General features: G+C 47.2%; 3 protein-coding genes across 5 annotated transcripts in view; all 3 read left to right on the forward strand.

Annotated features, from left to right (window-relative positions):
• GALNT6 (polypeptide N-acetylgalactosaminyltransferase 6) overlaps positions 1-3,232 on the forward strand; it is a 27,231-nt gene extending 23,999 nt beyond the window's left edge. For both annotated transcript variants that reach the window (XM_026660726.1, XM_026660727.1), the window contains 3 exons: positions 651-752; positions 2,227-2,379; positions 3,078-3,232. In XM_026660726.1, coding sequence (XP_026516511.1) covers positions 651-752; positions 2,227-2,379; positions 3,078-3,200 — 378 coding nt within the window. In that variant the 3' untranslated portion in view covers positions 3,201-3,232. The remainder of the gene's footprint in view (positions 1-650; positions 753-2,226; positions 2,380-3,077) is intronic.
• A 7,733-nt stretch (positions 3,233-10,965) lies between these two features.
• On the forward strand, positions 10,966-23,536 carry CELA1 (chymotrypsin like elastase 1). The gene is made up of 8 exons (XM_024218441.2): positions 10,966-11,005; positions 11,871-11,953; positions 13,438-13,538; positions 16,721-16,846; positions 18,078-18,214; positions 19,783-19,928; positions 21,315-21,464; positions 23,519-23,536. Exons 1-8 carry the CDS (start codon positions 10,966-10,968, stop codon positions 23,534-23,536), a joined length of 801 nt encoding a protein of 266 aa, XP_024074209.2.
• Positions 23,537-34,597: 11,061 nt separating this feature from the next.
• On the forward strand, positions 34,598-60,644 carry BIN2 (bridging integrator 2). Of its 2 annotated transcripts, none has more exons than XM_024218446.2 (13): positions 34,598-34,677; positions 40,637-40,717; positions 41,227-41,281; positions 42,447-42,541; positions 45,345-45,440; positions 45,819-45,926; positions 46,437-46,522; positions 49,470-49,545; positions 51,324-51,406; positions 52,742-53,771; positions 55,271-55,348; positions 57,248-57,343; positions 59,623-60,644. In XM_024218446.2, the coding sequence occupies exons 1-13, from the start codon at positions 34,600-34,602 to the stop codon at positions 59,731-59,733; spliced, it is 2,073 nt and encodes a 690-aa protein (XP_024074214.2). In that variant the 5' UTR covers positions 34,598-34,599; the 3' UTR covers positions 59,734-60,644. The 2 variants fall into 2 exon arrangements, with proteins under 2 accessions (XP_024074214.2, XP_024074215.2); XM_024218447.2 differs by having other exon boundaries at positions 57,248-57,414; positions 59,623-59,706.
• The last annotated feature ends 6,405 nt before the right edge of the window (positions 60,645-67,049 follow it).

Genomic DNA, 67,049 nt, shown 5'->3' on the forward strand with positions numbered 1-67,049 from the left:
CTTCCTACACATCACAGCCACAGAACCGCCTCCACCCCATCCCCTAACCTCTGGCTGAGTTACTGAAGTCCTCGAATCATGATTGAAAGACTTCAATTACAGAGAATCCACCACGTGCTCTTGGTCAAACCAACAAGTTACCTATGCCCCGTGCTGCACATGCAAGGTGGCAGAGACCTTGAGGGTTTTTTTCCTATCTGACCTGGGGGGAAATTCCTTCCTGACCCCAAATGGCGATCAGACCCTGTGCGTGTTGGAGAAACCCACCAGCTGGACACCTGGGGTAAGAATTCACTGTAGTAACTCAGAGCCTTCTCCGTCTAGTGTTCCATCTCCAGTGGCTTTGAAAATTTCAGCCCAAATATACCGAGTATTAAACTAACCCCTGCTGAAAGAAGAGAAATAGGGAGGATCCCAGGCACCCAAACAAAACCACAGCAAAGCCCTGATTTAAAAAAAATAAAACAGCCCAGGGATCCCGACAGGTTGTAATAGGATTTTCTGGGCTGTGTTTTGAGCTGAAAAGTGGACCCTGAATCCCTGGCCAGGCGCACAGGGTTGGGTCAGGTCTGTGCCTGAGCGCCCAGAATGCAGCAAAGTCGCCTCCGACCAGAGTTGCTTGCTTGCTTTGTTTTGTTCTTTGCTTTCAGATTAAAAATGAAGGGTCAAAGAATTGCCTGGATGTTGGCGAGAACAATCATGGAGGGAAGCCGTTGATCATGTACCCATGCCATGGAATGGGCGGCAATCAGGTATGCAACCTGTGCGAGTATATCCCACCAGCTTTCACCCCATCCCACCTCCACTGAAATAGGAAAGCCCAGAGCTGGGAAAAGACAAAGCCCAGAGCTGGGAAAAGACAGAAAACCCAGCCTTTCCCCGTTCGCAGTTAAGATGTGAATCATGCACGTAACCTGGGCAGTTCCCCCTCCTTTGTACCTCTCCTTATTTAAACAAGTTATTTTATTTGGGTAAGGACAATAACCTTCATTCAAGTCCTGAGCCTGAATGATCTCTGCCCCAAACAGCTGAAGTCCGTAGCACTTCAGCAACACTCTGTGCGCCTCTGCCTTTCATCAGAGGATTTCTAAACACTTCACAATGTGAATTAAAGCCCCCTTTCAGAACCATCCCAATTTTCTGTTGGTTTGTTTCTGGGCTGAACCAAACCACTGAAGGGGAAAAAAAATTGATTTGGGTCAAACAAACCATTTCATTCAAACTGAAACAAAACATTGTGTTTGACTTTTGACCGGTTTAAATGTAAAATTCTATCCCAAAAGCATGTTCGAAAGTGTTGAAACAAACGTTAAGATTTTTTTTCCTGATTCTTTGTTTTTTTTTACCGAAAGAATTTGGTGAATTCAGCAAGAATTTGTGAAACGTTTTGGTCCATCTGAATCTTCATTGTTTGGCAGTAAAAACGTCATCCAAAAAATTCACCTTAGCTCTGCTCCCTTTTTCCCTCATGAAGTAGGTTGTTATCCCTACGGATGGTAGAGGATGGGGAAGGAGTGTGAGAGGGGAAAATAATTCTGTCCCAGTTCACGCAGCCCATCAGTGGCTGATCTGAGCTCAGGAGATCTCTGAGCTCACTTCTAGCCTTCTGCTCCAACCACTAAATCTATTACCCCACTCTGCCAGCTCCGTTGGGTGTCTGACTGTTTTGCTTTTGAATATGCCCCACTATAATGCACTCTTTTTTTTGCCCCCCGGCCGCTCAACTCAGTGTGGCCCTCTAGTGGTGGCTAGATTGCCCAGAAATTAATGAGTCTGCTATATCCTTGTCTAACAGATGGCTCTTTCGGGTTGAGCAGTAAAGGCTCTTGCATTAAGATCCAGAGGTCTCCGTTTCAGTCCCTACTGCTAAAGACCATCCCAGGGCCATCGGCATTACATCAAAATTGGAGATAGGGTTCACTCCACTGGTGGCGTGAGCAGGCTGCCCCTTGTCCATCCGGCATCCATGCTGTTCAGTGTGCAACTCATTGGGGGATTAGATGTCTCGTCAAGGTGGGGGGTGGATCCTTCAGACTTGTGGGGACCGACCGGCATTGGGATGCACTTGATTATCAACTGGCATAAGAATGAATTCTACCACCCTGAGTTAATTTTGGTGCTGCCTTCATTAGTGGAGAAGGCAGGCGGTTTTCTTGTAGCATAGGTGACCATTTGGAGAGAAGGAGAGCAGCAGTCTAATCTCCCCTGTCTGGTCTTGGTTCTCAGTATTTTGAATACACGTCCCAGAAGGACCTGCGGCACAACATCGGCAAGCAGCTCTGCCTCCGGTCCGGCTTTGGGCCGGTGGAGCTGGGAGACTGTCACTTCACAGGAAAAAACACGCGTGTTCCAGGAAATGAAGAATGGGAACTGACCCACGTAAGTAAAGAACACAGGGGTTCAATGCACCCAGAAGCAGCAATATCTTTCCCTCTTCCTCACCTCTGACAAGAGTTTCTTGGATGCCTTGCAGAAGCCTGTCTTGTGCTTTGCTGTCAAACTGGGAGGGTTCCTTTGGGAGGCAGTGGGACCTACTGGGGAGAGGACTGGACTGGGGCTCAGGAGTGGAGCCATGCAAGTAACCAACCTTATTTTGGCTCCCTGGCTGTTCCAAAAAATTGAAAAATTTTGGTTTGGGTCAAACAGTTTTGTTGCAATTTGGAGCTTTTTAAAAAAAAAATTTAAATTGAAGGAATTTTTTTAAGTGAAAAGTTATTTTGAATCGGAAAATGTAAACATTTTGTTCTGAAAACGGCAAAACAAAACTTTTGAATTTTTTCCGACTGAAATAATTCAGCCAAAACTGACACAAATTGGTGAAGTGTTTCAGTCAATCCAAATCGGCATTTTTTTTTTTTCACCAAAAAAAAAGTCTTGGCTGAAAAATCTGGCCCAGATCTACTCCAGAGATCTGGGTTTTATTCCTCGCTCTGCCAATGGTTCGCTGGGTGACCTTGGGCAAGTCACATCGCCTCCCTGTGCCTCAGTTTCCCCTTCTCTACAGTGAGGATAACAATGGTCTTTGTAAAGCACTTCGAGATCGGTGGATGATGTGAGCAAAGTATCTTTGTTTTTAGGATCGTCTGATTAAAAACGTGGCCTCTAACATGTGTTTGTCGGCAAGAGATGAGCATCCATCTATGACTTCCTGTAACCCCTCGGATTCTTATCAGCAGTGGTTCTTTACCCAAGACATATAGTGAAGACAAAACCAGTGTCAGCAAGAAATGTGCCAGCCTATCTCACTTTGAGACCTTGATTCCAAACTGCACTCAGGAAAACAGAAGCTAAGACTCTCTCCTTTTATTTAAAAGAAGCAAACGTCTTAAATATGCTGCATTTCACAGTTGCCTTTAATTCTACTCTGTGCCTTGGGGATAAGACTGTGTAATACGTGGAGATTTTTGTACCACTTTTTCTAAGAGACAGGCTGCAAACAAGCAGTTTGCTTTATGTGAGTGTCATATTGTAACATATCCAAAGATAAATAACATGGGACCAACGACATCGATAATTGCATGAATGATCAATCCCACTTCCTAAGCCCCGGAAAATTGGACCACAACCAGTCAGAATGCAAGGGATGAGACTGAATTCAACACCTGTCCCAAAGAAGCAGTGCCAGCTGGCCTTTGAATATGTCTCATGCCAAAGATAGTACCCGGTGTCCTCTAGTTATCACATAGGCTTGCATGCAAAGGCAGATCAGGACGCTGCAAGAAGAAATTGCAGTGTCACGGTCAGGAGAGCATATTCATGCTCTCTAGCACAGGCTCTTGTTCAATGAGATTTTTAACCTTGAAGAAGGAGATAGGTGTGTGCATTTAAAACATAACATCAGGGTGCATTGTTGTGTGAAATCCCAGCCTGTTGCACCGAATGAAACCTGTGTGTTACCTTGCCAGCACAAGGCGATAGTAGTACGAATTGTGTTGCAAATAAAAAGGACTTTCTGTGCTGTTAATCCCCCAAAGGAGAGATGAATCGTCATTGACTTGGCCCACGCAGGGAAGTGGCCTGGTGATGGTGCTGCTGAGCCATAGACTTGCAGGGGAAAGCCTGATATGGTGGCAGTATTGCTTGAGAGATGGGTACTCTATGAGCCTGCGAGATCATGGTGGTGGTTGGAATGAAGATTATGGAATAGCATGCAGGGTATGGGAGGGTTTTTTTTTTTTTTTTAAATCACTGGATCAGTGCACATGCAACACAGATCCTGAGATCCAGCAAGCGCATGGCTTTTGATTTCCTTGTGCAATGAAGTAATACTACCATCTTTAACTTAGAGCGTGTGCCAGTCGGGGGAAATAGGTAGTGCCACTTTTATCCTGGGCTGTCTGCTTCACTTTCGTGCTTGGGTTTTGGTACTTTATAAAAAATCTGCATCCAAGTAACGCCTCCGATGACTCATCCCCACCCATAGACAGTTTAAGCACGCAAGCAGAGTAACTGGTTTTTACAGGATATGCTGATGCAAATCCAGGATGCTTGCGCTCTTCAGTAAAGAAATCCCCTCTGCTCCCCTCCCCCCAAACACACACACAGATTCTAGAGGGCTTAGTTTAAACTATGATTCTGATCCCCCCTGTTTCCTGTACTAAACTGTGCAGCTAGTTTCTCTACCATTTTAGCGTTTTGTGGAAAGATGGCCTAGTAGGAGAGTGAATGTAAGCCCTTTTTTGAGACTTGAATACTGTAGTTTACATTAGTTTCTAAGCGATTCCATTTCATTTTAATTGAAAAATCTTCCTGGAAATGGGGGAGACGACCTACCTTTGGACATGTGACCTGAACCTAAAATAAAGAGATGTTCTATTTTACAAAAGAATCCAGTCTGGATTTGGTTCCTTTGGAGCAGATGTTCCCAGTTTGCTTCAACAGGCCCTAGAGCCACAAACACTTCACCCAGCTGTTTCTGAGTTGGCGCACCTTTCAGTTCAGTTATTAACCACACGTATTATGGCTGTGCCGCCACTGTACACAGCATTACAGTCCCTGCCCCCAGAGAACTCAATCTAAATAGAAAAGACAGACATACAGGGCGGGGGAGGAAGGGGATAGACCATACTAGCAGAGTGAATAATGCAATGGTGGTAAATATCATGTTAGTTCCACAATTTAATTTCATTTGGGGTGGGGGGTTATATTTAAATGAGACTTTGTTGGCATAATAAGCTAGACACGTGTTGCCAAAGTAGTGGCGGAGGTGGGGAAGCGAACTCCCAGGCCCCGCTGTTAATATCCACCCCGGAGGACAAAGCTACATGCTGCCTTTTGGGGTTTGAGCTCCTGTCCATTTCCCAAACGCCGCCGTCTGTCCCTGGATCCCAGGGGCAAGTCGCGACGTAGCGCCATGGCGCGGATTGTTTCTAGGCGTGGCAGGTTCTCAAAGCGTTCACTCTGGTGCGCACCGATGGTTTGCGAGGCGCTTGATTTGGAAAGGCGGGGTCTGTTCCGGCACATTCAAACTCCCTAAGCTCCGATAGCGGAGGGGAGTTCCCTTTGGAGCACCTTGATGAGTTTGAGGGATCTTTCCCAGTTTGGAAGGAAAACCCCCTCACAGCACTAAAAGCTGATGCTAGAGCCGTCACTCTAGTATGGCCCCTTTAGGTGGCACTCTTACCCCATCCACCTCTTTAGCCCTCGTTCTCTCAGACAAACGCCAGAGTCCTGACTGCCCCCAAAGGACTCGAGTATCCTCTTTGCTGCTTGATAGGTTCACCATTGCGCAAGGAAAATAAGATCAGACACAAGCCCCAACCCTTAATGTTGGAGTAGGATGGGGAAGGCCGCCCCTCCAGCCCGGATGACTGGAGCACAATCTCCCGGAAGTGGTCTTGCTTTGTAATTCCTCTAGGCTGCTGAGAGTATTAAAGGGCCTGAGGTCAGCACGAAAATGCCAGCCAATTAAACGTGTCCTAGAAAAATAGCCAGGGTTGCTCCCTCTAGCACGCCTGCTCAACTGTCCTCTGTTGGAGCCTCTCTCTACTATGGATGAATTTCAGTGGGGCACCAGTGCCCAGTCAGTTTCCCTTTGTCCCAAGTATCTTCGCTGGTTGTCACAAGTCCCCAGGTCCTTGTCCTGTTTGATTGGCCAGCAGACTTAATTGGATGGATCTCTATCTTCTGTACTTACGTGGCACCCATTCCCATAGTCTCTGAGCACTTCAGAATTTGTAAATGTACTTACCTTCCCAATACATGAGTCGAGTTAGGTTCTAGTCGGGACTCCGCCACTGACCAGCTTTGTGACCTTGGTCAACTTGCTTTGCTGCATTGTGGTTCAGATTCCCCCTCTGGAGAACGGGGCTTAAACCGAGTAATGGAGCTCAACTAACGTTGGTCGAAAGCTCTGATAGCCAGCAGTGGAAGATACAAAGCATGATTATACCTGCCCTGAGCTATTTGATTCTGGAGTTGGTAAGGGAGGCATCCTTGGATCGCGTGAGTTTTGCACTGAAGCGGAGTCGGAGAAAAGTTGCACAACTGAGACAATTTGTATAATCGGCGCACTATTTTCAGTTATTGCAGTCCTGCCACATTCTGTTTCCTCTCCCTGACGCACCCCAGACATACACTGGTTTGGCTTATCCCATCTCATCCCTGTTCATAAAGTCCCTTCTTCTGATTAAAACTCCCCACCTACCAATGCAATTGAATGGTGCTGGAAATGCTACCCCATTGTTGTTACAAAGTTCAATATCAACCATCTTGAGTTTCTCATCAATTTCAGAGTCTGATGAATTACCCTGAAGACGAACAGCTATTCACAGCCCATTTCTTCTGAATAATGCTGCCTATTGGGTGTGATGTGTTTTAAATATTAACTTATTAGTTATTACATAGACCGTTTTCTGTTGCCTGATCTACTGAAGGTCTATTGATTATATTTACTGGTTTAGGTTCCCCAATTAGCATTCTGTAATTTGATAGGGTTCTTGCCCCAGGATCGGGAAAGACCTTCTGCAATTGTAAAAGTTTTATTACTACCGTGATTAGTCCAATAAGTAAAACCATCCAAACAAGTAAACTGAGATAATAGAACACCGTAAGGACGACCCGCACCATTACATGTGTATAGACTCGCTTAGTCCTGGGGGGAACTCCAAGGACTGAGAGAGATCCTAGTCTGATCCTGGCGTGCCAATGAAGAACTCCAAGGGTTTTACCTAAGACCAAATGTTGTATAATGTCCTTCATGCATATGTATGAATACTCTTCCCTCCTTTACAATATCTTAACTTCCATACCCTCATAGGGTGTCCTCCTCCTATCGGTTAGTCTATTAATTAAATGAAAACCATTAACACATACATCAATTGGATTAATATGGTTACCTGCGGTTAGGCATTTGCTGATATTCCCCTCCAAAAATACCCTGAACTGGTACAAACTGCCTTCTTGCAGTTACCTGGCAGCAGTTTTCAACACTTGTGATTATTACAGAACAGCAAACAAAGCCTGATGTCATCTTGTGACTTAGGGTTACTATTCGTTCACTTACTTATGCTAACTTATTAAGCAACTACTCCTACGCAGGCTGTCAGGCCTTGCACTTATGCTAACTGCTTAAACTATTCTTACAGGCCTATAGTTTCTGGCTCTTCTGCAGTCAGTTCCTTACCCCTTATCTTATTCTTACTTCATGGCTACATTTCCTGGCGTGTTGTACTTCAACAAAGATAAAAAGCAGAAATACAGCAGGTGCTAAAAGTGTTGGGATTTTACCCAAGTGCTTGTTGCTATTTTTGTGTAGCCACTGATTCGGAATGTCTATATCTCAAACTCGTTTTCAAAGTGATCACTCTGTGGGATAATTTGTGCTGTGGGCCATAGAGCCTGTTCTTCCAGAACAGACATTGGTTAGTTAAAAACACGGTTTGTGTTTTTTGGCTCTTGTTAATGTCATGTCAAATGGGAGAAACCAAGATCCAACCTGAAGTACAGTGTCACTAGCACGCACCTCCCTAGTTATGAAATGTGTTAGCATGGCTCTCAAGAACCAGGGCGTTTAATAGATAGGAGGAATTTGTTAGGATATCTCCATTAATTAAAAAGCAACAGGAATCTATCTCCTAGAATTGGAAGGGACCTTGAAAGGTCATCGAGTCCAGCCCCCTGCCTTCACTAGCAGGACCAAGTACAGATTTTGCCCAAGATCCCTAAGTGGCCCCCTCAAGGACTGAACTCACAACCCTGGGTTTAGCAGGCCAATGCTCAAACCACTGAGCTAGCCATCTCCCCGTGCTGTCATGTTGTAGGTAGTAAATAAGCTTAGAGAAAATGAGAATCTCATATCTTGGACCTAAAGAAACAAATACCTGTTCTACACACAGATTTTTGTACTGATGTAACTGTTTCAGTCAGAAATCTCTATGTGACGCAGTTATACCAGTATGAACTTGCCTTATATGGGTATGCTTATTCCCTTTGCGGTATGGGAATAAGTTATGAGTAAAGGCACCTCTTAAACCGGTATAAATGTGTCCACACTGGTGGGTTGGTACTGCTTAACCATAGTTAAAGCATTGTATAACTTGGGTGTAGGCAAAGCCTGAGAAAGCATATGTCCCATGATGGTGGGCATACGGTGGCAGTTTGCTGTAAGTAGCTGTAACGCTGGACTGAGAGTTGGGAGCCCTGGGTTGTGTTCCGGGTTCTGCCACTGGCCTGCTGGGTGGCCTTGGGCAAGTTGCTCCACCTGTGCCTCGGTTTCCCCATCCGTAATAACGATACTGATCACCTTGGTAAACACTTGGAGATCTACTGCTGAGAAGAGCTAGGTATTAATTTATTATTATGAAAGTGCCTAAGACAGACAGTGGTGGGCACTCATGAGTTATGTTGCCTGAGACACGTACTATACTCTATCTCATCAGCACAGGCAGGAAGCTATCCATTTAGAAAGTGTGTTCCAACCACTACGCAGAACCAAATCCAATGGAAACTACACTGAAGAAACGTTTTGTATCTAAATTCTCTTCCCCCGATCTCTCAGAAGCAGGGTTGACCTCTTCTGTTCTGGGAGGCACTTGCCATGAATTTGGGTGCCTTTAGAATCACAGAATCATAGGACTGCAAGGGACCTCGAGAGGTCATCTAGTCTAGTCCCCGGCACTCAAGGCAGAACTAAGTATTATCTTGACCATCCCTGACACGTGTTTGTCCAACCTGCTCTTAAAAATCTCCAATGATGTAACAAGACTCTCAGTTGAATCTAAATTAGCTCTTATACCATGGAGAGAGGAAGGGTCAAATGGTGTCTAGGACCCTTAAACAGGGTCCACAACACCAGGTACAAGTACCTGTCCCCACCCCCAATCCCTCACTTGCTGCACTGCACTGATGGTTGCATTTTGCCAGAAGGTGAATGGAAACTAATCTGTGTGTCTTTGAAGGTGTTTTACCAGCCTTCTAGGAAGGTGTCTCAGTGGGGTGGCTGATGTCGGGGATCTCAGAGTTGAAAGTGTGAGCCTCTGCAGCTTGACGCAAAAGGGCCTTCTTGTCTAGCTGGGGATGCGTAATACATGCTCTCCAGTGGGCTGAATAAGAACGTGTTGCCAACAGCACGCTTTGTGACCCAATTACAGCTGCTTTCCAATGGTCACAATTGCGTATGTTTATCACAACAGCTCCCCAAACACAAAGGAAGCTGGAAGTTTTAAGGCTATAGATACACACAGCTGCAAAACAGCATGGTGGTCATATCAATAGGAAACATGTCAAAGGGTTATCCGGTCACGATATATTTATAACTCCTTTAACAGAGCCAAACAAGGCCCTGAGGCCCAGTGTGGTACAAATACAGCTTTCACAAGGCCAGTCAGAACACAAGTATAATGTGTAATATAGACAGGATCTGAGTTGGGGTTTATGTAACTGGGCCAAAGCCTTGTCCATGTTAAAGGTGCGGACTCAGTTACGTGAGTGTGTCAATACACATAGGTCCAATCCACACTAGAAACTTCAACCATATTGTAAGTGGTCAGGGAACACTTGGGCTGTGAGGATCTGCTCTGACATTTTTAAGTACAGACCTGGATATTGAAGGGAAACTAGATTCTAGCGAAGGACACGTGAAGATCCAGTACAGTAGAGCAAGGTAGAGAATAAATATATTGAATCTTGTTAGTCAGGTACGCTCTGTGTTGGGGTATGTGGGATAAGGGACAAGAATTCCTAAGTGCCCCTTGTAGACTTCCTCAACTGAGCTTTTGCTTGATCATGTGTAAGTCTTTGGTTCTCCAAGCCCTGACGATACCTCCCCCTAGGTCTACTACTGAGAATTTTTCAAAGTATCTTAAGGAATTCAGTGGGTTTAGGGCACCGAACTCCCTTCAGTCTTCTGAAAATCCCAGCTGCTCCAAATCAGGGAGGGCAAGGGCGTAAAGCTGAGTCTCCCACATCCCAGGTGCATGTCCTGACAACTGGGCTATTGGCTAGGCAAGGAGAAGGCCTTCATGTTGTTTTCCATGAAAAATTTCAAAAGCTCTCTCTTTTGTCCTGACGCAGAGCAAAAAAACACCTTTTTTTGGAAAAACTGAATTCTTGCCCTAATCCTGAGCACCCACCACTCCAGCTGAGGTCAAGAGGAGGCGCAGGTATGGAGAAACTGGTCCCACGTTTGTTGTTCAGGCACCCCCAGCTCACTTGGTTCTGCACTTCCAATTTCTCAGAGCACATTCTAGATTTGTAAAACAACCTCTTTTTTAACTCTCCAGAGAGTTTATTGGCATCTGGTGCCCTCCATGCCAGGTCTCAGCCTTGACCTTCGCTGGAACCAAGAATGAAATGTGTGTTTTGTTAGAAAAGGAGTTTTCTGTTTGTATTTCCAAATCACCTGCATTTCTTCCCATCCCCTCCTCCCCATAGGAATCTATTTAACACCAGCCATAGTACGAGAGACAAGACCCAGAAGCATACAGGAAGTGGAGTGACTGAGGTTGTCCCTACCATTCGCTCATGATGCTGAAACTACTACTCCTCGCTGTCTTTGTCCTCTGTGGTAAGTGGGGGTTTTGTTTTTTGAGGCGGTGATGTCTTGCATTCTGGTGCTAAGAAACTTATTGGTTACCACGTATGTTGAAGTAGCAACTATAGAGGCCTCAGCCACCCTAGGGACCTGTTGTGCTTGCCACTGTACGACCATAGACAATAAAAATCCCCACCCCGAAGAGGTAGCTGGAGGGGCACATCCAGAATAGGTATTCTCAGGGGAAATCCACTGAAGTCTAAGCTAGGACTGAAGTTTTCACTGAAATGTGCTTTGCGGTGGCTGGTTTTGCCACACTGTGCACTGGTCAGTCATCTACATGAGGAAAAACCTCCATTGCCTTATAAGAGAGAGGTCCATTTTCCCTCCAGAAATTAATCTCTTCCCTAATCCCCAAGGGCCTCACAGTTTTCAAAGTTGCTCTGCTCCTAGGGTGACCAGACAGCAAGTGTGAAAAATCGGGATGGGGGTGGAGGGTAATAGGAACCTATATAAGAGAGAGACCCTAAAATCGGGACATCTGGTCACCCTATCTGCGCCTAACATTTCCCATTGGGGCACTTCAGACTTTCAAGAGGTCCACACACAATGTGTATGCAGTTCTCCTGGAAAACTGGCCCCCACTGTGGGTGCTAAGTAAGGTCGTACATCTGCCCCCCTCATCATTAAAGCTGGGATGCCTGGCACTCAGAGCACTTCATTTCACTTCTCAAACTCTATCTCGGAGGAGTTGGAGCCGGGAAATGTTCTCTGCAAGAAAGGGAGTAAAAGCAAGTCTAGACTCCCGTCCTGTGGTGGAAACAACAGAGATGTGATGGGACTGGGGGTTCCTCCTGCAGAAGCTATTCCAGATGTTGTTCCTTTTTTACTCCTGAAGGACACTGTTTGGAAGAGTCGCTGGAAGACAATGGGCGTGTTGTTGGGGGTAGTAATGCACAGCGCGGTGCATGGCCATCGCAGGTGAGTACAATGTCAACTTCTAAGTCCCTTCGCCATCTAACTGTCCTCCCAGTAACAACCCAAGGAGGGTGCACAGATGGAATGGCGTACAGAATACCTGAGTCTGCAGATTAGCCGCTCCCAAGGGGAAATAGCAGCTGAATCACAGCTGAAAGCCAACGATTTACGGTTTTCCTGCTTGGGGCGGCCACGTGGGATTCGCCTTTGCCAGTTCTAAAGCCCAAGCTGTGTTGTACAACGTGCATGTCAACACCAAAGCTGCCTGTAAGAGAAGCATTTAGCATATAACAAAGAGGAGGGATTGACTCAAACTGGAACTCCCAACCTGGAGAAGTCCAGAGACTGATCCGAACTTCAAGGCTTAGACCCATCTCTCACCTGAGCCTGTCCTGGGGTGAGAGAGGGGTGTGCGTGTCTGGGATGATGAGCATCTAAAGTGGGCATCTCTATTCTTTTCTGTTACTGCCTTGGCACAAGGCCACATTGCCAGTTCAGCTTTGTGAGGAATGCCTCCGTGCAGACCCCAGCCCTGACCAGTCGGCCCTTAGCTTCTCGTTTGGTGGTGGTGTTTTGTTTTTCACTAGGTAATGTCTGGAGCCCCAGCCAACCAGCTACTTTAGCCCCACATCCTGCTTAGACTAAGTCCATAAACCATGGCCCAATGCTTAAACCAGCTAATGTGATGTGCCTGGTGCATACAGAAGCAAGACTGTTTCTTCATGCACCTGATGCACATTCACTTTGGGCTGGTGAGAGGTGTTGCATCCTTTGTGAGATATTTCCTCTTTAAAATGCAGCTCTCCTCTTCCACCATGAGAACATAAGAATGGCCATGCTGGGCCAGGCCAATGGTCCATCTGACCAGGTATCCTGTCTTCTAACAATGGCCAATGCCAGATGCTTCAAGAAGAATGAACAGAACAGGGCAATTATTGAGTGATCCATCTCCTGTCGTCCAGTCCCACCATCTGGCAGTGAGACTGAGGGAAACACGGAGCATGGGGTTGCATCCCTGAACCATCTTGGCTAATATCCTCCATGACCTTATCTAATTCTTTTTTAAATCCAGTTATAGTTTTGGCCTTCACAACATCCCCTGGCAATGAGTTCCACAGGTTGACTGGGCGTTGTGTGAAGACGTGCTTCCTTTTGTTTGTTTTTAAGCCTGCCACCTATTCATTTCATTGGATGACCCCAAGTTCTTGTGTTATGTAAAGGGGTAAATAACACTTTCACTTTCTCCACACCATTCATGGTTTTATAGACCTCTATCATATCGCCCCTTAGTCATCTCTTGTCTAAGATGAACAGTCCAAAGTCTTTCTATCCTTTCCTCATGTGGAAGCTGTTCCAAATTGAGATGGGGCAACCAGAACTGCACACGATATTCAAGATGTGGATGTGTCCTGTGCATTTATATAGTGGCATTATGATATTTGCTGTCTTATTATCTCTCTCTTTCCCTTTCGTCACCCAAAATCTAGATTTCGCTCCAGTATTACTCTGGTGGACAATGGTATCACACCTGCGGTGGGACGTTGGTGAGGCAGAACTGGGTGATGACTGCGGCTCACTGCGTGGACAGGTAATGGAGACCACGGTGGTTGGTTGGTTTATCTGCCCATTAAAGAGACTTTTTAATCAGATGAGGGGGCAGGGTCTAAAGCAGGAGTGGGAACTGGCAATGCACCAGGCAAGGAGGGGAGTTGCTCTCTGAAGCCAAGGAGAAGATGCGGGGGGGGGGGTGTGCTTTTAGCAGAGGATGAGCGTTATGCTTATAAGAAGTACATGGGCTCTTTTTCAGGGGAAAAGGCAATACGCCACATTGATTGAAGATACAACTAGCATATGCATTCAATCACACACACACACACACACGCACACACACTGTCCCATCAGTTGATGTTATAGTTACCAGTCCAGAGTCCGGATCAATCTAGTGGCCAGCTAGGTTGATCACGGGGAGGTAGGAGCCAGGTTCTGTCGGTCGCAAGACAATGTTCCGGGGAAGTCTTGGCAGGACGAACCCAAAGCTTCATGGCAAGGCACCCTGTTATATAGTGATTTTCCTTCATTGGTACCAATGAGTTTTGCACCATCATGCTGTAATCAATTGTTTGACAAGTGCTTGTTTTCTTAAATTGTCCTTTTCATCCTTTATCTCATTCTTTTATCAAGTCTCTCAGGGAGTTACTCCATGCTATCTTGTCCCCATTGATAGGTGCCTGCCTCATCTTTAGAGTCGTCAAACTGCCCTCCTCTGACATTTCAATAGGGGCGTGTTGCAGCCTCCTTGCGTCTGACTCCGGTTCCTCCGTAGACCATCTGGTTCAGCGACGGCCTTCACACTTATCTCTTAATACACACATTCCTCATTCACACACACAACAGAATTAATTTACACAGAACATTTTGAACAGGAACATTAAGTTGCAATGCAAAAGAAAACAATCATGGCATTCTTTTACTTATTTTAAAATGCTAAACCTACCACAAAATGGTGACCCTCAGAGGTCTGTTACTGCCTTGAAATCAATTCAGACACACACAAATTCTGGCGGATGCATTTCTACTAATGGCGCATTAGGCCGTTCCTTTCTGCTATTCAAAAAGGGTGGCTGGCAGGATATGGTTAAATCATACATCATTACATGCTACGTTATTATCTCATTATGCTGGATGTCTGTTGTACGCCTGCAGCTTTCTCGGCTTCCCTTCATGGGTGGACGTTGCTTGAGCGTGTGTGACGGCCAACGCACCGGGGATTGAACCGGAGTCCTCCAGAACTACAGCTTGAGCGAAAGACTCCAGGCTCTGTAGCTAGGGGCTGTGACAACTCCTATCCTCTGAGGAGCAGCACAGAGGGGGGAACCTGTTGCCATAGGTGCCTGGTGAAAATATTGGGAGGAGGCGGAGGGGGAGCCCGTCCGCCCCACTCTCACCCCGCCACGGCTGTGCCTGTCCCGCAGGGCTGGGCCCGGCTCCCTGCTCTGACCCATTGGCTCTCAGTGCTGGGGTGGGCTCTGAATTTGTGAGCATCACAGGAGACGTGTGTTCGCACGCAGGTGGGGCCCTCCCCCCCATGACATCCCTCCCCTTTCCTGGCCCAGGCGCCGTTGGATGCAGGGTCTCAGGATTCCCCCTGCCTTTGGGACTCCCCTTCTCCCCCACAATCACCTCAGGATCCCCTCTTTCCCATTCCCATGGAGCACTGCTCAGGAGCCAGCAGTCACTGCTGGGACTGAGGAATCTAGCTTCACTTGCTGGGAATCATCTAGTGCATAGGCAGGACCCTCCCCCTGCGACGCCCTGCCCTGGCATGGCTGGACAGAGATTTGGGCGAGGGGAGGCACTAAGCCTCCTCTAACTCTAACCAGTGCCTGTAGCACACAAAGCGTGTTACATACGCACTCTCCTGTGTATAACTCTGCCCATTCCAAGCAGCATCTGAAACTACCAACAATGCAATGTTGGCTCTTAGCAAGTCCAATCCAAACATGACTTAAGTAGCTCATCCCCCTTCCTGGTGGGGCCTGTGTGTGTCAAAACACACACTTCTTCTCTCACCCCCGCTGCAGGGCAGAATCCAACCACTGAGTGTTTCTGGGGGGGGTGCTAGCTAGAGCTGGCTGAAAAATGCGAATTATTTTCCCAAGCAATGTATACCGTTCTTTTATTTTCCCCCGTATTTTGTCAGAATTGCCCACATTTTTATAGAAAAACCAAAATCATGTTTTTAAAATGGCTTTTCCTAAAACCATTTTCAGTGAAAATTCTTGGCTTTTCACTGGGGAAACTGGAAAATTGAATGGGAAATAATTTTTCACCTCAAATTTTAGTGTTCGGCGCCAAAAAAAATAAAAGCTGCCTTTCATCCAAATGGATATTAGGAAAAACTTTGACTCCTGAGGCTAGTGAAACTTGAGCCCTGCCACTCAGGGCTGAAGCCTGTGGGCTTCGGCCCCGGACGGTGGGGCTTTGGCTTCAGCCCCGGGCCCCAGCAAGTCGAACACCGGCCCTGGCGACCCCATGAAAACGGGGTTGTCTCCCACAGTTTGAGAACCGCTGGACTAGATGACCTCTTAAACCTGACATTTCTGTGATTTTTATGAGATTACATTTCAATGGAAAAATTTCAGCCCGCTCCAGAGTTAGGCAGAAAAATGCCCATTGTGCAGTTTATTTCACGAATTGCCCGTTACAGGGTTTCTTGAACTTTCCTCTGGAGTAGCTGGTCCTGGCCTCTCAGACAGGACTTCGTTACTTCTTATCGTGCATCTATTTAATAATTCAAGGCCCAGTCCTGAGGCCTGTACTCAATCTTCCATGAGTTCCTGGATCTGATCCAGTATGGCGATTCCTAGTCAGGGGAAGGATGGACAAGTGGTTCAGGCACTAGTCTACAACTTGGGAGACCAGGGTTTGGTTCTCTGCTCTGCCACAGACTTCTTGTGTGACCTTAGGCAAGTCATTTAGCCTCTCTAGGTCTCAGTTCCCCATCTGTAAAATGGGGTCAGTAATACTTCCCTACCCCCCAGAGATGTTGCAAGGATAAATACATTAAAGGTTGTGACGATCTGATAAGAAAGAGCTATAGATGGGTTAGTTATCAACATTACGTTCAGCACCCTTCCCCTCAGAAGTAGAGAAAGGAGACTGGCTCACGTTCCAGTGGCCTCACGATGCCGATGGGACTTGGGGGCGAAGGGGGATCGATGCCAAGTTGGCACCTTACAACACATCACAGCTTGTCCCTCTTATCCACAGATCCTTGACTTTCCGGGTGGTCGTTGGTGAGTACAACCTGAATCAGAACGATGGCACGGAGCAGTATTTGAGCGTGGGGAGCAAGTTCATCCATCCTTATTGGAACAGCAACAATGTCGCTGCTGGGTAAGGCACCTCCTTTTTCACACCAGCCGCCTGCATGGCTTGGCTAAGGGATTTCACGTCTAAGGTCACAAAGTCCCAGCTCCTTACATGCAGCTGAAGAAATCGGAATGCGCTGCACTTGGCGCATCCTTCCTCTGAGATACTCAGTGATGTACGGCCTGAACTAGCACCCAATATAGACAGTATTCAAAAATCTTCGGTGGAATCAGAAGCCAAATGGATATCTTGGAGCAGGTCCCACTCCATAGAGTTCTTCGCTGGTACGATAGATAGGTTCAGACCAGAGTAGGATGGTCCAGGGCCTAAGGAGGTCGAGTTGCACAGGCAGAACAAACAGTGTTTGCAAATAGGGAAAGCAGACTCCAGTTTGGCCAGTGTCTTCATACACCTCTAATGGGTACCAGGGTAGCACTTGGGCCTGCATACTTTTTCCATACAGACGGTCTTGGGTAACAATAAGGATCCTCCGACAGACTAGCCGCTGGGGAGCTGGGCTTCTGATGGTACTGAGTGCTTCTGGGTTGGGCTGGCAGTGAGCACAGGTATTTTGCTACCTGATCAAGCATCTGCTTAATAATACGAGGCCCAGTGCTGGGTCCTCATTCAGTCCTCTGTGCTGTCCTTCGGCGGGAATGTGCCTGAGGAAGGGACTCAAGTCAGCCCTTTCTGTGCATTCTTTATGGGACATTAGGGCTCGGTTGTTCAAAAGAGCAAAGAGTTCGGTGCCCAGCTCCAACTGGCTTTCGGTCTGGGGTCAGCAACGTGTCCGTACACAGACAACAAGTGTCCGTGGTGTAAATTTTGAGGTCCGTGGCAGTTTTTGAAAAAAATTAAATGACATAACCCCACCCCCCAGCGTTTGTCATGAAGTACAGTAATTTTGTCAAGCGTCTGTCATGCAACATGGTGGTCCCGCCCCCTGCTTTCAATTGATTGGGGCTCCTTTCATAGAATATCAGGGTTGGAAGGGACTTCAAGAGGTCATCTAGACCAACCCCCTGACAGATTTTTACCCCAGTTCCCTAAATGGCCCCCTGAAGGATTGAACTCTCAACCCTGGGTTTAGCAGGCCAATGCTCAAACCACTGAGCTATCCCTCCCCTCCTTTGAAAGCCCCAGTCTAGGTTTTACTATCAGCGACAGCGGGGTCACTTAAATGCAACCTATTTGCACCCATTTCTGAAAGGCCTGTGAAAGGCCGTTTGACGCGGTTTCCTTTGTTCCTCTGCAGCTACGACATCGCTCTGCTCCGCCTCTCCCAGAGCGCGTCTCTGAACACCTATGTGCAGCTGGGCGCTCTGCCCCGTTCAGAGGAGATTCTGCCAAACAACAATCCTTGCTACATCAGTGGCTGGGGCATGACCAGGAGTAAGTGCCGTAATTCAGTAACATTCCAGACGGGGCATGGGATGGCCTAGTGATTGAGGGCACAGGTTTGCAGGTGGGTGGGGCTTGGATGTGACTAGCATCCCCGCTTTGCCCCCAAACTTCCTGAGAGTTTGAACAAGCCCCGGACCGTTCCGTGCCTCAGTTTCCCCCTGTATAAAACAGTGGTGACCACTCAAAGTTGTTGCGACCCATGGCTTTGTTAATGGTTTGCAAAGCCCTTTAAGCCCCTCTCATTGAATGTGCTATAGAAGGGCCAAAGTATCACTTGTTACACAAGACCTATGTGAAATTTTGGCCTTATTGGGAGTTTTGCCATTCTACGGGACCAGGATTCCACCCCGGTCTGTAGTTTGGTGCATAAGATCTAAACCCTGTTTGCTCCCCCTCCAGAGGGAGCTTGGCCTCACTTCATTCCTCCTCGATGGTTTTGCAAAACAACCTGACATGCAGGACAATGCTGTTCCTGGCTGCACCAGCTAAGTCAAGACATGCTATGGAGGAGTGTCAGAGCTGCAGTCAGCTCACTGATTCTCATGAGGCCTGAGAACACCCCAAGGAAATGTGGGGTCATCCTGCACCAGTGGCGGATTAATGATTTTGCCGCCCCAGGCCCTGAAATAATTGCTACCTCCGGCCCCATATGAACTTATTAAACATCAATATTTTCAGTATCAACACCAATATTTTCACTTTTTACTTCACTGCTACTTTCAACTATTTTTTCTGTCTCACGGTCAGCACTAACTGATGCAACAAAGGAATCTATTTTGCGCATTTTTGCTATCATTTCATTTTCCCTTTCTTTCTTTTGTATAGCTTTTTTTTTTTTAACTGAGAACCGCTTAATTTCTTCCTTCCGGTCAGAGTTTAGCATTCTCGCGAGTATGTTTACTAAATGGCGTCGCGCCATCATTGGTGGTTTCAATACGTGCTATGACTGGTAGACTCGCGGCGTCACTGATGCCGCGATTACAAAAATGCTGCTATTATAAATTTGCCGCCCCTGCCAATTTGCTGCCCTAGGCCTAGGCGATAATACGCCGCTGTCCTGCACTCTCACTTTGCTGTGGTATCGCCTTTAGAAGCTCCTGCTTTGCCAGAAAATGCACTAGACTAAAGCAAATTTAAGAACTGTTGGGCCTCGTTCTGATCTTAACACTGGGTGTAACTCTAAAGTTGCGTGTAATTTACGCTAATAAAAATGAGCTCAGAATCAGGCCCAGTAAATGACTTATAATTTGAGCATCCTGAGACGTGTCCGTAACAGTCCAGCCTGACTCCAATCCCTTGCTTTCGAGCTCATTGAAAACAAATTCCCAGCCAAGTTTTATGGCCATAACTCCATAACAGGGGAGAGATTAGCACAGCAAAGCTCAGATATTGGATTTGAAGTTGGCCAACGTGTAAGAAAATACAAAGGGATTCTAGATACCGAAGTTGGTTGCGTTTGATCCTGCAGCCCAGAACTTCACCCCAGGTGTCTGGGGGGGAAAAACGGGCCATCTTCCTTGTAAACTAACCCCGGGTCTCCGATTTGTTTTGCGTAGCTAATGGGCAGCTGGCTCAAATCCTGCAGCAAGCGCCGCTTCCCGTCGTCTCTTACAGTATCTGCTCCGGTTACGCTTACTGGGGCTCCACGGTCAAGAACACCATGGTGTGTGCCGGAGGTGACGGTGTGCGCTCTGGTTGCCAGGTAACTGACGAGCGATTGAACCAAGCAAGAGCGGTCCCAGGGTCTTAGCCGCTCTTGTCACCCCCTTGGAGGGAGGTGCTATATATATAACGGTTACACTTGGGTATTGTTTCTAATTGGGGTCCGGTGGCACTGGACTGGGAGTCAGGAGACCTGGGTTTTGTTCCTGGCTCTGCTACTTACCTGGTGTGTGATCTCGGTCTGGTCATTTCCCCTCTCTGTGTCACCCATCAGTCAATTCCTTGCCAAAGCACTTTCAGATGAATAGCCCTGTAGAAGGGCGCTCCGCCTCCTGGGAGGGAGGTGCTGTGTAGGGGTTAAGCTTGGGTATTGTATGTTACTTGGGTTGGTGGGTCGAAGCTGGAGATCATACTCCCTCAATGTTCACTTGGCTCTGTCCCCTTTCCAGGTGGTTAGGGCTGGGGGGAAAATGACTATCCAAGTGACTCCTCGCTTTTCCATTCTCTTCTCCTGTGCTGACTTCCAGCTCGGCATTCTGTCTTTGAAAGTCAGGCTGCCGTTGGGGCTTTGCCAGCTGCTGCGTTAGTTTGCAGTAACCCCTTACAAGGCTTCACGCAGCTGCTGTGCCAAATGAATTGTGCTGCAAGTCTGGCCACCACCTTGATCAACACTCTGGGAACGGAACTGGGGACCTCCAGAACTAAAAACATGAGCTGCTGCAGCATACGCTGAAAAGCCAACATGTGATAGCTGGGGATGTAACAGACTTGTATCCTCTGTGGATTGGGCACCGAGGGGGACCCTGCACTCACCAGGGTGTTATATAAGTGCTGATAAGAAATGAATTCAACAGACATTGCCCTATATATTGTGGGAAGAGGAGTTGTATGGACCAGTGGATGGCCCAGGAAGAGTTGTCGTAAGAACAGCCCCAGTGGGTCAGACCAAGGGTCCATCTAGCCTAGTATCCTGTCTTCTAATGGTGGCCAATGCCAGATGCTTCAGAAGGAATGAACAGAACAGGCAAACGAGTGATCCATCCCTTGTCATCCACTCCCAGCTTCTGGCAGTCAAAGGCTAGGGACACCCAGAGCAATGGGGTTGCATCCCCGACCATCTTGGCTAATAGTCATTAATGGATCTATCCTCCATGAACTTAACTAGTTCTCTTATGAACCCTGTTATAGTTTTGGCCTTCCCAACATCCCCTGGCAATGAGTTCCACAGGTCAGGATGCCTGTATTTTAATGCTGGCGATTCTGTCCCGTCAACTCACTCAGATAGTCCTACTTCACCGGGGAAGGGGAGACGTGGAGCCTTGAAAGCACATTGAGGTTGTCTGTTGGAAAGTGCTAAGAAGGGCAAAGCATTGCTGTTCGTTGCAATTCGTGCAAAGTTTTGTTGCCCTTTGGCTTTGCTCTGCAGGGCGATTCTGGGGGCCCTCTGAACTGCCTGGTGAGTGGCAAGTACTACGTCCATGGAGTGACCAGTTTTGTTTCCGCCTCGGGCTGTAACGTCTACCAGAAGCCCACGGTGTTCACCCGGGTGTCTGCCTACATTTCCTGGATCAATAACGTAAGTTGGCTTTGCACAGAAGGGAAACTGCAATGAGGAAACACCCCGCTGCAGACAAAGACGTCTTGCTTGCAGTTGTTTTGTTCTAATTATGTCAGCTGTTCTGAGCCAGCTGCAGGACACATGTCTCTGCAGTCATGCCGAAGAGTGTGGCTAGAAACCCTCCCCACGCATGGTGGCTGCAGCATGGGAGAGGGCGGATAGAGCACATTAACCATGTGTTTTTTTCCCAAACCAGCCAAGAGCTACTTCTCCTAAGGGCATTGCCTCAGGGGATCTCTGTCGGATTGATTGCCATTCAGCATTCTTCCACCCGAGATTCAGTTTGCAGTATTAGCATCCCTACTGAATTGCTATAATTTATGTTCAGGTGTTTCCATCTGGGTGTTGGTTACCAGATCTGATCATTACCCGCCATGAGAGTATAATCTCACTTTGATGCGAAGGGATCCTAACCATGTCTTCTGTCAACTCTCCCCCATGTGATGTTCTCCCCTGCTAGCATTGATGGAAAACAGCAATGAAGGGACAAAGTTAAGAAGCGGCGGTCTAGACATATTTACGCAGGAAGATCATATCTGAGGCTGGGGGATTCTTTAATCTAGCAGACAAAGGCATAACGAAATCCAGTGGCTGGAATACGAAGCTAGACAAATTTTAACAGGGAGAGGAACTTGCCATTAGAACAGCTCATCAAGGGAAGTGGTGAATTCTCCATTGCATGAAGTGTTTTAAATCAAAAATTGAATGTCTTGGTGTAAAAAAGATGCTGTTTCAACTGCAGTTTGAACTAGGATGCAAGAATCACTGAATGAGGTTCTTTCTGGCCTGGGTTATGCAGGAGGGTCCGACAAGAATGTGGTTCTCAACCTATTTACCATTGTGGGCCACATCAAAACTACCAGTATAGCCCTGTGGATGTCACCTGGACTGCAGTGCTGTGCTGACTGGGCCACAGATTGAGAACCACTGGCATGAGGTGATCACAGTGGTCCCTTCTGACCTTAAAATCTATGAATCTGAGGTTGTGCCATGCCAGAGTAATACACTTCATTTTGATTCCAAGGCCAGAAAGGACCATTGTGTTCATCTAGTCCGACCTCCTGGATAACATAGGCCATAGAACCTTCCCAGAATAATTCCTAGGGCAGATCTATTAGAAAAACATCCAGTCTTGATTTAAAAATGGTCCGTGATGGAGAATCCACCAGAAGCCTTGATAAATGGTTCCAATAGCTAATTACCCTCCCTGTCATAAATTTGCACCTTATTTCCAGTCTGAATTTGTCTAGTTTCAACTTCCAGCCATGGGATCCACTTCCAACCGTTGGAGTTGGGAGTTTCACTTCTCTGACCCCTCTCCGATTTCCGGTTTGGATCGTGTCCATCAGAAGTATCACACAGGCTTTATGAGATCAATAGTATAGTTATGGAATTAAACAGATGATAGTTAAAGAATTATATAGTACCAAAAAAGACCATATATAGTAGGGGACGCTGAGCAGGAAGCATTTGCAAGGGAGAAAAGAACTTGGGTGAGATGAAGGCACATTTTTAACAGTGGGGGTGATAAATCATTGGAATAAATTGCCAAGAGAAGTGGTGGATGCTCCATCTCTTGATGTCTTCAGATCAAGATTGGATGCCTTTCTGGTAAATGTGCTTTAGCCAAACACAAGTCGGGCTCAGTGCCAGGGTAACGGTGAGATTCTAAAACCTGTGTTATACAGGAGGTCAGACTAAATGATCTCCTGGTCTTTCTGGCCTTGAAGTCTATCCGAAGAGATGGAAAGTTGCGGAGGCAGTGAGGTTAATGGCAGCTGTTCCAGCCAGTCTGTGCCAGTTCCCAATTCTGCACACAACTATTTATGTGCTGCAACCTTTTATCAGGAACTGAAGTTTTTAGAGTTGGCCACCTGGAGCTTTCCCAGCTTAGAGATTTAATAATGCATCAGCTTCATTCATGCTTCCATGCCTTCGATTGATGCCACTCTGTTGAAGACTCTTGAGAAACTGTCTGATGTGGTAGTGGATTATTTTTTTCCTCCTTTCAGATAATTAACTCCAACTGAACAGACTGAGAGGATGGAATCAACGTCAAAGAAGAACCTCTTTCCCTAATCGGAATACATTCACACGCGGTCCATCTTCATCTTCTCTACTGCCCATCTTCTCTATTATCCCATTTGATCTGCAGGGTTATACCTGTAACTCTAATGCCAATAAAACTGTTAAAATTACTCTCTTCTCTGTTCAATAGTGACAAAACCACATACAAAATCCTTTTCTTCTCCAGTCTAAGCAGATATGAGATGACAGAATCAGGACCCTTTTACACAATTTCATGTCTTTTGACAAACTGAAATTCCTCAGGGAACAAAAGATACTTAGGATGACTTTGAAGGATGACTTAGCTATACAAATTAACATAAGGCCATTTGTTTGTTCCTCCACCATTCACAGTACGTTTCAAAGAGAGATGAATACTGAGATGTCCCGTGCTTACAATTCATTTACATGATAGGATGTTCTTTTGACCTCTGAATTATCAGAATACAGATAGGGACGGTTGATTACATTGTCCACCCTACTCAGACATATGTAAATATACAAAAACACAAACATTATCTCCCCACGTCTTCTGTGGGTTACTTATTTTGAAGAAAGTTTAACCCTTTCTAGCCAAGCGTCATACCCCCAACATGAGACTAGTGTGGAAGGGTGAAATTAGAGCTCCTAGATACACCTTAAGGACCTTCCAACATTGATATGAGCTGTGTTTACATTAACAACAAGGAGTCCGGTGGCACCTTAAAGACTAACAGATTTATTTGGGCCTAAGCTTTCGTGGGTAAAAAAACTTCACTTCTTCAGATGCATGGAGTGAAAGTTACAGATGCAGGGCTACCCCCTGATAGTTTTAAAGAGCACTTACTCTGGCATCCAGCCATGAAGGCTGTGAGGTGTTGTACCTCAGTTTCCCTTTGTGCACAGCAGTCCAAGCTTGTAGTGGTTTTTCTGCTGTGTACAGTTCCAAGATTAGATACAGGCACTAACCGAGCAATATCAGTATCACCAGGCCTTTTAACATAGTGTGTGTTGTCATGTAATGAAACAATATAACCATGAAGGCTTTTACACCATAATGAGTTCTTATGTATCACCCGCAACATGTTGAAGGGTTTTCCCAAAAAACCCTGTACGTTGTACATTTTTGCAAGTTCTTGGTATCAGCAACAAGTTGGTTACAGTCATTAGCAATAACGTCAGTTTTATCACAAGTGTGCATTTACAATTATTTTTGTCACGCCAAGCCTTTGGTTTAGACAAATCATTCTTTAGGTCAGCTTGTTCAATATCCCTTTTGAATCTTTGTAGCTTTTTCTTGACCTCAGGGTCTTCCTTAACATAGGAAGTGGTTAAAATTGAAAGCCTTGAGGTTTTGGTATTTTAGGGTTAACCCGTGGCTTTTATTTGCAAGGTTTAATCCTTCCCTTTCTCCCTGTCCAGTAGGGTCAAAATCTGAACTTTTTTGCTTAACAGAATTCATTGGCCGGCTGGGTGTGTCCTTTTTGCTAACAGGTCCGGGCAAGTCTGTTTTCCCCCCAGTCAGTCAGGTAATTTGCATCAACACAGACACTAGCTGGTTTACTAGTTTTCAGATCCTCAAGCGTTCCCAATTCAAAGGCTGAACTCTGCCTTAAAGAGATTCCATCCATTTTCAGTAGCATGTTAGGGTACGTCTACACTTACCGGAGGGTCCGGCGGCAGGCAATCAATGGGATCGATTTATCGCGTCTGGTTTAGACGCGATAAATCGATCCCGGATCGATCCTGGAAGTGCTCGCCGTCGACGCCGGTACTCCAGCTCGGCGAGAGGAGTACGCAGCATCGACGGGGGAGGCTGCCTGCCGCGTCTGGACCCGCGGTAAGTTCGGACTAAGGTACTTCGAATTCAGCTACGTTATTAACGTCGCTGAATTTGCGTACCTTAGTCCGAAGTGGGGGCTTAGTGGGGACCAGGCCTTAGACTCAAGGTTCTTTTTGTCCTTCCCTTACCAACCTCTGCTTCTACATGGAATCAGATGTCAAGTCCCCTAAGCGACTACAAGTCATATCCGAAATATCTAGAGATGAGTTTTCCTGCTCTCCCCTGCATCCTGGTAACCAGTAACCCAATCTTTCCTCAGTACCTGAGTCACGGACTGCTTACTTAAAGAATCAACATGGAGACATTCATGTTCCAACAATATTATCTCCCCAACAAGCTGGTTAAGCTTATAGGCCTGTTTAAATTCCCTAGCCATTGTTATTTCATTTGAAACCTTTTCAAAGCTATCCACACTGGGTCTTTCTAAAGTAAAGTCAGTGGATCTATATAGGCCCTCTCAGAGGTCCAAAGAGGTCCGGGCCACTTCCAGCTTTTGAGGGCCCTCGCCATAATGAAAATTTAAAAGGATGACACATGAAAACAAAATAAGGCACCAAAAAAAGAGTGAGACATAATTTGAATATTTTTTTATTTAACAAATGCTTTTCTAGCCTTTTTCTGTGCAAATGCACTAATTATTGAGGAAAAATCTAGCTCTCCTAGAATATCGGGGTTGGAAGGGACCTCAGGAGGTCATCTAGTCCAACCCGCTGCTCAAAGCAGGACCAATCCCCAGACAGATTTTTGCCCCAGATCCCTAAATGGCCCCTTTAAAGATTGAACTCACAACCCTGGGTTTAGTAGGCTAATGCTCAAACCACTGAGCTATCCCTCTTGTGTGCAATGTCACAGTTGATATTAAGCATGGTGAGGCTGTTCAAATGCTCTTGTCCCATAGTTGAACGGTGATAGTTCTTTACCTGCTTCAACACATTGAAGGTGCGTTCACCTGAAGCTACTGATGCAGACAAACTGACAAAAATACGTAATGCAATTGTGATATTAGGAAACACCCCAGAGAGTCCAAGTTTGAGTATTCTTGAGCAATTCCTTTGGCTTGCAATCCAATGTAAAGTTTGTGGAATATATTCGTTTGAGGAAGATGACCTCGTCACTGAGATCTTTTGAGATTTCTTTGTTGTACTGTTGCTGAAATTGTTCAGCTGCAGAAAATAGATCTTCAACAGACTGAGTAATGAACTGCCAAAGAAACCCAAAAAGGGTACAAATTGACGTGTAAGACCTGATTGAATAGAGTCGATGACAAGGAAGACATTGACACTATAATGCTGCTCAGCATCGGATTCAGTAGGTAAATTGCGATTGGTGGAGAACTCAGATGAAATGCCAATATTCTGTGCTACTGATTTGGACTCAGTCAGGATCGCATCCCGTTGTTCATGAATCTGTTGAATGTCGTTGATAAGACTTTCAGTGTTATCCCTCTCAACACCAAGTGTAGCATTGCCTGCTTCAATTACCAGATTAGTTTGGTGGATCATTGTAAGTAGCTTCATCCACAAAGATGACATCAGAATGCATTCAAATTTGGACATGTGCTTCTGAATAGACTGAAGTTCAGTTCAAGCCTGTGCAGTGAGATTGCGATTTTGAAGTCTTTCTCACTGAATTCAAATGCCGCGCAACTGGTTGAACACCATCCATCCGTGCAGACCATCTAGTTTTGGACATCCCGTGCAGTGAAACAGGAAGATATTGCTTCAGAATTTCCCATCTTTGTGGACTGCTACTGAAGAGATTGTACATTTGCTGAACAGTTCCAAAGTAAGTAATTGCGTCCTTGCATGATTCAGCACAGTCAACACCTACAAGGTTTAGTGTGTGGTTTCCACAGCTGGAGAAAATACAGTTTGAATTATGCTCAAGCAGAACTGCTTGTACACCTTTGTACTTCCCAGCCATATTGGATCCATTGTCATAGGCTTGACCAATGCAGACTTGAAAATCTAACTTAAAACCTTCTAGAATTGCTAGTACCCGAGCAGCAATTTCTTTTCCAGTTTTTTCTCGTGAGGTTTATTTTGATGATAATTTTTCTTCAATTGAAAATTTTGAGCGGTCTACAATCTTAACATATCGAATAACCATAGGAGTCTGTTCCTTGTGAGAACAATCTGGAGTGGCATCAGCAATAATTGAAAAATACTTGGCATTGCAAATCTCAAGAATTGTTGTTTGTACGAATGCCCCACATAGCTCAATAAACTCGTTTTGTATGCGTGTGGAGAGAGAATGGACTTGCATGCGCTTTTGACTCTCTCTTGCGATTCTCGAACACGTTTAACATGCTCTGATAAAAGTGGGTCATATTTGCTGAGGAGCTCAACTATGCCTAGAAAGTTTCCATTTGCACAATCACCAATACGTTGACTAGAACCAAAGAAAGCCAGTCCCTGCTCAGAAAGAAAAAGGATGACATTCAGGATGCGCTCAAGAAGTTTTTCCCAGTTATTAGTTTCTGTAGAGAGTTCAGGCAAGAGTAAATTCTCAACTGAACTTTCAGCTGATGCTGCCCTACTGGCTGATTTCCATACAACATAGTTTTCTTTGTGTGACGTTGAACTCTGCTGTGATGGTATTCGGTCTTTCAACTTCCCTCCAACCTCTTTTGATGCTCCATCCTGATTGATCAGAGAGAACTGATGCATTTGCAGTGCTTTTGTTCAAAATGAAGCAGGGTGGACAGCATAGAGCGTGTTTTTCCGTACTCCAGCATAACCAGTCTCTTGTGCAGGTCTCACCATTTGGAAGAGTTTTTGTCAGCAGACGAGTAGGGAAAGCACGATTATCAGCATCTCGTGGAATGTTGCTTGGAATTTCTAAACAACTAATTTGAAGAAAAGATTGCATTTGGGCAGCATTGCTCTTGTCAATAATTCCGATGTCCGTCACAGTCAAACCTGTAGTACTCATGAATTGCTCTTGCTGCATAAGATCTACATCTTCCTGTTGCTGTTGAGTTTCTTGATCGTACACAGGATCTTCTGCTGCATCTGTTACTGTTGGCACATCTCCTTCTTGACTACTATCCTCATGTTCAGGTATTGGCATTGAAATATCACCTGTTGCAGTTGCGGGGTTTTCATTACCTGTAGCATTGTTTGTTGGGTAAGGTAAGTTTTCCAGTGGTTTGAGAAATGAAGTTATTGGCTTTGAACTCATAGCTGCTGCTTCACTCAGTTGTTTTCGCCGTCTCTTGCTTGCACCACTTTCAAATCGCCTCTTCAGAGTGATCTATCTGGTCAATATGTAGTCTATCCACACTTGAAATATTCTGCTGTAAATAAGCAGCTTATCTACACTTGAAATCTTCTATTGTAAACCATGTACACAAATGCTGAAAAGACTTTAAAACGAAGGAATACTAATTAAGAACATAGAATGAAACAGGCAGACAGGTTATTATCCTTATCACTAAATCAAAACTCAAGCACACAAGATATAATACAACAGGCTGAGATGAAGACAAAGGGATGACATATATTTAGTAAACACAGACACGGCTACAGTCAGAGGGATAATGTCCAAAAATTTCAAACGTGTCCTCACGATACTCGCTGTACGAGATTGTCCTCACAAATTTTCGCCTTGAATCTGGGCCTATAGACTACGAAAGCCTATGATGATGGCCAAGCTACCAAGCTAGGGCTCAACCAACCAACCAGTCACCTCTTTTAGCTACCATATGAAGATAACCATGAAGAATTCTCACACATAAATAATTCCTTAGTCAACTAGACGTAAAACTATAAAGACACGAAAATGTAACAATTCTCGACCTTTCAACCCTCACTTGATCCAGCACCAGCCACTAGTAGTGGTTTGTTAATATAATCAGCGGATCTGAAAGGACACGTTCATCACGGTCTAATCTTGTGCCGTCAGAACCGATATATTTTTATTATTAATTATGAACATTTTGAACTCTCTAATATGACAATCTATTTCCGTTAACCAAAAAATTGTCTTTTACCAATCACATCTCTTATTCGCTTAAATTTGCAGCTCTAAGCTGAGAGAGACTGTGTCACATTTTGGTCCGATAGGGATGCGCATAAAAACAAGTTGCGAAACTTATCAAATGCCAAAAAATTAACAAGTGTCTAAATGTGAGGCCCCCTTTGAGTTTGAGGCCCAGGACAAATGGCCCTCCTGCTCCCCCTCCCCCCCCCCCGATTGGCCCTGGATCTATACACCTCAGAAAGACTCTGGCAGTTAGGAACTGGAACAAGTCTCCCAAACAAACTGTTGCTTTCTCTATATAGTGATTCACCCTGAGTTAACTCAATCGAATCACTTCCACACCCATCAGTTGCAGCAAACTGTTTGCAAAAACTACCCTGAAGATTTTCCTCTTCAGGAATCTTTCTAAGCAACAACCCATTTTTCACAGACATTCTGCCCTTACCCTTTTCACGTAGGGCCAGAGGTGAAAGTAAGCCAGTACGGTCCGGTGCAGCATACCAGTACACCGTGCTGGACCGGACCGGCTTCCCCAGGCTGGCGATTTAAAGGGCCCGGAACTCCCTGCAGCGGCCAGAGCCCTGGGCCCTTTAAATCACCGCCCGAGCCCTGCTGCTGCTACCCCGGGGCTCCAGCAGCGGGGCTCGGGTGGCACTTTAAAGGGCCCAGAGCTCCGCTGCAGTAGCGGCGGCCGGAGCCCTGGGCCTTTTAAATCACCCCTGAGCCCTGGGGCTCCCAGCCACCTCTGCAGCTGGTAGCTCCGGGGGCGATTTAAAGGGCCTGGGGATTTAAAGGCCCCGCCTCTTCTGGTTGAAGCCACGCCCCCTGATCAGGACTCCGGCTTACCGGTAAGTCCTTTAAGTTACTTTCACCCCTGCCTAGGGCTTGCTCTAAAGGAACATTTTCCTGAGCAACAGACTTTTTCTGGGTTTCACTTCTGACCCATCAGGAGGATTTTCACAAAACCCCCTTTCAGGTAAACTGCTAGACTTCATAGTCAAAAGATTAGAGGTATTCTCTTCCTTGTTACAAGTTTCCACACTGTCAGTGGGTAACCTAGTCAAATCACCTTCATGCTTTTCTTGTGCCCTGGCTGTGATATCACCCTGATCAGACAAGGTTGTCATATCTTTACCCAGCAACACACTAGCAACAGGCAAAATAGAAGCACCAGAATCGCTTGGTCTCTGGGAGCTATTTATGACACCAACTGGATGTAACCTAGTTGCAATGTCATCATCCCTAGCAGGCACAAATTTGGGACCACTTCCTTCCAGGGCTTTAGTTGTATCCAAAATCAGCCCTGGGTTAACTGATAAATTTTCAACCATCATAGGCAGACAGGCTTTTTCTGTCTGCTCTACAAACAGAAAAGAGCTGGAAAAACATTCCCCTTTAACAGACAAATAGCTTGGGATAGCCTTTCCTTTGTCCCAGCACACATGGCTGTTCACGGACAATTGCTTGGAGATTGGGGTAGCTCCCTTCATAGGCAAGTCATTACCCCAACAGACACAGGAACGCTTCCTTGTCACAATTCTCCACACTGCTAACAGGTAGGGTATAGGGATACTCATGTTCCACTAACCTTGCCAACAATCCATAACTTACCAACACTGTACCCTTTCCTTCCTCGGTTAGGGCTTTAACCTGATCACCAATTTTAATTTGCTCTAGAGCAGGGGTAGGCAACCTGTGGCACATGAGCGGAAGGTGGCACGCGAGCTGATTTTCATTGGCATTCACACTGCCCAGGTCCTGGCCACTGGTCTGGGGGGCTCTGCATTTTCATTTAATTTTAAATTAAGCTTCTTAAACATTTTAAAAAACCTTATTTACTTTACATACAACAATAGTTTAGTTATATATTATAGACTTATAGAAAGAGACCTTCTAAAAACGTTAAAATGTATGACTGGCACGCGAAACTTTAAATCAGAGTGAATAAATGAAGACTCGGCACACCACTTCTGAAAGGTTGCCGACCCCTGCTCTAGAGAAACATCTTCCTGAGCCTTATCTAATGCCAGATTCACTTCTGAGATACCAGATCGATACTCAGCAATTTCTTCCACGTATGCACTGCTTCTTTGCACAGACAAATAGCCATCTTCCTCAGACAAACATCTGGAGAAACCCTCCATAGGCAAATCCTTGCCCCTAATAGACACAGGTTCAGGATTATTTCTCTCCTGTGACTGGTTTAATTTAACCTGACTGAACAAAGTTTTAATATCATCCCCAATCAAAAGATCCTTAGGCAATAACTTCCTTGCACCAGCTATAATGTTTAACACCATTCCATTCAAGATGGATTCTAGCTAAAGGTACACTTACAGTAAACTCATAGAGGATTATAATACTCACACTCTTATCTGGTAAATAATCTTCCTCTTTGACAAAATCTGTTTTAACAAGAGTGATGTTGGAAGCTGTAATTTGCCCTAAACAGCTTTTCCTGTTGACTTTTACATTCTCTGCACAAGTTATGGGGTTACCTTCACTGGAGCTCGCAGTAAAAGCATTTACATAAAAGGTGACAGTGTTGGGGTAAATTTGGTTACACGCAGACAAGTGCTTAGAGTCAAACAACATACCAACATTCTTACAAACTGGATAGATTCTATCCCCATCTCTGCTGTTGAGAGGACCTGGCTTTCCAGAATGATACAGTTCCTGTTGTTCCTTTATTCTCTTGAGTTGGAGCTTACATCTGTCCACTTTTGCCTTCGCTTCTAGTTCCTGCAATCGAATATATGCTATTTTTTGTTCATGTTAAAACACTGGTGTTCTCTTTCAGCAGCTTCTCCTTCCATATCAGCAATTTTTTGCTTTTGTTCAAGTACTAGCTGCTGGTTTCTCAGCGCAAGCATTTTCGCTGGGTCTGCTTCCTTATCACTGGCAATTAACAGCTTTCTCCGTTCCTGCTCTGGGGTCTTTTTCTTAAAAGACAACCCCCTCTGCGAGCACAATTCTTCCCGGCTTTTTCTGTCAGGGTATTGATCATGGGTCACTCACTGTAACTGATTTTTAACCCTTAAACTCTCCAATATCCAAATAAAATTTTGACAAGCGTGTGGTTCTGATCCCAAACCCTTAACCTGTGGTAATGTGCATCCAAGCACGACAATGCCACTGTGACCGGGATCTTAGTGGGGAGCCAGCTGTGGTCACTCAATTAGGGTGAACTGCAAAGAATGGGGCAGCCAAACCCCGTAAAGCTGGTGGATATTCCAATACTTAAATTTACCAAGCCAGCATAAAACAGATTCTTTATTACCTTACTGGTTACCCAGAAGTCCAAACAACACAGTTCCCTTAAAGTGATCCAGCCTCACGCCCCCATCCAGGTACCCACGTCAAATATGATGAAAATTTCTATAAATCTTATTTCATCATATAAAAGAAAAGGTTCTACCCATCCCAAAGGATCGGACACATCACCTCCCAGGTTAATGAATGTTTCAGATCTTACCCAAATACACACTACAGCCAATTCCTATTAACTAAACTAAAATGTATTAAAAAAACAAGAGAGAGAGAACATGGTTAAAAGATCAATATACATACAGACATGAGTTCAATTCATTGAGGTGCAGATTCATAGCAGAGATGGTGAGCTTCGTAGTTGCAAAGAGTTCCTTTAGAATTCAGTGCATAGGTTATAGTCCAATGTCCAAATCTCATATTCAGGGCATACCAGCATAACTGGGACCTCGGTCTTGCGATTCAAACTTCCCCTATGAAGTCTAAGCAGATCTGAGATGACAGAATCAGGACCTGTCACGGACTCACAGATCATGCCACTCTTGGCCCGTACAGTCCCTGGGGGGAACCCCCTTCAGTGTGATAGCCCTTCTTGGGGGGTCCACTCTCTCGGGGGTTAAGCCCCTCCGCCTCCTGGAACTGCACCTCTCTGAGCCTTAGCATGGCTGTCTCTCGCCGTGGGCCCCCTCAGGGAGTCCACTCGCTCTGGACCCCCAGGGCATCCACTCCCAGAGGGAATAATGCAACCCTGATCTCTAGACCAGAGTGAATCTCAGCCAGCTTAAAACAGGAGGGTTTCTTGAGCGTCTGAACACAGCATAGGAAACTCTCAGGGCCCTCAGGCCTGGCCTCCCTCAGCACCGTACATCTAAGTCTCCCCTGCATCCAGGTGGGCTCTGCCTGCTCCCCCTCTCCAGCCCCGAGACCCTGCACTTTCCAGCTGGGCGTCTGATATCACCTCCCCCAAGCCCCACCTCTGTCCATTCTCTTCTATCCAAGTAAACAGGATCGCCTAGGCCTCCTCTCTTCTCAGCCGTCCTTTGTCCCCCTCTGGCTGGAACCAGCTGGTCAGGTCACTGTGGTCCTCTCTTCTCAGCCCATTGTCCTCCCACTGGCCAAAACCGGCTGTGACTCCTGAACTGGGCCTCCTGGTCTCTAGGTCACCAGTCGCTGGGGTATCCATTCTGCAGGCCATTGGCCGGGGTCCTAAGTTCCGTCGCTGGTCCTCTGTAACAACAAACGCCCTTTCCCATCACCACGTTAAACCAGTAACGCCCAGGGAAACTGAGTCCCACCCCCTCCGCATGCAAACCATTGAAAAAAAACCAAGAGAACCACCCACTTCGTCCCAGGACCCAAAGATTTTTTTATACAATTTCATGTCTTTTGACAAGTTGGAATTCCTCAGGGAACAAAAGGTAATGAGGATGACTTTGAAGGACGTCCATCACTGGTACTTAGCTATACGAATTAACATAAGGCCATTTGCTTGTTCCGCCACCATTCACGGTACATTTCAAAGAGAGATGAATACTGAGATGTCCCGTGTTTATAATTCATAAAGTCAAAATTCTTTTGACCTTTGAATGATCAGAATACAGCATAGACAGGGACTGTTGATTACATTGTCCACCCTACTCATGCATATGTAAATACACAAAAATTATCTCCCCACATGTCTTCTGTAGGTTACTTATTTTGCAGGATGTTTAACCCTTTCTAGCCAAGTGTCCCACCCACCCAAATCCAACCAGCTGAACATACAGAACCTTCCTCGGGCAGAGCAGACAGTGGCGGCTCAGCATTCAGCGATGGAAATTAAACACTCCCTGATCTGATTTTAAGCGGATGCTGAGCATGGTGGCAGCTGACGGTCTGTTTACTTCCTCCCCCAGAAAACTTTAAAACCACAAGTTCATACTGAAAACAGAAATTGCACCGTGAGCTGCAGCCATGGCAGATGGTAAGACGGGAGGAGCCGGGCAGTTTGCAAAGCAGGTCCAAAAGCGATTTAGCCGAGCCCAAGAGAAGGTACGCTTCATTCATTTGTTATGGCTTTGTGCCTTTGCAAGGAAAGCTCAGACTGTAGCATCCCCTTGCAGTTGTCCAGCTTCTTAGGGAGCTGAGAAATCATGCGATGCAACTGAGTGAGTGGGAGGCGTGTTCTGAGCACTAGGCTGTGTGTGTCTAATTTCCCAGTGCTTTTGCAATCATTATGGTATTTATAATTCAACGGTATTATGAAATGTGCTGAGACAGCTGCTTTGATGATAGCAAGGGTGATGTCCTGCGCCCACTGAGCTTGACTCTCTTGACTGGAGCTCTTCTTAACAAAAATAATAATAATAATAGAGTATTAACCTTTGTATCTCTACCTGGCTTAACTTCCATGGAGTGCTACCTACAGTTACTACAGGGGGGCTTGATTCGATCTACCTCCAAAGGTCTCTGAGGAGTTGAGTTGCATTGTTACCCTCCAAACCTTCCCAAAAAACATCACCTTGTCACCCAAAATGTGTCTGCCATGGATGATGCAGGGAACCGCTACTGGGCATCAAGTACTGAGTGGTGGAGGGCAGTTCCTTTGGAAGGAGAGCAAGCCCCGAACAGGGCGGAGGGCTGGCAAGTGGAGTTAACTCCAGAAATGCTAGCACGAGCCAACCGCCTAAACTCTCTTTTTATGAACTGTATCCGGAAGAGATGGGGGCTGGGCTCAGGAAGTGGGTAGAAATGGAGCTGGCCTCTGCTGGTTCCTCTAGCCTTGGTATTTCTTCCTTTTTAAGTGCAGCATCTCTGAAAGCATAGGATTTTTGCCTGTTTCACTCTGGCATAGGATGTAGCCACGCTGTCCAAGTCAGGACAGACCAGCACCATATCTCCCTTTGACCAAAGCACAGAAATCCTTCGCTGAATCTTTCACCTCCGTGTCACTGGTGTTGACTCTCCCCCTTAGGGTGAGTGACATTTGATGGCTGGTGGTGGCCGGTGTGGAAATCAGTTAGGGGTGATCTCCAGCTGCTTTCCAATGGACAACTGTCTTCTAAGACGTTTCTATGGCGCTCAGCGTTCTGGGGCTTTGAGCTGTTAAAGGCCTCTCTAGGTACTACAGCAGTAGAAATGATGGCTTAGCCCTGACCTTGAGCCTCATCCTATCAATCCTCTCATGTGAGCAGCCCTAACTGGCCTCCAACTTTCTATAGTATCTGAGTCTCATTGAATGGGGCCTACTGGTCACATAACAGGTTTTTCCCAGCTGGTAGTCTCAGTAGGGAGCAAAGATTGCATGGACCTTGGATGAATTATCCTTCCATTCCAATGGCATGTCTACACTGCAATCAGAGGTGTTAATAGGCAGCAGGTTTAAAACGAACAAAAGGAAGTATTTCTTCACACAACACACGGTCAACCTGTGGAACTCCTTGCCAAAGGATGTGGGGAAGGCCAAGACTATAACAGGGTTCAAAAAAGAACTAGATAAGTTCATGGAGGATAGGTCCATCAATGGCTATTAGCCAGGATGGGCAGGGATGGTGTCCTTAGCCTTTGTTTGCCAGACGCTGGGAATGGGTGACAGAGGATGGATCACTTGATGATTCCCTGTTCTGTTCATTCCCTCTGGGGCACCTGGCATTGGCCACTGTTGGTAGACAGGATACTGGGCTAGATGGACCTTGGTCTGACCCAGTATGGCCGTTTTTATGTTCACCGCAGCACATGTAGACATACCCAAGCTAGCTTTGCTCTAGCTAATTCAGGTACCAATAGCAATGACGCCAGGGGGTTGGACTAGATACCTCCTGAGGTTCCTTCCAACCCTGATATTCTATGAGTCTAAGGCACCACAGGTTGTCTGAGCCCACTCAGGATCCTGGGTACATAACTTGGGCAACTAGCCCTAACCCATGCTACTGTGACTTCACTGCTGTTGGTAGCCAAGTTAGCTAGATCAAAGTTAACTGACGTGTGCTGCAGTGACATCTCTGATTGCAGTGTCAATATATCCAAAGTAAGAATAGAGGCAGGGTGGGGAAGCTTGTCCATGCTGTACTTGTTCTCTGAGATAACCAGAAGGCTCCCGTCTCCAGGACTGTCAATCTGACGTGAAACTGCAAGCAGTTTCTAGTGCTAAATTTGCATGCAGGCGCACACAGGCATCTGGAGCACCATCTGCAAAGTTATTCTGGGGAAGCGCAGTTTCAGATTTTACTGTCCTGTAAATCGCCTTGCCAGCTGGATACCATAGAATACCAGGGTTGGAAGGGACCTCAGGAGGTCATCTAGTCCAACCCCCTGCTCAAAGCAGGACCAATCCCCAGACAGATTTTTGCCCCAAATCGCCCCCTCAAGGATTGAACTCACAACCCTGGGTTTAGCAGGCCTTGAAGCTGTACAGCCTCCTGGCTAGGAAAACTTGTCCCCACCCTTCATGGCTGTTTGCAAGTTTGGGTCGCTGTCGGCCTGAGCTGCTGTTCGTCAGCTACACCCACGTAGCGTTGGCTCTACCCCTCCAGAATTCAGATGTGTGAAAATGCAGAAAGGCGTTTGCTCTTGTTTGACCACAAACGCAGGCAAGAAACTTTTAAGTGCGCTAGAAAGTGGTGGTGTGCTTAACTATGAGAATGTGGATTTTCATTTGGCATCTAGGAGAAGAGAGAGGAAGTGGTTTGGAAAAGCCTTTGAAGACTAAATTATTGTGTATTGTCTCTTCTTAGGTTCCCTTGAAGTAGATTCCCTACTCTACCGCTCTGACACAGAATTCCTGGGTGGCTTTTGACAAGCCCCTTATTCTCTCTGTGTCTTTAATTCCCCATCAGCAAAATGGGGATGCTAGCACTGTTCCTAGGGGTGCTGAGGATAAAGACATTAAAAATTTTGAGGTGCTCAGATCATGGGGGGCCACATATGCATCGTAGATTGTTGAATTATTGGATGGAGCCCTCTTCTCTTGTAGATATTTCATGTAGTTCAATAACCTGGGTAGAATTTCTACACATTGCCCAAAATATCCGGGGCCAGCTACCCTCTGAATAATATGTGCAGATCCTGCTGAAAGGAACTGTCTAGATGTGGTCCCTTCACAGCTTTCCTGGGAAACCCTCTCTTCCTGGTGAGACGCTAGGTACCTACCTGGGGAACAAATATTTGATAATGGGCTCTTCGTTCTAGCAGAGAAAGGTACAACATGATCCAATGGGCAGAAGGTGACGCTAAATGAAGTCAGGCCGGAAATAAGACATACATTTTTAACCGTGAAGATAATTAACCATTAGAAAGATTAACCAAGGGTTATGGTGGATTATCCATCACTGGCAATTTTTCAATCAAGACTGGATGTTTTTTGTAAAAGAGATGCTTCCAAAGGAATTATTTTGGGGCAGTTCTCACATAAGTTGTACTTTATCCAGGAGGTCAGACTAGATGATCACAATGGTCCCTTGTGGCCTTGCAATTTAGGAAACACACACACCTCTGATTCTCAAAGAAACCAACTTCTGCAGGCCAGCTTCCTCCCGTGTTCTGAATTTCAAGCGCCTCACCATTTGGGTTTAATCTCCCAGAACTTCACTCTTCATCCAATTGAAGCTATTTGATTGGGGGGGGGGATCTTTTTCAAGAGGAGGAGGATTTTGTGAGTAATGACGGGAAACTCCAGTGGAGAGAAGAGAGAAGCTCGGAGGTGCAGATGTTCTCTCAGAGGTTGGACATGTCACTGACCGGCACATGTTGGAGTGGGGAGAAGTTAGCTGACCTGGACTCCAGATGGGCTGCTTCCGCTTTATAGAGTACAGTGTGACTAGTGATTTCAGTTCTTCATAATGTTACCAAACCTGTAGTCTCGTGAACCATCAGACAACACCGGGCTCAAAATTATTTAAAGAGAAAACTGAGTCCACAGAAGTGGCAGCTGGTGCTGGATATTCTGCTCTGGCTTGGCCTCAAGTCACGAAAACATCTGTTTTAACTAAGCCAGGGGTCGGCAACCTCTGGCACGCGGCTCGCCAGGGTAAGCACCCTGGCAGGCCGGGACGGTTTGTTTACTTGCCGCATCCGCAGGTTCGGCCGATCGCGGCTCCCACTGGCCGCAGTTCGCTGCGCCAGGCCAATGGGGGCGGCGGGAAGCGGCGCAGGCTGAGGGATCTGCTGGCCACGGCTTCCCACCACCCCCATTGGCCTGGAGCAGCGAACCACAGCCAGTGAGAGCCACGATCGGCCAAACCTGCGGACGCGGCAGGTAAACAAACCGTCCCGGCCCGCCAGGGTGCTTACCCTGGTGAGCCGCATGCCAGAGGTTGCCGACTCCTGAACTAAGCACTTACGCACGTGCTTAAGTCCCTATTTCTGAACGTGGAGGCCTGTGTGCAGAGCTTACCCAAGTGCAGTATGCGTTCGGTTGAACCCCTGAATGCGTCGTCACCGGGCGCAGAGTGCCACGCTGGAATGGACTCGTGTTACACACTTCCTTCTGAGCCCCAAGCCAGCTCAAATCCCCCGAAAGGCCCCCACTATGTCATGCACCTGGGTGGGTTGTCAGTAGCAGGGATCAGACTTGGGACCTCCGGATCTAAGAATATGAGCTAGCCAAGGCTGCAGCAAACCTCGTCAATCTCTATGTATGGCCCAGTCACCACTAGGGGGCGCACTGGGCCTGGGTTTCATTTGTTTTGGAGTGTTGTTGATGCAAACGGAGGAAAGTGGGGATTTTGAAATTCCACCACATGTCATCTTGCGTGGGTGGCTCAGACTGAAGCAAGTTTAAGCTTTTGCCAAACAGAAGCTTGTTTTGCTTCAAAGATCAACTTACATTGAGCTTTTAAATCTGCAACCTCTGTGAAATTCATTTGGAAAATAATTACACAAGATGAGGATTCAGGTAGCAGGATCGATTCAGGAAACGCTGGGTCAAATTCTCTGCCCTGTGTTGTGCAAGAGATCAGCCTAGATCATCCCAATGGTCAGGGCCGGCTCTGGCTTTTTTGCCGCCCCAAGCGCAAAAAACAAAAAAAAAAAAGGGGCGGCGAAGCAAAAAAAACCCAGGGTGCAAAATTTCAGTGCCGCTTACTTAGCGGCTCGCGGCTGCCTGCCCCAGCCGCGCTGGCGAGCCTCTGGGCGGGCGGCGGCTGCACTCTGGCTAGCAGGACTCCCTGCGCTGCAGACATGCCCCGGGCAGCAGAGTGTGCGCCCTGGCTAGCGAGGAGGAGGGGGAGGGAGCGGGGGGGGAGAGAGAAAAGGGGGGCGGTCAGGGCTTCCTTCAGCCGGGGCGCTCGCCACTCGGCCCCTCCCGCCGCGCCGCCTGCCGGGAGGGCTCCACGCCGCTCCTGCCTGCAGGTGAATTGAAGGTCGGCGGGGAAGGGAAGGACGCAGGCTGCCGGGCTTGCTGCAGACCTGGCACCGGCTGGGGCAGACGGAGCGCGCAGCCCGCTCCCAGCAGGGTGCTCCTCTCCTCTGCGCCGCCGCCCCCTACAGGGCAGCCGGAGCGGCGAACCAAAAAAAATCAATTAAAAAAAGGGCGGCCGTGCCCTAGGATTGGACGGAATGCCGCCCCTTAGAATCTGCCGCCCCAAGCACGAACTTGCTGGGCTGGTGCCTGGAGCCGGCCCTGCCAATGGTCTTTTCTGGCCTTAATCTATAAACCTAGGTGCAGAATTGAAAATTACTAATAGTCACATGTTCCAGTTGAAAGGAGAATAATTTTCAAATTATTAATATTAATACAATTAGTAGCACTTAAATGCCTCAGGTGATATCAGGGCCCCTTTGTGCCCGGTGTTGCACATGGAATGAGAGATTGCAAGGAAATGACTAGTAATTGTTGTTAATTACAGTAGTGGCTAGATTCTCCATCTGAGATCATGGCCCCATTGTACGAGGTGCTGCACATGCTCATCGTGAGAGATTAAAATGGGAACGTCATAGCGCCCCGTATAGTTTATTAAGCGTTTTTACCAGGGAGATTTTTTTTTTTAAACTTGGTGTCTTTTTCTACCCCCAGGTTTTGCAGAAACTGGGCAAGACGGTAGAAACCAAAGATGAGCAGTTCGAGCAAAGCGCTTACGATTTCCAGCAGCAACAGGTTGGGTCTGACTGAATGGAGACGAGATCCTGAAAGGCATAGGGACCGAGGGTGGGGGAGGGGTCTTCTAAAATATGGGAGGGGCAGGGACATGGGGGGGGTGTTCATCTGAGATATGTGGGGGGAGGGTCGCTGAACATCTGGAGGGAGGGGGATTCTCCTGAAATGTGAAGGAAGGAGCGGCGGTGGGGTATCTCCCATATCGCAGAAGGGGAGTAGATCAGGAACTAGGGGGAGAGGGTGTCTGATGAGATATTGGAGAGTGGAAGTGGGGCAGGGAGGGGTGAGAGAGAGGCTGGTTTTCTTTCAAAGTCACACTCTGGTGTAACAAGCCACTGCTTGAACTCCAGCAGGGCAGACTTCTTTAAGTCCACTCGTACACTTTGCTCCATTCACCTTCCCCACTGTGGCCGATGCGGTGAATTCTGCCTCTCGCTGTTTGTAGTAGAAGTGCAGGGTAGAACGCCAGCTGCTGACACGCACCCTGCCTGTTGCTCTTTGCTTTTCAGATTGAAGGCCACAAACTCTACAAGGACCTTAAGGCTTTCCTCAGTGCTGTGAAAGGTATGAAACCCCAGTTCCTTCTTCAAACTTACCTTTTGCTGCGTGGCTCCCTGCCACATCGCTGCTGACACACCATGGGGCCAACCCCAAGCCTTGAAAAAAATCATGAGACTGGCCTAAAAATCATGAGAATTTAAAAAAAAAATGGAGGTTCTTTTTATTTGGCTTCTGAATCTCTCGAGTCATGCTTAGATCACATTTTCAAGCCTTTCTCTGCAACCGTGAGGTCTAGGAACATTTTTTTTTTTTCAATGAAAGCGGAGATTTTCACCTAACCACATGACTCCAGGAGCTGGGGCTTTAAGGAAAATATCAAATAACTCAAGACTTGAGATAAAATTGCGGGATTGGCAACACTAGGTGGCTCGTTTGTTTTAGAGCGAGAGGTATGATGCTTTTTAGCATTCCAAACCAGGTCTGGGAGCCAGGCACCACCATGTTCTAATCCCACCTTTTATACTAGCTCCCTCTGTGGCCTTGGACAGTTGCTTTGCTTCACTGGCTCTGTCTGTAAAATGGGTATCTATCTAAGTTTTTATCTGGCCCCATCAGTGTAGTTTCTGAACGTTTCACAGTCCTTAATGGGCTTTATCTTTCCAGTTCCCCTATGAGGTAGAGCAGTGCTATCCTCTCCATTTTACAAATGGGAAACTGAGGCACAGAGTGACTAAGTGTCTTGCGTGAGCTGGGTGTAGAACCTAGGTCTCCTGAGTCCCAATTCCACTACCAGACCACCCTTCCTACCTGTATTTGCCATACCTCCCAGTGTTGGAAGGCTACAGTCTTAGGGCTGAAATTTTCAAAGCTTTCCTAGGGGATTTAGACACACATCCCATTCATTTCAGTGGAGAACTGTGCATCTCAATGTCCTGGGAGGCTTAGAAAAGAAGTCACTCCTGAATCCAGTCAGACAGCTTTCCCCTTATCCCAAACTTGCTTGCTTACCACGTTCACCTTGGGTTTTATTCTCTTGGGTGCCTGACTTTTGTTAATGTTATGGTCTTTTATTCTTACGGGATGTGTGTACACCTGGGGGTGAAGGTTTCACGGGGAGACTCCAATGGTAGCTCTAAACCTTAATGATGCAGCCAGGAAGATGGCTTAAGGGGTGCTAATGACTCTGGGATGGTAGCAGTTTTGCCACATGCCGGGTTGTCTCTTCCAGTGATGCACGAAAGTTCCAAGAAAGTGGCGGAAACCCTGCACGAAATTTACAATGTGGAATGGGATGGACATGGGGACTTGAAAGCCATTGCGGAGGTAAGAGATGGGATGAAATCTTCCCTTGGGCAAGAAACACTAGCTAGAAAATCTTCATTTACTGAAGAGTGGAGTAATAAGACAGCTCATCCAGTTAGGGCACTAGCCTGTATTTTGGAAGAACCAGGCTCAAGTCCTTGATCTGCCACAGACTTCCTGTGTGACCCTGAGCAAGTCACTTAACCTCTTTTGTGCCTCAGTTACCTATCTATCCCCATCTTTGCTTTGAGAGGACCTGGCTTTCCAGAATGATACAGTTCCTGTTGTTCCTTTATTCTCTTGAGTTGGAGCTTACGTCTGTCCACTTTTGCCTTAGCTTCTAGTTCCTGAAATCAAATATATGCCATTCTTTGTTCATGTTCAAAACCTTAGTGTTCTCTTTCAGCAGCTTCTCCTTCCATATCAGCTATTTTTTTGCTTTTGTTCAAGTACTAGCTGCTGGTTTCTCGAGGTAAGCATTTTCGCTGGGTCTGCTTCCTTATCACTGACAATTAACAGATTTTTCAGTTCCTGCTCTGGGGCCTTTTTCTTAAAAGACAACCCCCTCTGTGAGCACAATTCTTCCCGGCTTTTTCTGTCAGGGTCTTGATCATGGGTCACTCACTGTAACTGATTTTTAACCCTTAAACTCTCCAATATCCAAATAAAATTTTGACAAGCGTGTGGTTCTGATCCCCAAACCCTTAACCTGTGGTAATGTGCATCCAAGCACGACAATGCCACTGTGACCGGGATCTTAGTGGGGAGCCAGCTGTGGTCACTCAATTAGGGTGAACTGCAAAAAATGGGGTAGACACTCCCCAAAAAGCTGGTGGATATTCCAATACTTAGATTTACCAAACCAGAATAAAGCAGCTTCTTTATTACCTTACTACCCTTATTACCGTACAGGCCTCCATCCAAGTACCCACATCAAATATGATGAAAATTTCTGTAAATCTTATTTCATCATATAAAAGAAAAGGTTCTACCCATCCCAAAGGATCGGACACATTACCTCCCAAGTTAATGAATGTTTCAGATCTTACCCAAATACACGCTACAGCCAATTCTTATTAACTAAACTAAAATTTATTAAAAAAACAAGAGAGAGATAATATGGTTAAAAGATCAATATACAGACAGACATGAGCTCAATTCATTGAGGTGCAGATTCATAGCAGAGATGGTGAGCTTCGTAGTTGCAAAGAGTTCCTTGAGAATTCAGTGCATAGGTTATAGTCCAATGTCCAAATCTCACATTCAGGGCGTACCAGCATAACTGGGACCTCGGTCTTGCAACTCAAACTTCCTCTATGAAGTCTAAGCAGATCTGAGATGACAGAATCCGGACCCAAGGGTCTTTTATACAATTTCATGTCTTTTGACAAGTTGGAGTTCCTTAAGGAACAAAAGGTAATTAGGATGACTTTGAAGGAGGTCCATCACTGGTACTTAGCTATACAAATTAACATAAGGCCATTTGCTTGTTCCGCCACCATTCACAGTACATTTCAAAGAGAGATGAATACTGAGATGTCCTGTGTCTACAATTCATTTACATGACAGGATGTTCTTTTGACCTCTGAAGTATCAGAATACAGCATAGACAGGGACTGTTGATTACATTGTCCACCCTACTCATGCATATGTAAATACACAAAAATTATCTCCCCACATGTCTTCTGTGGGTTACTTATTTTGCAGGATGTTTAACCCTTTCTAGCCATGCGTCACAGGGGATAATAGCTCTGCTCTACGTCCAAGGTGGGTTGTGAGGGGAAAAAAATACATCAAAGAGCTTGAGATGCTCAAATGGACCATATAAGTACCTAAGGTGTATAGAAAAGGAACAATAGGCAACTTTCACTTTGTTCTGGACTTTCCCTAAGGTAGCCACATGTGGATGGAGGCGTGGATGATGATTTATATTACAGCAGCCCTTCAAAGCCACACTCAGAGTGAGCCTTGTTGTGGTAGGAGCTGGCTAGACTGGCGGTGGGTATTACAGATAAGTGGTTAGAGAGACCTTTTATTGGACCCACTTCTGTTGGTGAGAGAGACACATTTCCAAGCTGATGCAGAGCGGAAGGGAAAAAGCCTCTTTTTTTTTCAGCTCTGTGTCAGCTCAGAAGCTCCCCTCTCTCACCAACAGAAGTGGGTCCAATAAAAGATATCCCCTCGCCTACCTTGTGTGTCTCTCATATCCTGGGAGCAGCACGGCTACCCCAACGCTGCGTGAGACCGGGGCTGTCCTTTTCAAAGCCAACTCAGAGGCTTAAGATGAATAGAAGCTTTGTGTCTGGAGCCTCCAAATCCACCTGGAAGGTCTCACCAAGTTTTTGACTTCTATGGGGTTTACTGACTAATTGAAAACACAAATGCACACACAGACCCAAGCACCTGCGTATCATTTGGAAGGATAATTATCTGGTGTGTTTATTGTATAATGAAGCCTTCAGTGATCCACTGACTCGCAAGACGAGCCTGAAGCATTAATTGTATCTAGTCATTGTACTTATGAGCACCCATCACTATAGTACCTGAGCCGTCTTTAAAGTATTTATCCTCACGACGCCTCCGTGAGGTAGGCAGCCGCCATTCACCTCACGTGTAAAACTGAAGCACAGGGATGCTAAGTGACTTGCCCAAGGTCACGCAGCCTGTGGCAAACAAGGGGACTGAACCTGGGTCTCTCAAATCCCAGCCAAGCCCCCCAACCGCTGAACCATCCTGACCCGGACCAGTCTAGGGAACGAAGTGCGGAGGTGAGAGTCTAGGGACACAGCAGCCCTTCAAATGTCCCACGTGTGTTTATTTCCAGAGCAATGACCTCCTGTGGGAAGACTATGAGGAAAAACTAGCTGACCAGGCGGTGAGAACCATGGAGAACTACATGGCTCAATTTGGTGAAATTAAGGTACCGTCCAGTCTAAACGTAGGCTGTGTTTTCAGAAAGTCGCACCCCGACCCCACTACAAAATAAAGTAGGAGGCTTTGCATTCACAGTAAGCAGCACAGGATGGGCCCTGGGCAGCAATGTAAACAGATAATTGCACAGCTTACTGAGTACACAACACCGTGGTGGGGACAATGCACCGTGTGCTAGGCACAAGCTACACTGGTCATGAGGTGTCCCAGGCGTTCAAGGTACAGTATGACTGGGTGAGGTGTACAACACCCTTGAGCAGGGCTGTGGATAGATTCGAAGGTACAGAACAGTCGGGTATCGCTCACTGTGCTAAGGGCCTTCTCCTCCTGAACTAACTCACCTTCCATGCATTTGGCTGCTGACCAGGAGCGAATTGCTAAACGGGGGCGGAAGCTGGTGGATTACGACAGCGCCAGGCATCACCTGGAGGCGCTGCAGAATGCCAAGAAGAAGGATGAAGCTAAGATTGCAAAGGTAAAGGCTGCCCGTGCAGAGTAGAACCTAGGAGCCGCTCCCATGTAACTCAGAGCTTCAGCTCCATCCGGCCCTGATCAGTCCTGGCTTTTAGCTGGGCCTCACCCTGGCCTACGATACACACCTAATGGACACGATTTTGCACCTGCACCTATCTGCAGCGCAAATAATTCTGCCTGCAATGACCCCTGTGGAGAAGGTTCATTAAGTGACTTGCTCGTGTCATTCCACGTGCAACTATTTGTGCCCATGGTTTTTGTGCCTTCAATGCCGAATACTGGGGTGAGTCCCAGATAAGCATCTCAAGGGGCCTTAAAGCAGCAGGGCTGTTGCCAGTCTCTGAGACAGGATTGGCTCTAGCTGCCCAAGGGACTTCCAATTACCTAGCGTATCTGGAGCTCCTGTGTGCAAAGATTCTCGTAGCGCCGAGTTCGGATCTCACCTCGACAGCTCAGCTTGTCTGTTTTGCTTAATGCCTCCTGCACATTGCTGGCCCCTTCCGTCACGCAGGCTGAAGAGGAATTCTACAAAGCTCAGGCTGTGTTTGAGGATCTTAACAAAGAACTTCGAGAGGAGCTCCCAGTTCTTTATAACAGGTAACGTCCCATCCCTGCCCGCTAAACCAGCCGGAAAATCACCCTGCTTTAAAGAGCAGCATAAAAAGGGCAAGTTAAGTCTAGGAGAACTTGCATGTAATCAGGAGGATTTGGGGGAGCCAAAATGTTCATTTCCATGGCACAACAGAGAGCGTCTCATTCTTAATTCACAAGCAAAATTCCGCCGCCCTGCGCTACGGCAGAGACCGGTCATAGCAGGGGTACTGAATGGCAGAGAAACCTACCTGGGGAATGAGCTCCTTTATCCCACTGGTATATTTCCCTGATAGGCAATAGGGTTTAGTGTTCACATCTAGATTGGAGGAAAGTATGAGTACATCTTTGACCCGTATACTAAACGCCTTCAATTCCGAGGTTCTTGCTGGGAATTAAGAAAAACAGAGTAACTTGTCTACCAAAAAAAAAAATTAATCTGATGTGAGTTAAAATCTGGAGTTCTTGTGGGTCCTTGTCACCCTTCTAGCTTCTAACCCCCAGCTTCTCAAATCTTACATATTAAAACCACATCCTCTCTCCCCTCCCCACAGATAGCTGAATTGGGTGGAAGGTGTTGGTCACAGGTCTGGCTGCTGCCTGTTTTGGAGACAGGGTGGGTGGGGGAGACTAGATGAAGCAATTCCACAGCCAAGGCTAGTTATCGTCTTGTCAAGCCATGCAACAATGTGATACACAATCCAATTCAACAAATCTATAGCACGCAAGCAAATATCTCCTCTTGCTTTACCAAATGATTGTGTCCTAAGGAAAGACCCTGGCCAAAATGTCGCGCTCTGAAGTTAGACGCTGAACTCTGCGTTAAGACGCCTAAAATTAAATGTTCCAAAACAGGAACCCAAAATTCACAGCCAAATTTGGAAAACGTGCCCTTAACCTCACCTTCCTTTGTCCCGCTGTTGTGGGAATAATACACAGAGTGCTCTCCCGAGAAAGTGCTTTGAGAGCTGACTGGAAAGTTCCGATGATTAATGACCAAAAGATGGCAGTAGAGGTTCACAAATGAGAATGTGGCCGATGTCGTGTGTAATAATACAATGAATTACATTTGTATGTTTAGTATCAGGGGGTAGCCGTGTTAGTCTGTATCTACAAAAACAACAAGGAGTCTGGTGGCACCTTAAAGACTAACAGATAGTTAGTCTGTTAGTCTTTAAGGTGCCACCAGACTCCTTGTTGTATTTGTATGTTTCTTTGTTTGAAAGGGCGACAATAAAAGGCTACGCAAACTGGAGCGAAAGTATATGATCTATCAGTTCGCAAGAGCTGCTGTGCGTGCCCCCTGTCATCCTGCAGTGTCTTTTTGATACCCAATTCCCTGCCATACCCATGGCTTTTAGAAATTATATTAATTCACTGACACGTTTTACTCCTTTTAATTTGTAAGCAGTTTGTAGTGGAATAGAACCAGGCCAAGAACAGTAGTTAATGCTAGTTTCTATCATGGTCTTACAGTTAAGATTCTGCCCTAGGTCTCAGACACTAGATCTCCGTATAGGTTCTTATATTGTACTCAGATGTTACAATGATGAGCACTGTATAAGAACCTATATAGAATAGAAATCCCAGTAGACTGGAGAATGACCATTCCATTTCGTAACAACTTTCAAGGGTTCAAAGTTTAGGTTTTGCTCCACATTGGAACAAAAATAAAACCTTCCAAAGGTTTTTGTGACCACGGAACTGGGCTGAAATGTCCGTTTTGGATAAAAAAAACGTCAGGTTCTGTCTCTCTTCTCCCCTGCTTCAGAAAGTCCATTCTGGACCTGAGCAGCCGTTCCGTCAAAGGCCGGTCGAAATAATGCGTTTTCGCAAAAATGTTTCGACTGCAACAAAAAAATATATATATTTTTTTAAGTTTTCCAGCCAGGTTCTATTCCTGGCTCTGCCACAGATTTCCTGTATGCACTTGGGTTAATCACTTAACTGCTCTGTGCCTCAGTTTCCCTACCTGCAAAAGGGGGAGTATGATGTCTGTGATCTATATTCTTAGATTGGGGGTCATCCCCATACTATGTGATTGCTTCACAAATGTACCCGCACACCATCCCTGTCAGGGAAATATTGTATTTCCCATTTTACAGATGGAGAACTGAGCACAGTAGAACAGTTACTTGCAGTGTTGGTGAAGCCATGCCAGTCCCAGCACATTCAAGAGACAAGGTGGGGGAGATAAAAGTGGACCAGTCAGATGTGCCACTCTCACAGTGGACCAGTCAGATGTGCCACTTTACTTCTGCCTACCAGCCAGTTCCACTGGCAGCATGTGGTAGCTTTTGCATCAGTGCTTTGCTCAATATGCCAGTTCTCCAGCTCAATTCGTTAAGTCACACGGAGAACATACCCAGCTCATGGAGCACCAAGACAGCTGGGAAAGCAAAGCAGGTACACTCGAGGGGTTAATGTAATGGACAGGGAATCAGGACTCCTGTTCTCTATTCTTAGCTCTGCCATATACCCACAAGACCATTCATCTCTCTGTACCCCAGTTACCCCATCTATAAAATGGCTACAGTAAACCTGAATCTTCATAGTGCTCTGGGTGTAAAGTGATGTGAAATCTCACACAAAAAGGATCGACAGCTGTGCAGAGTGATTAGCATTACTAGTCCTAGATTTAAAAACCAGAAGGGATCATTCTGACATCAAGTCTGACCTCCTGCATACCCCAGGCCAAGGAACCTCGCCCAGTAACTTCTGCATTAGCTCAAACAGAAGTTAGGGTCTTAAAGCGTCTCTTTTTAAAAAGACCAACAGTCTTGATCTCTAGACTTCAAGTTATGGAGACTCCATCACCACCTAAGGGGAAGTTGTTCCGATCATCGATTACCCAATTGTTATTCCAACCTGTTCTTTTCATTTCTTCACCTTCTGTTCCTTTCATTGCATGGCATGACTCAATTTGCATTTTTGTTTGTTTATTTCTGAACAGCCGCATTGCTTGCTACGTGACCATCTTCCAGAATATTTCCAATTTAAGAGACATCTTCTATAAGGAGATGAGTAAGGTGAGAGACTGGCCCTTAAAATAAGAACCTGTTAAATGACACACAGAAGATGTGTTTTCCTAGTAATGGGGTCTCAGTTGCTTTAAAAACTGTTCCTTTGAGCGTTAACGATAATCGCCCTCTGCTGCCACCTAGAGGACAGTTAGGAAGGTTAAAAAAATAATCTGCGGGTTCTGTAGTCACCCACCTCTGGTCCTAGTTGTATTTTCCCTCCTCCCGCCAGGGCCGACAAGAGGGGAGGGAAGCCGGTACAAATTACTGGGGCCCGGCGGTCCGGAAGGGGGCCCGGCTTCCCCGGCCCTGTTTAGCCGGTCCGCCCTTGCTGGGGGGCCTGAAAAAAAATTTTCACTGGGGCCCGAAGCCGCTCTCGGCGGCCCTGCCTCCCGCCATGACTGGAAAGGTCTTAACAGGCCACTTCAACTTGTATGGTTCCTTGAAATATGTGTTAACAGCGTCTGCTAAACAATCTGCTCCATCTTGTATTTAGCTGTGACACTCTGAGTACCTTTCCCAGATCTGAAGAAGAGCTCTGTGGAAGCTCAAAAGCCTGTCTCTCTCACCAACAGAAGTTGGTCCAATACAAGAGATTTCCCTCACTGGCCTTGTCAGTTTATCCAAGGAATTTGTGTTCCATCTAAATGTTGCTCTCTTGTTTGTCGGACGATCTGTGTTAACCAGACTTATCACTAGCATATCCCAGTGCTGCCAGAAGAGCCTTGTGAATGGGGTTTTCATAGATAAAGTCATAGATTTTTAAAGGGACTCTTCGATCGTCAGTGCTTCTCAACCTTTCCAGACTCCTGTCCCCCTTTCAGGAGTCTGATTTGTCTTGCGTACTTGTGTTTGACTAAAGCACCTCAGAAAGGCGTCCTATCTTGATCTGAAGACATCAAGATACCACTTCCCTCAGTAGTTTCTTGCAATGGTTCGATCACCCTCACCGTTAAAAAAAATTTCTGCCTGATTTACAATTTTAAATTGTCTGGCTTTAACGTCCAGTCATTGGTTCTTGTTATGACCTGGTTAAAGGGAAGATTTGGAGAATGTGGGGGGCGGGAAATGCAGCCCCAAATGAAGGGAAGGGAGAAACAGAGGGCTCCTCATGGGCGGTGGATGAACCCCGGGCTCGGGGAAGCTAGCCCCCAGCCTGACCTGCCCCTCCTGCCTGAGGCCCCACCTCTCCCTCCCCCCCGCCCCAGCCCACCCGAGTGCCCCCAGTCCCGGACCACCAGAAGGGCAGGCGGGTGGTGTGCCCGGAGCACCGGGTGGGTGGTGCCCCCCTCCAGCCCCGGAGCATCGGGTGCATGGGTGGGCAGGTGGCACAGCCCCCCCACCCTGAAGTGCAGCACTGGGAAGGAGGAGGTCTGGGGGCAGAGCATGGGCAGGGCCATGCAGGGCTGTTTGGGGAGGCTCAGCTTCCCCCAGCCTTTGATACCCGCTGCCCATGGGGCTCCTCCAGAAGCAACTTCCCGTCCTGAGTCATTTAGATCAGTGTTTCTCAACGACCGGTCCGTGGCAGTCTCCTTGCCGGTCCCTGAGATTTCCCTGACACAGTTTAGGAAGGCAGCAAGCCAGTCCCTGGTATCAAAAAGGTTGAGAAACACTGGTCTAGATAGTCCATGTTATAGTGGTTCAGACAGGGGGTGAGCAGAAGTCCATGCTCGCAGGGCTGTGAAGAGAAACCATCTGAACTAATTCTCCCTGATACAAGAAGAGAAAGCTGTGACGTATCATCTCATTGTAGGTTCTGATGTTTGCTTCTCTCCCGTTGTTTTCAGCTGAACCACGACTTGTATGAGGTGATGAGCAAACTGGAAAAGCAGCACTCCAGCAAGGTCTTTATCATTAAAGGGGTGTCAAGGTAAATGGCTTTCCAGTTCTCATGGGAGATGAGGTCTAGAGGGATGCTAAATCTCAAACACGGGGAGCGCTGGGCACCATGTTAGATCAGGAACATTTTCAAAAGTACCTAAAGTGAGTCAAGCTCCTACTTCCCATTGACTTTCGCTGGAACTTAAGCTTCTCTAAGGTGTCACTAATCCGTCTATGCTGCCTCTCTGCCGACCCATCAACAGCAAATTAAATGCTACGCCTCTTGCAGAGGTGGAGTAATTAAGTCGATGTTACAGGAGTGTTGAGTTGGCAGAAGGGACCTGGTAGCATAGACGCATATATTATTAGATCGACATAAGGTGGCTTCCATCGGCCTAAATTTGTAAGGTAGACCAGGCCTTAGGAGCTATGGAGAATGTTCTCCTATGCCTTCAAGCCAGGATTCTCTGAGGTTTCCTGTTTCTTTAAATGAATATAAATATAATGCAGTAAATCACAAAATAATGATGTAAATGTCAAGCTGGAACAAAGACTCTGACCAAGATTTTCAAATCGGACTATTGATTGTGGGAGGTGCCTCAACCCTCAGAAGTCTGGGCTGAGGTTCCTTAATGGGGCCTGATTTTCAAACTCTGCTGAGTGCCTGGTCTCTGAAAATCAGAGCCCATAAATGCGTCTCAAATGTTGGCACCTCGGAATCATTAGTCGCTTTTTTTAAAAAAATCTTCACCTCTGTCTCTGGAGCAGCCTCCTCAGAACCCCTGGCTAAGATACCCCTTGGTGGAACTCCTGGCCGGACGTACTTTGGTCAACGTGTGTGTTTTTGATACTGGATTTTTATAGCGTTATCGCTGGGAAGTGAAGAGAAATCTAACTGGGTATAGTCATTGCTCTCCTGGGGAGGCTGGATTTTAAATACTCCGAGACTCACTGAGGCAATCTCACACATTTCAGCCAATATAACCCACTGGTTAAGGTGTGGTTTAGACCTCACACCCCTACCCTGGGCTTGACCCAGAGAGAATAAGTCTGCTGCAGTTCAAAGCTAGGGGATCGTCCTTTAGTGCGTCCTAGAGGCTCATGCTTTAGCTGTGGAAATTCCTGGTGAAGGCCAAGCTGACAGTCACTACACAGGGATTAGTTAAAGACGTCTGGGGATCTAGGAAACATGCATTTTGGTTGTTGCAGTCTGTCTGTTTGGAGCCTACGGCCCAGTCGTACTCTTGCTGGGGTTATATGCATTGGGGGGGGAGGTTAATGTAGGGTGCAGCGTCCTGGAGTAGGTGCAAAGTACTTAGATAGGTAACCTGTGTCACAGAAAGAACGGCCTATGCAAGTAAAAGCGATGTCGTCTTTAATGCAGTAACAGGCGCTCGCTGGTCATCTCCTCCCCGGTGAGTCGTCCTCCTGTCGTTTTCACATCACTGGAAAATGCTGCAGATGGGACCCCTGTGCTGCCTCCTGACAATTCAGTGTGTCACAAGAGAGAATCTGTTTCTTCGGCCGCAGAGGGGGAGGCCGCATCCTCTGGTGGCAGCGAAATCCAGGATGAGCGGCCGGCGTCTCCTGCTGCTGTTTTGACACCCGACAAAAGAGAGTCCATGTCAGCAGCAGACGTGGAGTCCGTGTCCTCTGGTGCCAGTGAAATCCAGGATGAGACGCCTACCTCTCCTGCTGTTCCGACGCATGACAAGAGAGAATCCCTGTCAGCAGCAGATGTGGAGGCAGAGTCTTCCAGTGCCAATGAACTCCAGGATGAAAATCAAACTGGGACTCTGGATCAACCCAGCAGAGCTACAGAGCGGTCGTACCGGGGAGTTGAAGATGTTGCAGCGGCTACGGCTGCGGAGATTCTATCTGCCGCTATAGCTGAGGCTGTGTGCAAAGCCAAAACATCTCCACCACCCTCTGATGGTGCATCAGCCCAAACCCAGACTCCAGAAAGCCTTGAGGACGACGCTAGCGAACTGCAGGGGGGAAATGAATGCTGTGTACTCCAGGCGAGCCATGAAATCCCATCTCTGCAAGCACCCCCTTCACCTGACTTGAGAGAGGAGATGGAGCCATCAGGAGATACCCAACCCCCAGCTCCCCAGCAAGAATCAAGTCAGCCAGGAAACGGGATGCCCCTCAGTGAGGTTTTAGTTTGCCCTGAAAATGCCACGTACCCTCCTGACAAAGATTCTACCCCTCCCACCCCAGTCCATCAAGACCCAGCCAGCACCAGTGGCTCCAGTCCACCCGAAGCAGAGGAACGGGCCAATGGCCAGAAGCAGCCACAGCCAGAGACTGAGCGGACCATTTGCCAGCCAAGCAGGGAGGCCGAAGAGGACCGGGACAGCGAGGGGAGCATGGAAGAACTAAACGTTTCCCCAACGGTGACTGAAACGCAGGTAAGAGACAACAGAAAGAATCTGGGACAAGGGTTTGGCTGCTGACCAGTGGCCTAAAGCAAAGTCATTGCAGGGATCTGCTGTAACATGGGAGTAATGAGCAAGCGGGTGCATTGAGGAGATGAAAGGGAGGCTACTGGAGAAGCCGGGCGTGAGGTGCTAGGACCCAGAGAGGAGACCCGTTTGAATTGTACTTGTCCTTGCTGGAAATGTTACTGACCACCAGGGCCTGTATCAGGACAGTCACCTGGGTCTGTTGCCTACACGATCCTTTGCAGCTGAAAAGCAATTTGCTCATGGCAAAATATATTGCAAGTTTCCCAGCTTCCAAGGCTCCCCTGTTCAGCTTGCAGGGCAATGCGGGGAGGAGAGCAGTTCCCAGCAGCAAGGAATTGGGTCACTCCATGATGTGGTTTGCTTTTTTTTACTGGGGATGAATAGGAAAGTATTTGCTGAATAAGACTAGTTTCCTCCTCCTTTTGTTCCAAACCCAGTTGTGTTTGGATAGTCATTTCTCACACAACGATATGTTCCTTATGGCTCCCTTATATGTCTCCAGCCTTCCCAAATGGGACATTTTCCCCACACCCAGAAGTGCTCACAAGTGCCCTGAAGATCAACGTGTATTTTTAGCCTCTCCCTCACCCATCCATTTCCCAGGCTCTTGTTGCATGGTAAGGCTGGGATTTTCATAAAACTTAAGGGATTTAGGCACCCAACTGCTGCTGAATTATAATGGGGTTTGTGCATCTCTTGTCCCGAAACCACAGCAAAAGGCGTTTCCAGTCAGCACGTGTTTAAAAACGAGCCTGCTCACTTGGCCTGGTCGTGCTCCTTGTCATCAGCCGTGAAAAAGAGAGAGCCTATTTGGGAGGAAACAAACTGTATCCAATCGCTGTCATTGTACAGCACCTAGCGCAGTGGGGTTCTGGTCCATGACTGGGGCTCCTAGACGCTATTGCAGTACGAGTGATAGGATGATGATAAAGCAAAGTTTAACCCAAGTTTGTGGCTTTCCCCGTGAGGAGCAAATGATCCGTGCTGTGTGCAAAGCTCCTCCGATGAACATGAAGCTGCTTAGCGTTCCCCGTTAGTGAGCTGCACCTGTGAATCTCTTCCTTGATAGGAGTTGACTGAGGAGTGGAAATGTTGAAGGGTCAACTTGTCCTAGCCTGACACGCAATTGTTAGTGCTTCACTCTGGGTGTAGTCTCAGTTTCTCCAGAGGGCTGCTGGCCATGTAAGAGTAGCAGCATCTGGATCTAAAACAGAAGATCTGGGAATCCACTGAAGAAACCAGGGACTCCGAAAGACCGGATTCGTTCTGGTTCCCAACTACAGCTCCTACATCGTATTTTCTAAAAACTATTTTGCAAAATTGCTTTCTGTTTTGTCTGTGACGCCCACCAGCAGCCCAAGAGGGCCAGCCAAAGGGATAGTTCTGTGCATGGGCAAAGAAGCTAGAGTAACCGGACCCATAAAATGTCTTTCTGATTTCAGATCATGTTTGGCTTCACCCCAGATGGTGAAACAGGCGGCGGCAGCAGTCATGAGCTGCCTGTGCACTTCCTCTTCAAGGTATGAATGCACCTAAGGGGGGATATGATAGAGGTCTATAAAATCATGACTGGTGTGGAGAACATAAATAAGGAAGTGTTATTTACTCCTTCTCATAACTAGGGTGACCAGATAGCAACTGTGGAAAAAAACGGGACAGGGGGTGGCGGGTAATAGGCGTCTATATAAGAAAAAGTCCCAAAAAATAGGACTGTCCCTTTAAAAACGGGACATCTGGTCACCCTACACATAACACAAGAACCAGGGGTCACCAAATTAAATCAATAGGCAGCAGGTTTAAAATAAACAAAAGGAAGTATTTCTTCACACAACCGTCAACCTGTGGAACTCCTTGCCAGAGGATGTTGTGAAGGTCAAGACTCTAAAAGGGTTCAAAAAAGAACTAGGTAAGTTCATGAAGGATCAGTCCATCAATGGCGTCCCTAGCCTAGTCCCAGAAGCTGGGAATGGGCGACCGGGGATGGATCACTTGATGATTCCCTGTTCTGTTCATTCCCTATGGGGCCCCTGGCCTTGGCCAAAGTCGGAAGACAGGATACTGGGCTAGGTGGACCCTTGGTCTGACCCAGTCTGGCCGTTCTTATAGTCTAAGAAACACCAACTACCTGCTGTAACGTAAGGCTGAGCAGAGCTGGTCTAGTGGCTAGGACACAAGCCTGGGAGTCGGGAGACCAGGATTCTGTTCATTGACCTGATGTGTGACCTTGAGCAAGTTGCTTCTTGCCTCTGTTTCCCCTCCCATCCTTTGTCTTATTTATTTAGACCGTAAGTTCTTCATGGACCATTTCATCCTACGGGTTTGTACAGCACCTAGCACACCGGGGTCCTAATCCCAGTTGGGGCCTCTCAGTGCTAGTCTAATATGAATGCCCAATAATGACACAGCTGGGGTTGATTCAAAGGCTGACCTTCAGCAAAAGAATTGTGTGTTTCGCTGGTGCCAGGGGGCTTGTTGACACTACACCGGCTGTACCAGCAGTGCCTCCTAGTGGAGACACTGCTTATACCAGCAAGAGGAGTTCTTTTCCCAGTATATTAAACCGCAACAACATAAGCTATACCAGCAAAAGGACTTTTTTTTTTTCTGGTGTAGCTGCATGTACATAGGGGGTTTTGCCAACATACCTCTGTCAGTCAAGGGTGTGTTTTTTTCACACCTCTGATTGACAGAACCATGTTGATGAAACTCTGTAGTGTAGTCCTGGCCTCTGTCAATATTATTCATTACTGTTATTAATCATGCACATTACGGTAGTGCCTAGGGAACCAGCCGAGACTGGGGCCCCTTTGTGGGAAGTGCTGTACCAACACAAAATAGTGTCTGCCAGGAAGAGCTGATAATTATAGACCGTGCAGATGACAGATCGGGGAAAGCGACACCACACACAAGCAGAGTGAACAATGTGATAGCAATCAGCTGTGTGATGTAATCAGCAGCTTGCGGGAGGGGGGATTGTTGCCCTCCTCAGATGTCACCAGCAGCAGCCCTTTGCATTCACATTTTAGGGACACACAAATTTCGGACTTGCAGGCAGGATAATCCCAGGGGAATCCACATTCTCTTGCCTGCCTGCCTGCTCCATCGCTACTTTAAAAAAAAAAAAAAAAAAAAAGGTTCCCAGGGCCAAATTCTGCCTTCAGGTGCATATTTTTTTTGGCGTCCGTGCTAGCAGTATTCCCAGCCTGGGTGTATGTGCTGCTCCCTGGGGTGTCATCTGAAAGGGACCTGCTAATTAAGCAATCACACAGGGTATGGAATGTGGCTATCAAAAGACAATTGCACCATTCTGACACAATGTATCCAAATTCCACCATGTACCATCTCATCCTGCTGGTGGGGAAAGGGTCAGTGATTCCAAGGAAAGTGACTTCTCACTAATCCCATCTTTCCCATTCCAGGCTCGAGCAATCCAGACTCACACGTCCGATGATGAAAATCATCTGCAGTTCAGGGAAGGGGAGATAATTCTGGTGGTATCCAACTCTCAGGGCCAGGTAACACCGAGCCACCATCTCTCATTCCAGAGCGGGGAGGCGGATCGTGGGATTTCGGGCGCTTCCAAAATGTGGGTGAAAAATTGGTAAAAACCAAATAATGGCTTTTGTAAAGCCCGGGAAACTTTCGGTAAAAATCGGTAAAAACTGAAAACAAAGGGCCTGACTATTCCATAATGGGGGATGGGATGTCTTGGCAATTTCCTGTTGCTGCATACTGTGTACGTGGGACCTGACATGATCCTGTTGCGATCTCTTCTCTCAGTATGTAAGGGCTTGTCTACGTGGGAAAGCTTCACAGTCGAACTTTAAATTGTATCCGTTTAAAAAAGACAATTTAACTGGTGCAAAAGGCGGCATGCGGATGCTCTTATTTTGGTTTAATTAAACTTCTTTCTAATTGACTAAAGCCAGATCTACCCTAAAAACTTTTGCTGGCATAGCAATGTCAGTCGGAGGTGTGATTTGTGACCAATACAGCCAGCAAAAGCCCTTAGTGTAGCTACAGTTATACCGGCAAAACTGCACTTTTCTCTCACTGGGGCGGGGGCCCACTGGAATAAGTTACACTAGTGAAACCACAGTTTTGCTAGTATAAGCTGCGTCCACTTTAGGAGCGCTTTGCCAGTCTAATATATTGGTACAGCTATAGCAGCAAAGCCATTGAGCTAAACAGAAGTAAACCACTCTTAAACTGGATTAAGGGTTTAGGTACACACACACACAAGATGTACTGCTTTAACTATACTGGTATAATTAAAGCAATACGACTCTCATTAGGGTGGGTGCAGGTATACCACACAGGAAGGGCAGGGCCAGCTCCAGGGTTTATGCCGCCCCAAGCGTCAGGGAAAATAAAAAAAAAAAAAAGTCTCGATCGGCGGCAGCTCCACCGCGCCGCTTTCTAATTCGGCGGCAATTCGGCGGCAGGTCCTTCCCTCGGATAGGGACCGAGGGACTTGCCGCCGAAGAGCCCGACGTGCTGCCCCTTCCCCTTGGCCGCCCCAAGCACCTGCTTGCTGGACTGGTACCTGGAGCTCGCCCAGAGGAAGGGGAATATACCATATTGGTATAACTATAAGCCCACACTAGGGGTTGTACTGGTAGAATTTTGAGTAAAAAATCACACCTCTAACAGACGACATTATACTAGTAAAAGAACTGGGTAGACCAAGTCTAAACGTGTTTGCGCCGGTTTAAATTCACACCTTCAGTTATACAAGTGCAACTTTCCCATGAGCACAAAGCCTAATAAAATGCAGGCACAGTGCCTGCAGCAGCATGCATCTGTTTATCATTCCTTCAGTCAATCATTAACTGATCTCCCAGCGCCTTCCTCCTCTTGCTAATCTATTTCCTTGGTGCTGATAAGTCACTTCCTGTTGGTGACGAGATTTAAAGGCAGATTGGTAGAGCAGGCTGGAAATGTTCTGATGAAACGTTTTTTTCCATCAGAAAATGCCGGTTCACAGAAACAAATTTTTCCACGGGAAAGGGTTGGTTTTGACAAATCTGATTAGAAAATTTTTGGAGGAAAAAACTTTCAAATTGTTGAAATGGCCCATTTCAATGTTTCCTAAATTAAGTTTTGTTTTCTGGCTCAAAATAATTTTTCGGTTTGAAATTTTAGTTAGCTGTTACTAAAAGCTTTTTTTTTTTTTAAAGTTGAAATCTAAATGAAACATTTTAATGAACTTGATGCAAAATAAATTTTGGACTATCAGGTTGCAAACATTTTTGAGCTTTTGATTTTTCTGCCTGATTTGAGACAGGAAAAAAATTTCAAAACCTCACACTCACAGGATAGGAAAACTATTTCCCACTCAGCTCATCAATTGGTTCCTTCATCTGCACACTTGAATCTGTGTACTGTCTCTGTGATGAAGATGCTGTCGCAAGAGGGTAAAACTAAAGAAAGTGCAGTATTAAAGCTGAGCTGTCTAATAGATTCAGAAACCCCAGTTAGAATTAACGGGAACTGGGTTTCCACACATCCTAGGTCACTTTAAAGCAAAGAACGCCTCTTTGAATCATTAAATGGGAAAGACTGGATAGGTTCCACCCAGTCCATCTGTTTGGACCCAATGCAGGATTATTCTGTACTGCTGCATCTAATCTAGTTTTAAATGTCCCAAGCCATGGCTCCATCCTGTAACTTTTGGGAAACTTTCACAGTCCCACAGACCTCACTGTCAGGAACATTTTCCTGCTACTCAGCCATAGAAATTCCTTTCCACTCTTCCTCCTGGTCCTGACCCAGGTTTGTATTTTCTCCCCAGGAAGAAGGATTTCTGACCGGCTTCAAGGAGAGCGACTGGAAGGTGAACCGGGATCTCTTACAGAAGAGAACTTTCCCCCAAGAGCTTATCAGACCCATCTCCTCCGAATGAGCCCAGCGCATCAAAGCGGCTGGGGCGGCGTGGGAGGGAAACAGGATCTATTTATGTCTCTCTGAAAGCAGTAACGTTGCAGTTGTAACCAGAGAGAGCTTTGCCGCGTCCATCTGATTCAGAATGTCAAACTGCAACGGGGCATGTGGGGACGGGAGAGAAAACCCGTCTCTCAAAACAAAATGAATGTAAGTGGGAATGAATGGAGCTGGCATAGGAACAAGCTTCAGGTTGATGATTCCACAGTACCTGCTGCACGCAACTTAGAAAAAGCACAGAAACCTGAATCTCCCCCCGCCGTAAATATCAGGGAATTTGCTGTCCCGCATTGTTTGGCAAAACAAATAGTGAAGCATTGGTTGAACACACTGCAGCATAGTTGGGGGTGTTTTATCCTGATGCTTCAAAACCCCGGCATTTATGCTCAGTGAAGGCCAGGTTCCAGAGAGCACGTGGTTAGCTTTAAGCACCTGAGTAATCCCCATGGAAATGTCTGCAGCCACTCGTGTGCTTAGCTTTAAGCATGGGCTTCCATGCTTTGGTGAATCAGGGCCTTAATCCCTTAGCAGCCCCATGAGACCCTCCATCCAGCTCCTTCCTGTAAACCAGGTGAGCCCCTGGAAAGGCCCATCTGCCTTGGGGATGCTTTTCAGGTGCGGGGCTTGCTCTGACCACTGGGGTTCAGAATCTGAAGGGGCGGGAGTTGTTGTGTGGCTCTGCTGGTCATGGGCAGCGCATGGCAGAGGCTGGGGAAGGCTGTGCCTCCCCAAACAACCCGGCGTGGCCCCACCCATGCTCCTCCCTGGACCCTGAAGCCCTGCTTGCCCCCAGGGTCCTCCTCTTCAGGGAAGCAGTGTGCTGGGGCGAGGGCGGCCGGGACTTGGGGTGGCTGGGGGGCCCTGGGCACTGGGGCCGTGCCACTTGGTGCTCGGAGGTGGGGGACAGGAGGGGCTGGGACTGGGGTTGCCCGCCCTGTGCTTGGGGGGGCTGAGGAGGACCACACACCGCCTGCCCTGTGCTCAGTCGTGGGGGCCACGCGCCGCCCACCCTGTGCTTGGGGATTGGGGGGGGCACACACCCGGTGCTCCATGGCTGAGGGGGGCTCTGGCAGGGGTTGGGGGGTGGGTCCTCAGGTTTGGGGGGGCAGCCAGGGGCTAGCCTCTCCCAGCCAGTGGTTCACCCGCTACCCATGCTGCTGGTCATGTCAATGCATCATTCATTAGGGCTGAATCCACAAAAGATTTGCTTCCCTCACTTCCTTGGCAACGCTGTGGTTTCTGTCTGCCACATGCACGGTTACTGGGGATTGTCCCCAAGGCACATGACGGTGACCAGTGCCGGTGTTAGCCCACTGGGGGCCCTAAACCAGAATTTTTTGCCCCTTCTCCGACTACTAAAACAGGCAAGATCTTATAATAAAAAGCAAATGGGGAGCTCCTTGAGACGCCTGTGCCTAGCGCAGGCTCTGACGTGACTTGATCCCTGGGGTTGGCCTCGATAGCCTGTTATTCCAGGAAGGGCGTTTCTCTGGGGAGGGCCAGTGAGGAAATAGCAATAAATAACTCACAGCATCTTCTTAGCACTAGAAATTTGGCCACCCACGGTTTAAAATCCCAAGATATTTCAATAAAGGCACCTTGATTATTCCTGACCCTTGTGTGTGCGTCTATCGATCGGTGGGAAGGTCCCACAACTGTGGCCTCTCATATTTAGTCTGTTTCTCGCCTGCCGCCGAAGAGTTAACAAGGGGAAGGCATTCGGATGACTGTGCCTTTTATCATCAATGTGGGGAAACTGGAAAGGTGAGGCGGGAAGGGAACGCCTTCGCCTCCCAGCAGTTTCAGGAGCTGTGTGAGAACTGGTGGTGGAAGGGAAGTCTGCAAACCCCTCACACTGCTGGAGTGTTTTACTCTGATGACATGGTATCAGGTAAGGGGGCGGGGAGGAGGGGGGGTTTCCTGGCAGCATAGTGCTGTTTTGGGGATAGAGACTTACTTTCGCCATCACTACTGGTTCTGATCCACTTTACAAGCCATGTCCGCTCACCTGGGGTGTCCAACAACTCCCAGTCCATCCCCACAGCTGAATATGGTCTGTGGCAGATGGGAGAGACAAACCAGGGAGACCCTGGTGAAGGCTCGGTTGGGGTGGATTAACTGCAAACACCACAGGGACAGTTTTTCGGAAAGAACTTAGCTCCCACGTAGGCCCCTCAGTGAGAGTTGCTGGATGCTTACGCACTTCTGAGAATCTGGCCCAGTGGGTCAAATCCTGATGGGTACTGCCCTCGGTGGGTGCGTGCAGGAGCTCAGCACACGACAGGTCCAGGCCCAGAGGGTTTTCAACTTCTGGACTGTGTTGGCAGCAGAGGGCCGATGCAAAAGCCAGAATGCTGCTCCCCCATCATCTCTATTTTTCTTTCAGAGCTTCCCTCTAGAAGCTACTGCAGCATCAAGGTGCTGTGTTTGCACTGGAGCGTAAATTCAGCAAATAAAAGCCTCTCACAAGTGCGGTTGAATTGTCAACCGGGCTTCCGTAGGAATGTGCAGGAAGTGAAAAATCCTCCCCAAATAAACAGACGAAACGGAGCATGCGGAATACAAAGAGCAGAAGCTAGAACCAGGCCAGAATATGATGGGCTTGTTAGAGACATAAGAACGGCCGTACTGGGTCAGACCAAAGGTCCATCCAGCCCAGTATCCTGTCTACCGACAGGGGCCAATGCCAGGTGCCCCAGAGGGAGTGAACCTCACAGGTAGTGATCAAGTGATCTCTCTCCTGCCATCCATCTCCACCCTCTGACAAACAGAGGCTAGGGACACCCTTCCTTACCCATCCTGGCAAATAGCCATTAATGGACTTAACCTGCATGCATTTATCTAGTTCTCTTTTAAACCCTGTTCTAGTCCTAGCCTTCACAACCTCCTGAGGCAAGGAGTTCCACAAGTTGACTGTGCGCTCTGTGAAGAACATCCTTTTATTTGTTTTAAACCTGCTGCACATTAATTTCATTTGGTGGGCCCTTGTTCTTCTATTATGGGAACAAGTAAATAACTTTTCCTTATTCACTTTCTCCACACCACTCATGATTTTATATACCTCTATCATATCCCCCCTTAGTCTCTTTTCCAAGCTGAAAAGTCCTAGCCTCTTTAATCTTTCCTCAGTTGGGACCCGTTCCAAACCCCTCATCATTTTTAGTTGCCCTTCTCTGAACCTTTTCTAATGCCAGTAAATCTTTTTTGAGATGAGGAGACCACATCTGTACGCAATATTCACGATGTGGGTGTACCATGGATTTATATAAGGGCAATAAGATATCCTCAGTCTTATTCTCTATCCCTTTTTTAATGATCCCTAACATCCGGTTTGCTTTTCTGACTGCCTCTGCACACTGTGTGGACCTCTTCAGAGAACTATCCACGATGACTCCAAGATCTCGTTCCTGATTAGTTGTAGCTAAATTAGCCCCCATCATGTTGTATGTATAGTTGGGGTTATTTTTTCCAATGTGCATTACTTTACATTTATCCACATTAAATTTCATTTGCCATTTTGTTGCCCAATCACTTAGTTTTGTGAGATCTTTTTGAAGTTCTTCACAGTCAGCTTTGGTCTTAACTATCTTGAGCAGTTTAGTATCATCTGCAAACTTTGCCACCTCACTGTTTACCCCTTTCTCCAGATCATTTATGAATAAGTTGAATAGGATTGGTCCTAGGCCTGACCCTTGGGGAACACCACTAGTTACCCCTCTCCATTCTGAAAATTTACCACTTATTCCTAGCCTTTGTTCCCTGTCTTTTAACCAGTTCTCAATCCATGAAAGGATCTTCCCTCTTATCCCATGACAACTTAATTTACGTAAGAGCCTTTGGTGAGGGACCTTGTCAAAGGCTTTCTGGAAATCTAATCTAAAGACGACTCTTTAGAGGGGGGACCCAGCTGTCTAGGGTCATTGGCAGTGAGAGATTGAGCCTTTAGGTCACTGGTTGGAATCTAGTTTAGGTTTGATAGTCACATTGCTGTTTACAAACTGAATTGTGGGGGGGGGGTCTCGATCCAGCCTCTACTGTGCAGGCATCCCTGACCATGGCAGCAAGACTTGGCTGGTAAGCTCTTTGGGCTAGGGACCATCTTTTTGTTCTGAGTTTGTACAGCGCCTAGCACAATGCATCCTGGCTCAAGACTGGGGCCCTAGCTGCTACTGCAATACAAATGGGGCTAGCAAGAGAAAATAAGACTCTGGGATGTGGAAGGCCTAGGCTGCAGTCCCTGCTCGAATGAAAATCAATTGATATAAAGTGGAACAGCTGCCACAGAAGAAAGAGATTGAAACCCCCACCACAGCATGCCCTATACCCAGGTGATTCAGGCACACATGTGTGGGAGGCTGGGTTCAAAGTCCCTGCTTCAGAACGGATTCAAACATGTGTCTTCTATGTGCCAGGTCGGTGCATGCTCTAAGCACGGGGGGGGGGGTAATGGTTATGGGGCGTTAGCACCATCATCCTTCCCTTTGTGACTGATTGCCTTTGCTTTGATGTTAAAAATGCCTGGAAACTACGTGTTTTGGGTCAAATGAAACATTTCATTGAAACCCAAGATGACTCTTTTTAAAAAAAAAAAAAAGTTTAACTTTTTTGGTGGCAAAAAAATGTTGGTTTCGCTTCCCCGTGAACGGTTTCTTTTTCGCAACGGCCAGTGCACCAAAACCTTGGTTCCGTGCACAGCTATATGCAACACCGTGTCGCTTTAAAAACCCTTACAGATTAGTAAATATCCAGTGTGTTAGGGAAGTGAGTCACTGCCTATGGAACTACACCCAATCAGCAAGGAGGCTGGAGAGGAACGGAGCATTAGAGACTAGAGCCTCTTAAAATCAGAGCTGGATTCCCAAAGGAGCTGGTGGTGGTGGTGGTTTGTCCTTTCAGAGACTGGCCCTAAATCAGGACTCAAGTGACTAGTCCCACTGACGTCAAGGGTGAGGGTATTCAGTTGGAGCTTCGGAGAGGCCTGAGTCAGCACCTTTGTAAGGTAAACCCCTTGCTGGGGGTCTGCTTTGCAAGACTCTCTCTTGCATTTCTACAGCACCTTTCTCTTCCCTCCAGTGCTTGGACTGAGGTTCACTGCGCAGCCAGCAAGCTGGGAGCATGCTCTCCTCATTGGGGTTCTCCTTTGGCCCTACACCAGGGGTGGGCAAACTACGGCCCGCGAGCGCCCGCTGGGGAGCGGGGGCTGGGGCTTGCCCCGCTCTGGGGCTCCAACCGGGGCGCTGGGTCAGGGGCCACTCCACGCGGCTCCTGGAAGCCACGGCATGGCCACGCTCCAATGGCCCCCTCCGGCGCTCCAATGGGAGCGGCAGGGGCGGTGCCTGAGAATGGGGCAGTGCGCAGAGCCGCCTGGCCGCGCCTCGCGTAGGAGCCAGAGAAGGGACATGCCGCTGCTTCTGGGAGCCACTTGAGGTAAGTGCCGCTTGGAGCCTGCACCCCTGAGCCTCTCCCCACACCTCTGCCCCAGCCCTGATCCCCCTCCTGCCCTCTAAACACGATCCCAGCCCAGAGCACTCTCCTGCACCCCAAACCTCTCGTCCCCAGCCCCACCCCAGAGCCTGCACCCCTTCCCGCACCCCTGATCCCCCTCCTACCCTCCAAACCCCTCGATCCCAGCCTGGAGCACCCTCCTGCACCCCAAACCTCTCGTCCCCAGCCCCACCCCAGAGTCCGCACCCCTAGCCAGAGCCCTCACCCCCTCCCGCACCCGAACCCCATTTTTCTGAGCATTCATGGCCAACAATACAATTTCTATTCCCCGATGTGGCCCTCAGGCCAAAAAGTTTGCCCACCCCTGCCCAACACTGACCGCATTATACACAGTCACTCCTACCTTCCCTGATTCACAAGGGCCTTATGCTCCAGCACTGCCTTGTAGCATCTGAAAGCAATGGGGACAATGAGAGAGAAAGTTTTACTGGTTTCTTTCACTGATTTCACCCTTTTTGCAGACATGGTGCACTTACCTTTAACTGCTGTCTGACTCATTCTGGAGGTAGAATTTATTTCTAGTCTCTCACTATGGCATTAGTGTGTGCAGGTCACAGTGACTCCTGGATTGCTCTGTAGCTGAGTTTTGTGGGTTGGAGCTAGGTATGTTTTGTGCTCACGTTTCAGTGCCCAACTCAACAGGAACCCAAGCAAATGAAGGGCCAGTGTGTGGTCTCACAGTCTGGCCTGCGGCAGAGGCAGTGTGGAGCTCTAAGAGCAGATCATGGGACAAACTGTGACTCCGAGTCACAGGTCACTGCTTCCCCTTTGCGCCAAGATGGAATCCGCTATTGGGATAGGCCAGCAGCGGATTACTTCCCACCTCATGCTGGCTCAGCTCTGATGCAATTTTGGAGGGGAAGAAGGTGGGGAGGGGTTCAAATGAAGTTTCTGCCCCTGCCTGCCTGTACAGGTATGAGAGAAGCTACTGGCAGGGCCGGCGCTTCCACTAGGTGACCCTAGGCGGTCGCCTAGGGCAGTAGGATTTGGGGGGCGGCAAACTCGGCAGAAATTCGGTGGCGGGGGGTCCTTCCGCTCCGGATCTTCGGCAGAAATTCGGCGGCGGGTCCTTCACTTGCTCCGGGACCCGCCGCCGAAGTGCCCTAAAGACACAGAGCGGAAGAACCCCCGCCGCCGAAGACCCCAGGCCCCCTGAATGCTCAGAGGAGGAGCGCTGCCACCTACGGTGGCAAAAACCCTGGCGCCGCTCCTGGCTACTGGTCTTACAAAGGCCGCTTCTGTCCACTTCACTGTGCCCTGTGCTAGGGGATATAAGGCGCTGTCTTCCTCTCCTTTACTCCTGCTGGGCTGTGCAGGCCTCTCATTAGGTGTTACAGTAAGATCTAAATAAGATCCCAGAGTGATTGTTCTAGGCACTGTACAAACATGTAACAAAAAGGCAGGACCTGCCCCGGACAGCTTAAAATGCAGGTATAAAATGAGAGACAACAACAAGTGGACACAACACACATGGGGAGAACATAAAATGATAATAAGCTGGTTAACGAACAGATACCATCTGGCCCTAAGTCAACCGCAGACTAAAATGGAGTGTAAATAGTAGAAACTAATTTAGATCTTTCAGTTTCAATAGATAATATCTGGGTTTACAGCCTCACATTGTGCCATATGCTCTTAAGTTACCAAGGTGCTTTTAAATACAAAGACTGATACTGAAGTAGAAACTGGTCACTTCTCTGACCCAATTTGTGTCGGGGGGGGGGGGGGGGGCCGTGTTAGTCTGTATCAGAAAAAAGAACGAGGAGTCCTTGT

The sequence above is a fragment of the Terrapene carolina genome, unplaced genomic scaffold, assembly GCF_002925995.2.
Source record: "Terrapene carolina triunguis isolate 2854851 unplaced genomic scaffold, T_m_triunguis-2.0 Scaffold836, whole genome shotgun sequence".
Lineage (NCBI taxonomy): Eukaryota > Metazoa > Chordata > Testudines > Emydidae > Terrapene > Terrapene triunguis.

Bases quoted from the DNA above. Each gene is read 5' to 3' on its own strand.
- CELA1 (XM_024218441.2), top strand. From the start codon at position 10,966: ATGCTGAAACTACTACTCCTCGCTGTCTTTGTCCTCTGTG. The intron at 16,847-18,077 runs GTAAGGCACCTC...GTTCCTCTGCAG, and splicing joins AGCAACAATGTCGCTGCTGG to CTACGACATCGCTCTGCTCC. The intron at 18,215-19,782 runs GTAAGTGCCGTA...TGTTTTGCGTAG, and splicing joins TGGCTGGGGCATGACCAGGA to CTAATGGGCAGCTGGCTCAA.
- BIN2 (XM_024218446.2), top strand. From the start codon at position 34,600: ATGGCAGATGGTAAGACGGGAGGAGCCGGGCAGTTTGCAAAGCAGGTC. The intron at 49,546-51,323 runs GTGAGAGACTGG...CGTTGTTTTCAG, and splicing joins TCTATAAGGAGATGAGTAAG to CTGAACCACGACTTGTATGA. The intron at 53,772-55,270 runs GTAAGAGACAAC...TTCTGATTTCAG, and splicing joins CAACGGTGACTGAAACGCAG to ATCATGTTTGGCTTCACCCC.